This window comes from Marmota flaviventris, chromosome 19 (assembly GCF_047511675.1).
Source record: "Marmota flaviventris isolate mMarFla1 chromosome 19, mMarFla1.hap1, whole genome shotgun sequence".
In the NCBI taxonomy this organism is placed as follows: Eukaryota; Metazoa; Chordata; class Mammalia; order Rodentia; family Sciuridae; genus Marmota; species Marmota flaviventris.
In genome coordinates this window covers 43,777,943-43,850,031 of record NC_092516.1, presented here as the reverse complement: position 1 = coordinate 43,850,031, position 72,089 = coordinate 43,777,943, and the positions used below count along the sequence as shown (strand labels likewise).

At 41.6% G+C, this 72,089-nt stretch overlaps 2 pseudogenes; both read left to right on the top strand.

The window, feature by feature from the left end:
- Positions 1 to 23,633: 23,633 nt before the first annotated feature.
- Positions 23,634 to 24,345, top strand: LOC139702907 (histone H1.10-like; annotated as a pseudogene).
- Positions 24,346 to 41,753: 17,408 nt separating this feature from the next.
- LOC139702906 (ruvB-like 1) lies at positions 41,754 to 56,709 on the top strand (annotated as a pseudogene).
- Positions 56,710 to 72,089: the final 15,380 nt, after the last annotated feature.

The following is a 72,089-nucleotide window of genomic DNA, read 5'->3' as shown; positions in this document are numbered from 1 at the left end:
GAAGGGGGCATGACCCTTGTCCTTGGAAAGACCCACAGAACACTCCTAGGCATATACCCACCCTGCTGAGTTGTTTATCTACAAATAACAGGAGAGATCTGCTGAGCCAGGTGTCCTTGACTCAGTCAGGCTAGCTGAGGACCCATAGCAACCCCCTAGCAACCACCAATCAGCATGAGATATGGAAAGTACCTGGGATGTCAGATGACCCTCCCAGTAGTTTAAGGTGGTTGGAAACATGTTAGAAGACCACATAGTTCAGCAGGTACATCCCTCATGGCCTAAACAATCAGTTCAAATGAATCCCCCTCTTCTACTAACCAATCACCCTTACCCAACTTGTTCCCGCCAGTAAATGTGCTAATCATGTTTTAGACTCATTTTATGATTTTCCCACGGTGTGTGATGATTTGCTAAGAGATGCTATGATGTATGTGGGGTCCCTGGCTTCCCCAGAGAGTGTATAAAAATACTTCAAACCCTGTGCTCAGGGCCTCTCAGCATCACCAGTTGATGTGTACGTGGAGGACTGAGCTAGCTCACAATGAAAAACCAGCCTCTATCTCAGAGCAAAGCCTGTCCAAGGAAGGGACATGACCTTTGTCCTTGGAAAGACCCACAGAGCACTCCTAGGCACATTCCCACCCTGCTAAATGGTTTATCTACAAATAACAGGAGAGATCTGCTGCACCAGCTTTCCCTGACTCAGGCTAGGTGGTGATCCATAGAAACCCCCTAACAGCCACCAATCAACATGAGACAGGGAAATACCTGGGATGCCAGATGACCCTCCCAGTAGTTTATGGTGTTGAGAAACCATGTAGTTCAGCACATACTCCCCTCTTGCCTTAAGCCAATCAGTTCAAATGAATACCCCTTTTGTACTGACCAATCACACTTACCCAAATTGTTCCCGCCAATGAATGTGCTAATCATGTTTTAGAGTTGTTATTTGATTTTCCTGCAGTGTGTGATGATTTGCTTAGAGATGCTATGATGTATGTGAAGTCCCTGCCTTCTCCAAAGACTATAAAACTGCTGCAAACCCTGGGCTCAGGGCCTCTCAGCGTCACCAGTTGTTGTGTGTGCACACACGGAGGACCGAGCTAGCTTGCAATAAACACCTCTTTGCTGTTTACATCGATCTTGGTCTCTGGTGGTCTTTTAGGGGTCCAGAATTCAAGCATAACAACAATAAATGCATCTTTGCCGCTTACATAAATCTTGGTCTCTGGTGGTCTTTTGGGGGTCCCAAATTTGAGGATAACAGTTTCTCCTGAAACCCATGGGAATAGAAGACAGCACTCCAGCTCTTTTGGACTGCAGTTTTATACCACAAAAAGTTGCAAAAGGGGGGTGTCTTGAGAACTTAAAAGGATTATAGGATTTTGACAAACAATACAAAGGCAAAGAGTAGGTTAATTGTCTAAATGGTTCAGCACTTAGGGAATAAGTTTAGATCACAACATCAGAATTTATGAGACACAACTAAGGTTTCAGAGAGGGTTATTATTGGTCAGGAAAAGCCAGCCAAATGGCAAAAATGGAGGACTTAGGAGATAAGAAGTAACAGTAAAATCCCACTCTCCTCCTCCCTGATGACACACAGGATTGGACAGTTCCCACAAAATGCTCTTGACTGGAAGGGGCTTCAAATCATGTATATTGAATCTGAGACCAGATAGCCCTTTATGAGTCATCACTAAAGTTTCAGGGAGGGTTGTTATCAGGGAAAACAACCCTGATTTTTACAAGCATAATACAAAGGCAGGTACAAGGTTAATGGTTTAAAATTGTTCATCACTTAGGGAGTAAAATTAGATCACAACATCAGAAATTATGAGGCACCACTAAGGCTTCAGAGAGGGTTGTCATTTGGTCAGGGAAAGCCAGAATTTATGAGTCATCACTAAATTTTCAGGGAGGGTTGTTATCTCATCAGGGAAAACCAGGCATGGGTGAATTCAAGGCACTGGCAGGCATTTCAAGCAAGTTTAGATATCACAGTAATTTATAATGAAGCAGAAATTAACTTTTCATGGCTGTGTGATGAGATGGCTCCCAATCTTAAGAGGAATTTAGACTGGATTTTTCACTTGTGATAGCCATAGCTTTTAAAGTATATATTTCATACTTTAACAAGTTTTAACACTAAATTATTAATATGAATTACTACTAATTTTTTTCTTAAAAACAATTAAAATAGAAATGAAGGTATTTGTTATTAAGTGGGTAAAAATTTTGATTAATATATTGATGATATAAACAAGGAAAATTGTGACAATGATAAAAAGACATTTAATATAATGGCTTCAATATTATAAGTCCCTATGATTAATGTTCAGTGGGTCAGTTCTACATTTTTTTTTTTTATTCTTTAGGTCATTTTGAATTACAGTTTTGTAAATGTTTGTTAAGTATACAAAGTTCAGATTTTGTAATTTGTAAAGTAGGAAAATGGCACATTTGATCCCCTGTGAGGATTTTAAAACTTATAAACCATGTGGGGCATCTTAGCACATTTTTTTTTCATATTTGCACACAGTACAATTCTAGAGAGGAATGAGTTGGAGATATAGTCTACTGAGCAAAAGAGAAAATTGCCTTAGGCTATTTCTAAAGCTTTTAACTTTTCTAAATTTTCAGAATTTTTGGTAATTTGAAAAAATATTTTAAAAATGAATTGTTTGAAATTATTTATTTATCTTTCCTGCATTCTTTTTCACTTTTATTTATTTTTTAGAAGAACTAAGAAAACAGAATTCCAAAAATGTTCCATGTGAATATAAAGGTATGTTTCTAATGATCAAGATAGAAAGCAGAAGCAAAACATCATCTAATTTGATGGGTCTGCCTCAAACTAGAGAGTTACACATCTATATCTGCCATTCTTCACTAGGCTCCTGCAGTTGAAAAAAAAAACACCAGCCAACAAATAGAAATGTCTTTTTCAGTTTGATTGTTTCTCACAAATAATTCAAGCTAAAATACACTAGTATCACTGTAGTTTCAGAACAAAATGTATTTTTAAATAATAAAAATAATATGTATACATAAATATTTAAATAAGTATAAAATAAAATATAATGTTAGATAGATATTTTTTGCCTGGATAATCTTCTTGTACATATTTCCCTTTAGACACAGTTCTGGGAACAAAGTATCACAAATAAGACATGGATCCTACATTGCTACACAGAGTAATTAAGGCACATACTAAGAGCTTGGTATAAAACTTGGCATAGAGACATAAATAAGTAGAGAACACCATAGAAAATTATATCTAAATGCTAAGCAGCAAATTCATAATCTATAAGTGCATGAAGAGACAAGTTATCATAGTATATTTTATGACTGAGTTGCTGCTAATATACAGAGATAGAGATATTTATTAAGAGATGGTTTATGCATATTTTTGGTTTAAAAAGGGAAGGATCAAATAATGTAGGTGATTTAAACATGAGCAACTAATATTTTTCTGTGTTCAGTACCTTTTTTAGCAGATATATAAATTGTAATTAGTTCCAACCAGTAAAATGGAGAAAAGGTATAAAGATTACTCTCTATGAGTAAAACTACTTAAAAATAGTACCAAAACTTAAATTCATGTCCAAATGTTTATTCCTGACAAAAAACTGCTTCTTTTGAACCATTTCTGTAGATATGATTTTTTATAATAAATATTTTTGTGATTTTTTGCACATTACTTGATATAGTTATGCTTCACATTTTCTCTTCTGTGCAAAACATAGACCTGAGAAAGACTCAATTCTCTGCTGCCTCCTCTGCAAAGACTTTTGATTTCTCCCAGCACATGTTCCATCTACCTATTTTACCACCTATATTCTGAAAGAAAAAAAAAATTCTAACTTCTAAACTTCCTTGATATTTGAGCTATCTTTTAATTTTTAAGCTTATATCATTTCTATAATCAATATGGTGCTTTCAGTAAAGAATGGCTATTATTATGCACCTGGTTCATTTACAGGAGTTTTGTTTTGTTCTTTGGTTTTATTTACAGTGAAGTTTAAAAAAAGGTTAATGTTGAAACAGAACACAAAGAAAAGACTACCAACTCCGATTTGAAATCAAATTAAATCAAGATTGTATTGTGTACACAAAACCTGGACAGAACTCTCTCTTACAAAACTCCATGCTAGAGATCACCCCCTGATCTTCAGGAAAAAGTTTTTACAGCACAAAATGTTACAAAGAATGTCGGTGTCTCTGGTACTATACAGATAACAAGATTTTGACAAGCATAAAACAAAGGCAGATAGCAGGTTAAGGATCTACGTGTCTCAACATTTCAAGGTAGGGAATAAATTCAACTCCAGACATTATAATTTATGAGCTGCCACTGAGATTTTGAGAGAGTTGTTATTAGGTCAGTGGGAGCCAGGATTTATGAGGCACCAGTAAGGTTTTAGAGAGGGTTGTTATCCGGTCAGGGATAGCTAGGCATAGGTGAATTCAAAGCACAGGTAGAAATTCCAAACAAGTTTAAAACATCAAAATATTGTCAGGCCAAAGAGAAATTTTAGTTTTCTTACAGAAAATAAAAATAAACTTTTTATAGCTTTTTGACAAGATGTCTCCCAATCTTATACTGGAATTAGGCTGCGTTCATGATTAATACTGTTCAGAGTCAAAAGATTGGTTTAAAATCCCAGGCCTTTTAAATATTTTTTTTTTATATTTTGTCATTGAAATATTCATACCAATGGTGACCACACCAGGTGAAAAGATTAATAATTGAAAACAATTTCCAATACAATAGTAAATATAAAATTGTTTTTTTTTTTCTCTTTAAAAGTTCTTTAGCACAGTTCATGTTACCAACATTTGTTGTATATTTTCTATCTAGTTTTAACATTAAGGCTTACATTTACTTTGATAGGGAAATTATGTTAAATTTGATTTCTTCAAATGGTCAATGTCGAGATTCAATTAGATATTCCAGCAGAGTTTGGCATGAAGCACTTGTGAAATGTTTAAGGCAGACCTCTATAAGACTACAGCTGCTTGTTCATGTGATTGCTTTTGTTTTCCTAAAATAAGTGAAGTTTTGTATGGTAAAACAATAAAATTATCAAAAAAGTAAGATACAATTTGAATTTTGAACTGGAAATATATAGCTCACAGTCATACTTTGTTTTACTCACCTACAGACAATATGTTACAAAACAAATATTTTGCAAAGTTCTGGTAAATGATATATAAAAACATTTTTAAAACTCAATGATAAAGAGGCATAACCCATTTCCTAGAGGTGTGCAAAAGATTAGAAAATGGTTCTTAAAAGAAGATGTACAAAATATCAGTAAGAACAAAAAAGAAACCAGTCTTAAGATAAATGTAAATTAAAATCTGAATGACATATTGTTACATATTTATTAGAGTGGTTAAAATACAAAAGGCTAATAGCCCCTCATGTGGGCAAGATTGCAGAGGAACTGGAAATCCTCTGTGATATTTCTGAGTATATATAATGGACCCAACATTTTGAAAAACAAACTTGTATTTTCCATTTTTGTTTCTGAAATTGAACATAGACACCAAATGTGAGTCCCCAAACCTCCACTCTGAAGTTTTACCCAAGAGAAGTGAAGACACACATCACAAAAGTAGCATTTAGTAACATTTTATTCATAATACATAATATTTGTAGTTTGGAGTCTACAAATAGAAAATTAAATACACTCTGGCCAATTTACCTATGCATTGAATAGCATTTAGTAAAGTCCTTCAATGCCTTACTGTTAGATGTACTATGAATTAATAATAAAACAAGATAACTAAAGTTTATTTAAATAAAAATACATAAACTCTTGTGTTTTATATAAAATTCTAATGCAGACTATAATCAGTTGAGAAAATATAAAAATAGTGATTGCTTCTGGTGTGATGGAGTTGAAATTGACTATTGTAAGAAATTTGGGGGTTTTGGATGCTTATAAGGCATAAAAATACAATTATGGGAGAGGGTCTCATTGGAAAAAAATCTATGTTTCACTGTGTATGGTGGTTCAAGCCTGTAATTGTAGCAGCTTTGGTGAATGAGGCAGGAGAATCACATATTTGAAACAAGACTCAGCAACTTAAAGTTGTAAGCAACCTAGAGGGACCATGTTAAAAAAAAAACAAACAAACAAGTAAAAAAAAAAAAAAAAACCTGGGGATGTGGCTTAAAGGTTAAGCATGCCCTTGAGTTCAATTCCTAGTTAAGAAAGAAAGAAAGAAGAGAAAAGAAAAGAAAAGAAAAAGAAAAAAATAACACCCTTCACAGCATGAAACTGTCCAGGGAATTATGACAAAGAGCCATCATCCAAAAGTTGAGAATTTCAAGTGAACTCATGGGGAAAAAGAGAGTCAGAGAAAGTGTCTCTGGAAATTATTTGCCCAGGTAATATAGCTAGAAGTATGGCAGGGGTTATAAAAATCTGAAGGGTGGTATCACCTTGGGGTCTCTTAACCACACCCTCTTTTAATTGGACATTAGATGCTAGGTGCCCAAAGCAGGTGGGATGTGAATGGTGAGAATTTTTCTACTTTCATCTATATTTTTAAAATAATTAGGGGTAAATAAGTTTGGATTTGGCATTCATGAGCTTTTGAACTAATGGTATTCTGTCTTTAGTGAAGATGTAATTTAGGAGCAAACACATGGAGCAACCATGGAGTTATCTGATGCCACTCAAGAACAGGAAAAATTGAAAATCAGAACAAGGAAGAGATCTGCTAAGCAGGGTAACAAAGGCCTGCTCGAATGCTGGCAGTTATTTTGCAAGATTCCAGGGTCCTTGGATGATAAGACATGACACACCACAGGGACATTTGGGACATGTCAGTTAGAGCCTCAAGGGAGAGAAGGTGCCCAGCAGGGACACACGGGGCTGCACCCACAGAATAGGACATAGCAAATCAGGGGTACTAGGGGCAACTTATGTATGCACAGTGGAGTGGGATTAGCTGAATTTTAAGGGCTCCCTGTGGATTGACATTTTGATCATCTTCTTGGACTCTTGAATATGGATAAGTGCTGTCCAGGGTGGCAGGGTCTCTGGACCTGGTAATCCCATGGAGCCCCTGCCTGGAGTTCCTGGCCTCCTCATCCAGGACTGTCCCCCTTGATTAGCTTTCTATGTTATCCCCAGGGCCCTTGTCATTCCACTTCTCTCTCTAGAACTTTCCCGTCCCCACTTATCATATGGACTACCCACTCACTCCCTCTGGATTTTGCTTGGACATGAGCTTTTCAACAGTCTGGAGGTTCCCCCTCTCATCCCTGTCTCCAACAGACAATCTCTGTGCCCCCCACATTGTGCCCATTGCCTTTACCTTTCCTGATCTACTCTATATTTTTTTCTCTCTCCCCTCTCAAAATTATAAGCTCCAATTACATTCTATCCCCAATGCCTAGAACAGAGATGCTCAATAAATGTTTGCTCAGACAAATCCTGAATCAACATCTGCCACAGGAACTCAGCACACACCACCCAATTTCACAGTCCCTTTCTCCACCTAAACCTGTTTCTGAAGAGCTGAGATTTGAGGCCATGTTTCCAACAGAAACCGTAATGTGTAAGTGGAATCTCATCATGCCTCCCAAAGAATCCACTGTCCACTCTCTTTCACTGGTGAAACAGATCACATGACCAAGTCTGAGGGCAACAGAATCTAGGCTGGACTCTGCCCAATGGGAAAGATAAAATAATCTAATTCATGTCAGCTGCTAACATTCATCATTTTCACATGGTCATCATCCTCTTCATGACATCATTCCCATCAACATTATGTCACTATCATTGGCATAACCATTGCTGTTTTCACCATCATAATCATTGTCATCATTATTGCCACTGCCGTCATCATCATCACCACCACCATAATCACCACCACCACCACTACTATCATCACCACCATCATTATCATCACCATCACATTTATTGTCATCATCATCATTGCCATCATCAGCATCACCAGAAACTCTGAGGAGAGACAACAATTCATAAAGTCAGCCCCTTCCATCAAGTTCATAAGCAAAGGTGGCACAAGAACTTTTCATGGCTAAGAATCTAGTGATGATGTGGTTTTGTACATCCAGGAAAGATGGGTGTGAAGTTCATGTGTGAGCACATGAGGGCCTGGTGAGCACATCATGATAAAGCCTGAGAGTGACCTACTGTGCCCACTGAGGCAAGTATCTTTCTCACTCAAAAATCAATCAGCCTGAGGAAGATAAATGCACATTATGGGTAAAATACAAATGTGAGATTGTGAAGAGTAGAGCAGTAACAAATTTAGTGTCAGGCAGTAAACTTCATTCTGTAATACACTCCAGTTTGAAGAAAAACATAATTAACAAGGTTGCATGTTTCCTAAGAATGTTTTTAACCTGATATCCTGGAATAATGACTGTCATCTCTATTTCAAAACTTACTAGGTAATCCACACTAACTTTCATTGTTTCATGGGGAAAGAAATCCATCAGTTTGTTAAAGCTAACAAGGGCCATCAATTTTACATATTATTTGTAGTTTCTTAACTAGTTTTTGCTTTGGTCTTTTTGGTGTCTCATATTTTCTCATGGAGATGAGTTATTGCCCCACAGGTAGCTGTCTTGGAGGAGATGCCCAGTAGTGAGTCAAAGTGATGGTCAGGATAAAGAATAATGGGACATCAGATGTCTGTGGACCAAACACAGAATTAGCCTCACTGTACAAAACAGAGGTGCTCCTCAAAGGTGCTGCCTGGAGAATCCCCTGAATGGGTCGTGGTTTGGAAAAGATCACCTTGTCTTTTAAGTTTCTGTCCTCCATTTCTCTTTGGCCTCCAGTGGGCAGAGGCCCCTGCCAAGTGAGCATGAAGTGCATCCTTTCCCTGGCTGTTAGGAAGGTGGCTTTGCCCCCCACCACCCAATTCTGCAGAAAGAGACATCATATGAAATGCTTTTTGAGACTGCCATATGGCACTCCACCCTCTTATACACTCTGCAATAAGTAGGCTTTCCCAAAACCAAGGAGGGACATGGCAACAGGGTAACACAGGAGAAAGAGAGTGGGCTCCATAGCATTCATGGCTCAAATCACAGCTGTCTTTTCACATGGCCTCTGCATTTTGTTTTAGTGTCCATGCCTCAATCTCCTCAAACTTAAAATGAGAAGAGGATCCATCAGCCAGGATGATGCACTTGACACTGGCAGGGCAGGTTTTCCATGAAAATTACCTTGTGTGTTCAGATGTTCAAAGCTGGATATGACTGCCTAGGTGTGCCAATGAGACACAGATCCTCATGTGAAGTTGAGTGCAGTTTTGCCACATGGAGTTGGTCCAAGGCTCCTCAGCATTGAGGCCCTGGGTCTCAAGCATGTGGTCAGCCAGGATACCACCGGTGGTGAGTGGACTTAACTGGACTGCTTAACGACCTAAGCACAGGACCACAAAGCACCAGTTCCCAACCACCACTGCCTGATCTCAGCAGCAGCTGTGAAGTCAGATTTGTTCTCTCCAGAAAGAAATGGAACACGAGTCCAAGAGGTCAGGCCCCTCCTCCCACACGTAGCACTGTTTAAGGACCAAATCCAGATTGATAGTCACACTTCTTATCCACAATACTTGGAACCTCAAAGATGCCTCCTTCATCTTTTCCAGGTAAATTCAGGCAAGAGCACTGGGCTTGTGATCCTCTCAGCAGGTCTTTGACCACTGAGTTCCCAAACAGAGCCTTCCTCCAGTCCAAGTGAACTTTGTCCAAGGCCATATTTTCATGAAATACCAACAGCATTCCTTCTTCTGACTCTGGGCAGACAGTGCCAGCCTCACGAGTACCAAAGGTCCCATGCCCAGAAGGGCCTCCAGTTGTTCTGCTGTGCTGTGCTCACCATCTTAAAATCCTCAACAATTTCATCCTTGAACCTGTGCTCTGAAAGTGCAGCCTAGTGAAACAAAGGCAGTCCACAAGCATAGAGTGCCTGCATCAGGCATGGCCATCCTTTCTCACATTCCCAGTCACCTGCAGAGCCTGCAACCACCAGGAGCACATGAGGCTGGGGCTGGCAGAATGCCTTGTCAGTCAGCAGGATGCATAGTGAGTACCACAGGTGCATCATGAGGAGGCCGGGAAGACAAGCTGCCTCAACAAGTTGCTCAGCACCTAACCACAGCTTGCTTTGAATGCAAAAAAAAAAAAAAAAAAGCAGCAGCATTCTAAGAAATATGACTGACCAAAGAGCTGCCTAATGGATTCCTGCCTCTTGTTACTCATCAGCATACAGAAAATCTTTCACTGTAGCAAACTTACTCATGTAACTGCTCCAAATACACCTTTTCCTTTGACCTTTACTCTATGTAAACATGACTGTAAAAGAAAATTACTAGTGGATATAAAAGTGAAGAAATTGGTCTCCCTGGATTGCACAGTTGTCTGTTTACTGGTTTCAAATGAAGTCTGAATGTTTAGCTAAACTATCAGTACTGAAGGCTCAGTCACTGAATACTGAAAATATTACTTTTGCAAGCTGCCCTAAAGCAAATCTCTAATTCAAATAAATATTTACTGCACATAGCACTGTTGAAAGTGCTGGATTTCATGCAGAATAGACAGTACCAAATTACAAAGTTATTCCATGTCTTCTTTTGGAATAATTTGTAAAGTTTAGCAACACTTAAATCACATGATGAAAAAATAGCAATGGAAACATACCACAGCATAGAACAGTGACTCTTCTAATTAAAGGTTAAAATATTAAATTTCAACGATAACAAGACTGGAGAACTGTATCCTAACAGTTTAGAATTCCAAAATGACAAGTATATCTCATATCTTAAGTGAACTCAGAAAAAAGATTAAAAATTATTCCACACACAGCAAGTATTGAGTCTACCAGCTCTAAGAGGTCATTCTGGCTTAGAAATATAAAAGAATGTGAAGACTGACCCCAAATGATTTTTTTAAGATACCAATAACAAACTGGAAATTTTAAGTAAATATTCTAATAGCGGGTATTAAATATAACACTCTAACAGCATATTCTTCATTACTGAACTCAGCTAACTGGACCAAGAATAGAAATTACTATATCTTATAGAAGATACAACCTTAATTATTCATCATAAATATAACCATCCATAGCTCTGCCACAATATTCAAGACATTTTACAGCTTAGTAAGGATGTCCCTTTGAAAACCATCCACTATCTTTTTCCCTTGCAATGATACTACCCTTTAAGGTTGTTTCTCTAAAAGAACCCAACACCTGCTACATTTGTGTACAATGTATAACTACTCTCATGTATAACTGATTAGAACTAGTGAATATTTTTTTTTAAAGAACCCAACAAACTCATGCCATGTACACCAAAATATATAAAAATCACTTGTCAGTGATAACTGGATGGCATGTGCTTCGAATTCCCTTAGAAAGTTACTCTTCTTCTAATTTTTTCAGGTTCTTCAGAAATGTCATGTTTTGTGTTCTAAAAGGTACAATTTTGCTAAACCATAAGCTTTTAGTGAATTTTGACTGACATGATTACTCTGACCGTGTTCCAAACACATCATACCCAAATTCATATCTACATTAAACACTACTAATCCTGAGTGTTCAGTAACCATGGAACCTAGACCATGAGCTCTGCAAGCACAATATCCAAGTATTCTCATCTTCACTGATAAGCAGTGTCCACTAAACAAAAGATGAAACAAACCATAGTATTCAGTTATTTCATCTTCTATTTATTGATTTTTGGAGTTTTACAAATGAAAATGGCTTGCTTTAGGTAAATTTGTGAAAAAAAGCACAAAAATTTAACTGCTTATAGCTAAAATTATGAAAATTTACATCTCACCTCTGATACTGATTTTAATTAAAATTGTGAAATTACACCTGCTACAGCTTGAGTTCCACTGAAGCTAAGAGCCAATTTGTGGTTACTTCTGATACCTCTGATGTCAGTTACTGCCCTCCTTTTGCATTTTACTTTGAAGAAAACACTGTTGTGTGGAGTAAGATCTACTTGTAATTTGAAATGTTCTTGGCACTGTGCTTACCAGTTGATATGCAGCAGCTCTGCTCATCATCACAACAATGCTATAATGGAGAATATTATAGACAGGTAGAGTGTCACTGACCTTAATATACTTGTCCAATGTCACTGAGCTACTTCCCATTACTAACAGCACAGAGTATATCTTGAATATTTTATCAAGAGGGCCCCAAATAGGACCACACCTGCCAGAGAATATGGATTCATCCCACCATGAGTACCTCCCATTTAATCTCAGCAAATTTATTTTTCTCGAATTCACCTTAATCTGACCATATGCCTTGGCATGGAGGAGAAACAACATAGTGGCAGAGCTGGTGTGGGCAACAATTTATCTTCCAAGTATTAGCATTCAGCTAGCCTTCATTGTCATATCTTGCAAAGCTAGGAAAGATCAAGATCTCTTAAGTAAAATGACATCTATGAAATGGCCTTACCTGCAATGCTATTTTCAATACTGACCATGTATAAAGTGACTTTAAATATTCAAAACAATTCTGATCTTATATGTAGCAGTGTTTATCACATAAGCAAATGATTTGTGTCATGTTATAACACATAAGATATATAAATGAGTAATTTATCCTTCATTCCTCCAAAAATGACTTTGTATTTCATTAATGAAAACAGAACAATGAGTTGTCTGTGGAACTGAGTATCAAACCCAAGGCCTCACACATGTGAAGCAAGCTACATCCCCAGCCCAAAATGCTAGTGTTTGAATGATGCTGTTGGAGTAACAGTGTAGTGCCAGGCCAGCCTTCCACTGTTCTCTGACCAAAATTCCTATTTAACTGCTACACACACTGATGTTTCATGGATTTACATCCAGAAAAGAAGTTCTCAGAAACCATATAACTTCCACCCTTTTAGAGTTGCTGTACAGTATATTGTACTCTTTGAGATGCAGAAAGAAATTTCAATTCAGACTTCACTAACATAGGAGCAAGAACAGTTAAACAGCATCTACTGTTCTTTGTCCATTAAGAAAGATTGCTCAGCCAGCTTGGTGACACACACCTATAATCCCAGTGGCTTGTAAACATGAAGTAGGAGGATTGCAAGTTCAAACCCAGCCTTAGCAATTTAGTGAGGCTTTAAGCAACTTAACAGAACTCTGTCTCAAGAAAAAAGAAAAAAAAATAGTTGGGGATGTGGCTCAGTGATTGAGCACCCTGAGCTCAATTCATGGTACAAAAAAAAGAAAACATAAAAACAGAATAAGCTGCACTGTATAAAATAAATTTTAATTACTTTATCTAAGAGCTAATAAAGGTACCTCTGAAAATCCATGCTAGTCTCTGGAAAGTCATAGCAAAAAAAATAACCAAACCCTAGAGAGGCTTCTATTAGTGAATGAAGTCAAGTGAACTGTCACTGAAACATAACATCTTGACAGGCACATCCCAAACTAAGCTGGTCTAAAAGTGAACTCTGTTTACTTCCTGCATTCTAGTCTACTCACTTGTGAACCTTGTTCTTGCACAGAAATGCTGTCATCATGGTCTACCCAGGCCACAAACTTCTGAGGCATTCCTAACCTTCCCCTTCAGATCTTAACATCTGCCCAAGCCAACTTGAATAACCAAAGAGGAACAGATGGCTCTGCTCCAGAATCCTTCCCCGCTTTTGGGAATGCTAGTGATGAGGGTGCAGAGGTCCCAGCAAAACTTCTGCCTGAGCAGGGTCACAAAACCCAAGGCTAAGAGTGCTCTTGGGGGCTGGGGTTGTGGCTCAGTGGTAAGCAATGGCCTAGCTTGTGTGAGGCACCAGGTTTGATTCTCAGCACCACATAAATATAAACAAAATAAAGTTCATCAACAACTAAAAAAAATATATAAATTAAAAAAAGAGTGCTCTTGGGATTTTAAAAAGCACAGCTGGAAGGAGACCCTCTTTTCTCCCTCTTGTGTGAGGGCCTGAGTATGGCCCCTGCTCTGTCCCTTAGTCCCTAAGGGCCTAAAATAATGATGGCTTCTGTGGAATTTCATTCCTTTGAAACTTTCTTCAGAAGTCTTCTTTCTTCAATAATCCTCCTTTTAACTTATGATGGTTGATTGCAGCCAAGCATTCTGACTTGCACCTTCTAAACATTTCCAATCTGTGTGTCCACATCTATCAGCAGTGCCCTAGCTCAGGTCCTCATTGGCTCTCATCTGGACTAGTCCCACAGCCCCACAAATCTCCTGTCTCTAGTCCACACAAACAGCTTCTGTGGAACAGATAACAGGAGGGACCATGTTCCCCACACACAACTAAACTCATCAATGGCTTTCCATTATTAAAGAAAGATCTAAATTCCTTAACAGGTCTCACCCAAATATCTATATACAATCTTCCCTCCAGTCAAACAGCTGTTCCTCCTTGACTCACATTTTAGCTCTGACTACCCAAAATTGCTTGGGTTTGGTCTGGAGCTCAGATACACACACACACACACACACACACACCACACTGAATTAATTAGTAAGTAGGAAGTTCCCATTCTTGAAAACCTGAAGAAATCAAAGAAATGTGGCTTTCTTCTGGCTTGCTTCTAGGTATCAAAGTCATCACATTGATGTCTACAATTCATTACATCAATATCCCTAAATATTGCTGTTACAAATAACTGGTGCCAATGTACATAACACACAGCAGCAGCAAATGTCTAAAAGGAAGAATCATAGGCTATAAGAAAAGATTCTGATCACCAATGAATCTCTGCAGACAGAGCACCAGCACAGACTCCCTGAGAGGCTTTCTCACCCAGACAGTGCCCCTCTTTCTCCACTGGTGCCACTACCCTCTGTAGAAATCTGTAGCGTGGCACATGACCTCTGGTTCCTTAAGGACAGGAACATGTTCCAAGCATCCTTGGATCTCCAAGCCCAGTCAAGTCCTCAGAATACATTAGACACCTGTAAATATTTACAGAATAATGTGTGCATTCTGAGCTAAGCAGATTTTTAAAAAGTGCACTGGATATCAAGTTAGAAAACTTGGGCTTCTTTCATTAAATGTGATGAAAATATTTGAAAACAAAAAATATTTTTAATATCTGTAACCCATTGTGTAGTTAACTAAATAATCATTGTTTGTGTAGGAAGAAAAATTAATGGAAGATGTTGAGAAATAAGGTCTGTTTTTTTTTTTTTAACTTATGGAAAAATTTCAGAGAAAACTGCATAAGCAGTCAAAAAACTGGTAAATTGGACTTGAACAAAAAACCTATTGGCCTTATAAGAATGAAAAGACTATAGAATAAGAAAAAAATATATATATACTTCATATATCTGATAAGTGAACATTTGTGTATATCCAGAATACAGAAGAACTATTAAAACTAAACAAGAAAAGGACAGCTCAGTTTTTAAAATGGGTAAAGAATCTGAACAGGAATTTGCCTAACAAAGATAAACAATGGCTAACAAGTACACAAAGTTATTGAATATCATTATTTATCAGGGAAATGCAAATAAAAACCACAATGCAATGCCACTTCATACCCATTAGGATGACTAATATGGAAAAACACCATGTCACAATGTTGGCAAAGATATGGAGAAATGAAATCTTCAAACATTGCTGATGGGAATATAAAGTGGTTGAGTCACCTTATAAAACAGTCTGGCAGAGTTACTTATGGCCCATAAATTTCAATCCTAAGTATCTACCCAAAAGAAAACAGAAGTCAACTCAAAAACACAAATATTCACAGCAGCATGATCATAAGAACCACAAAGTGAATGTCACCCAAATATCCATCAACTGATAAATGGATAAACAAACTACAGTGTATCTATATAACAGAACACTATGTAGCAATAAAAGGAATGAAGTTCTAATATGTGCTACCTAAAAAACAGGATAAAAAAAAAAAACAAATACAAAGGGCCATATATTGAATGATTACATTTATATATCATGTCCAGAACAAGTAAATCCACAAAGAGAGAAAGAAGATTCATGCCTACATGGAGCAAGATTGAGTGGAGACTGACTGCTAAAGGGCATGGGTCTTCTTTGGGTATGACAAATGTCTTTCCATATTAGATAGCTGGATAGGCACACAACTGTGTGAATATACTAAAACTCAGTGAATTGCACTTTTAATGAGTGACCTTGATGGAAATGTGAATTATATATCAATAAAGCTGTTATTTTTGAAAATGGCTGCCCAAATCATATACTAACACCTCTGCACAAGGGTCTGGTTGAATCACTCTGCCTGTGACAGAATAAGCTGTCAGAAAAACACACAATCTGTTAAAATGGGAAAATAATCTATGTTCCTACCAATAAATCTCTATTTCAACCAACCATAAAACCAGATCCAAAGTAGACAGAGCAAAGAACAAAAAAAGCATGCAATTCAACAATTAGCTGGAAGGTTACAGAATGAAACTAACCAAAGATTGTCTACCCCTCTTTCCAAACAAATGATCACTTACTCTGCCAGTCTAAATTAAACTTTATGCCTAATATAGAAAGAAACTGTTTCAAATACAGAAAATCCCACCCATTTAATATGTAATAAAGTCTTTGGGGGGGTAGTTGTTGATGGACATAATTGCTTTATTTATTTATTTGTCTGTCTGTCTGTTTGTTTGTTTGTTTATTTATTGTGGTGGTGATGATCAAACCCAGTGCCTCACACATGCCAGGCAGGTGCTCTACACTGACCCATAATCCCAGCCCTGTAATAAAGTCTTAATATTTATTTAAATGTAGTATAAAAATTTTAACAAATGCAGCTAACAGGAGAAATAAAGAAAAAGGTCTTCATTTTTATTACAAATTCTGTTTAATCCCTCACTTTCCAGGAATATTTTTAGTAGGTTTTAGGGCACAAAATTAAAGAAATTAACTCATAAGTAAAATGAAAGGCACTGTATAAACAAATCCCTGTACTTTCACAGAAAAGTTTCAAAAACCTAAAACTTCAATATTTTAGAAAACAAATAAGATTACATCATTAGCCACAATAAGATACCAGAAGGAAAAGTCCAGGAAAACCTCATTAATTTGGCCCAATAATGAAGATCAGTAATTTCAAGTCTGCCTTGATTTAATTTCAGACTATGTATTAAGAAATATTTGCTAGGGGCTGAGGTTATGGCTAAGCAGTAGAGTGCTTGCCTCGCACATCAGGGCCCTGGGTTAAATACTCAGCACCACATATAAATCATACAACTAAAAAATAAATATTAAAAAAGAAACAATTGTTAGGCAAAATAAAGTGCAAATAAAACTGGATAGAGTATTATTTAATTGATTTTAAAAATTTCACATGCAAATGACTTCTGCAAAAATAATAATTAAAACAAGTTACATGTATTCTTTAGAATCCTGTACTCTAATAGAAATATTAGAATAAAGTATATAAAATAGAGACTAAAATACTTCTTAAATCTATTAAATCTTTAATTGTTCCATTTCTATTTACTTTGGCTGTGAAAAACTGGTTTAGGAGTCAGAAAAGCTTCACAGGCAAGACTCAGACAAAAATTTATTAATTCTACTCAAAGTCTGGCAATCTAATTTTCTGCTTTTATTTTAAAAAATGTGAACCATACAATTATATTTACTTTATTTTGGGGGGCATTTACTTTATCATTATTTTTAAACAACATATTTTATAAAATATTGCCATGTCTATACTGAGAAACATAAACAGATCTTAAACAGGAACCAGCAGCATACTCAGTTTAAATACTTACTCTGCCCTTTAAAAAAAGATTTAAAATACAGGACACATGTGATTATAAAAATTAAATAAAATATAGTCCACATCAAAATTTGAAATAAAGTAACCATTGAATGTTATGGCAGCAAGTGCCATACAGTTATGCACATCGAAATTTAAAAGAAACCATGTTAGTTTTCTCTAAATTAAAATGTATACTATTCTCTTTTGCATCTTTAAATAATAATGATAATATGCATCAACCTTTGGGAGGTTGAGGCTGAGGCAGAAGGATCCTACATTCAAGGCCAGTCTTAGGAACTTAGTGAGGCCCTAAGCAACTTAGCAAGATCCTGTCTAAAAATTTTTAAAAAATAAACAAAAGGGCTGGGGATGTGTTTCAGTGGTAAAGTGCCTCTAGATTCAATTCCCAGTACCAAAAAATTAAACAAAGAAGTAAATAATGATTTTGATGTCTGTGGATGCCTAGCATTTAGGTAGGTATTCAGTGCTGAATGAAAACTGGTGAATAAATCGCCAGTTGATCCATATTGTCCCAGCCTTGGGTTATTCAGTAAGCAATGTTAACTGAAGTGAAAAGAAAAGCACTCTCAGGAAAGGCAATCTAGATGTACTTTATATATAGAAGACAGTTCAAAGAATAAACAGTCGGTCAATGATAAAGTTGTGAATCTGCTTCATGTGAGGCCATCTTTATATGTAACTCTTATTTGATTGAAATAAAATCTAAAGCAAACATAAAATTAAAAATCATATTTCATCAGGAAGTGATAAAATCTTTGGACAGAAGAGATACACATAGTTTTAGACATGATTGGACAATCATATAGTTTACATAACTCATAAAAACTATATTATCACCCAATTACGGAAATAATATTCTTTATGCTATTCAGCCATTGGTATCCATGTTTGGAAATTGTTAAGGAATTTATTTTGAAAGTTACTTTAGGCTTTCCTTCAGGTGAATAAAACACAAAAGTACTACTCTTTGCAGAAGAAAACATTCTGTGTTCAAAACAATTATAGCTGGTTGATCAAGTTTTCAAATATTGCTTTTAATATTTACTTTTTAGTTTTTTTTTTTTTTTTTTTTTCACGGTGGACACAATCCTTTTATTTTATTTTTATGTGGTGCTGAGGATTGAACCCAGTGCCTCATACAGTCCAGGCTAGTGTACTACCACTTGAGCCACATCCCCAACCCTCAAGTTTTCAAATATTAACAATGAGTTAAAATCAAGGCAAAAGACCTAAAAAATACTCAATATATTTAAATATTTTCATCACATTAAATGCCTAAGAATATCTGACATGTAAGAATCACTAGTATGTTCTTAAGGAAGAGTATTCTTTTGTTAATAAAAATGTTGAATGAAAGAAATCTTTGAATAACACAAGGTTTCCTTAATAGTTTACAGTGGAACACACCTATAATCCCAGAAAATCAGGAGACTGAGGCAGGAGGATCACAAGTTCAAGGATAGCCTCAGCAACTTAGCGAGGCCCTGTCTCAAAATAAATAAATAAATAAATTAAATAAAATGTGCTGGGGATCTAATTTACTAGTGAAGTACCCCTGGGTTTGATCCCCAGTACCAATAAAACACATGTTATCTCAAAAATGTACTTTTTTCCCTATTGAATTAGCAAAGATTAAAAAGATTAACAAAACTTGGTGTGAGCAAGGGTTTTGAAAATAGGATTCTCATGGGCATTGAAGGGGACAGTTTTTACAGATAACAGCTTAGCTATATTTATCAATATTTAAAATGTATATAATCTTTGACCTGGCAGTTATACCTCTAAGAAGATAAGTGAATAATATACTATAATCAATATACCACTATTAACAAGAAAGAAAAACAAGTAACAATCTAAATGGTTATGAAAGGAGTAGCTAGATAAAGTATGATGCCTCTAAATAATAGAAAACTAGGCAGGCAGGGCTGGGTTGTAGCTCAATGGTAGAGCACTTGCCTGGCATGTGTGAAGAACAGGGTTTGATTCTCAACACTGCATATATAAAGATCTATTGACAACTAAAAAATAATTTAAAAAAAAAACTAGGCAGCCAGTAAAATGATCACCCATGATTATGCACATCAGGTTCAACTCATAAATAGAGATATATATAGAACACTATAAAAATGACCACATAGCTTCATATATAGAGAGAGACTTCTGTGTATTTAAAATCTTATATATACTTTCATATCCATCAATAAGTTTCCAAAAGTGAGTTAATTGTGGCCATTTCTTTGTGCAGGAGTTGAGGGTTTACTTTTGTCATTATGTTGTTTTATATGGGTAAAAATTTTTCTAATTATTATAATAAAAAATCACAACAAACTTTTAAGAGAAAGAAGTGCCTCTATATCACCAAAATTACTTCAAATCTTTTCATCTTCCTATTTAAGAGGAAAGAATTCATTGAATGTTGCAAGTAAATGTAATACAGAATCTCCTTCTCAGAACCACATTTTAAAATGACAAAATAATAGAAATTAAAATATTAGAGTCATAGAGATAGGGAAAGACAAACATCATTATTCAAACAGCCCACATTATTGGCATTCACCTTACTACCCAGAGGTTGTATGAAATCAAACACTCCTAAAACAATATCCCTTTTACACATTAAGGAAGCAGACTAAAATAATAATAATAATAATAATAATAATAATAATAATAATAATATAATTTTTAAAATGTAAAATCATAAAACACCACAGTAAAAATATTTAATTATTTTCCTGTCTTACATTCTTTCATAGCACCTTTATTAAGAACCTGAAAAAAAAGTTTGGGGAAGTTAAATAGATTTTAAATGTATACATTTAATCTGATGTTTATTTCCTTTAGATTTTTGTTTTCCTGGAACTAGAGAAAACAGTTCAAAAGTACATGGGAAAATAAGCAAGCAAGAATTCCCAGGAATATGAAAAGCAAAAAGGGGAAACTAGTTTTAAAAGATATTAAAACTTTTATAAAATCAATAATGTGATACTGGTATATGAAGAAAAAGACTAATAGAATACAAACCCCAGAGACACCCCAATACCTCCAAAATTTAACAACACCATAAGAGATTCAAAGAAGGGCTCTAAAAGCAACAGGTGAAAATAACAGGCACACAGAAAAAGATAAAGTTGAACCTATGCATCATTCTGAACACCAGAATAAATCCTAATTTGAACATTTAAATGTAAATGTGATACCATAAAAGTACTAAAAGAAACCATGGGCAAATTCTAAAAATCTTGGAGGCCTTTCAGTGACTTAAACTCCAGATACCTGGGCTGTGGCTTTAGCTCAGTGGTAGAGTGCTTGCCTAGCACTTGTGAGGCATTGGGTTTGATCCTCAGCACCACATAGAAATAAAGAAATATTTTTAAAAAATATCAAGATACCATAATGATTAATGTAAACTGTAAAATTTTTAAAAAATGTAAGACTTTTGTATATCAAAATATGTGAAGGTAAATAAAAATAAGTGAAAATCTGGGGAAAACTAGAATTGATATCACACAGGGCTAATCTCTCCAATTTACAAATTTCTAGAAATTGATAATGGGAAAAAAGCAACCCAAAACAGAAATGTGAAAAAAAAAAAAAAAAAAAAACATTAACAGAGAGTTCACAAGAAAAAAAATACAATTCGTTTTTAAGCATAATATGCAGAGCCTTATTAAAAATGATAGAAATCCACATTAAATTACTCTATATTGATAATTCTCATCTATCAAACTGTTAACAAATTCAAGGGTTGTACACAGTACATTGGAAAGGCCCCAGAAAAAATAGGAACTCTCTCATACACTGAGATCTGCCCTCTCGTATCTGTGGTATTCAGACTGAATTCAACAATCATAGGTGAAAATATTTTTTAAAAATATTGTCATACTGAACACATACCAACTTTTTTGTTGTCACTAGTCCCTAAACAATACAGTGTAACAACTATTTATATGGCATTTATATTGTATTAGTCTTCTAAGAAATCTAAAGATGATTTAAAAGTATGTGGAGAAAGTGCATAGGTTATATGCAAATACTATGCTTTTTATATAAAAGACTTAAGCATCCTTGTATTTCAGCATCCGCAAAGGGGTCCTCAAATCAATCCTCTATGAATAATGAGGAGCAACTGTACTTGTGGGAGTTTAAAATGGTGCAACACCTAAGAAAGGAAGCATTTAACTAAATTATAAATGCAATGCCCACTGGCACGGTGATCCCACTTATAGGAATGTATCCCACAGATGTACTTGCACATGTATAAAATGATATGTATACAAGCTGGTTCACCATAGTATGGTCTGTGATAAACCTAGAAACAACCCAAACACTACGGGGGGGGGGGGGGGGCTGGATAAGTAAACAAGGCACTTAATAGACACTGTTTAAACACAGCTGTTTTTTTTAAGTGTTTTCTATAAACAAATATTATATTCATTCTAAATAAATACTAATAGGAAAAAATCTAAAGAGCATATAAAGAAAAAACAATAGGATAGAATTACTTAAATAGTATACCACATTTTATATAAAAAGAATATAGTACACTGGCATTTCTCCTACTATAAAAGGAAACAATTGACATCTATGGGAAATAAATTAAAGGTAGTTATCTAAAAAAGAGGGGTGAAGGGGGGGGGGGCAAAGCAGTTGGAAATCACATTTTCCCAAGCATGCCTGTGTCATTTTAACTTTTGAACCATAAGAACATGTTATCTACATTAAAAGAATTTTTAAACATTAAAAAGAATATTACAGAAAGAAGAGAAAGAGACACCCATAAATAAGATTTAAAACTAAGGTTTAAAGAGATTTTTTGCTCTGAAATTAGATGCTGAAAAGCAATCTTGGTGTGGTCATTACAAAAAAAAAAATGCTTTTTCCCCCTTCAATCAAGTTAAAGAATATGAAAATCTGTTTTTAAAAAGCTATTTAAATGAGTAAGAAATTTGGAAAGGGGAGAAAAATGTACAATGAGGACACTCTAATATAATGGTTCTCCAAGTATGGTCCCTGTACCAGCAACATCAGCAGCATGTGATAACTTGTTAAAATTAAAATTCTCAGGCTCCCAACCAGACTGAAACTTTGTACTAGTCCAGCAATCCTGGTAATACCCTCAAGTCTGAGAGTCACATATCTTGTCTGGTTCTTCCCACAGGTTCAGATACGCCACCAGTCTGCATTTCAAACAAGCTCCAGGACATAGGACCACACTTGGATAAGCAAAGCTGAAGTCCTCCTGGGGGAAAAAGGTATGTAACCTTCATATGGTTGAGTTTCCCATGAAACCTGTCCTCAGTATCAGATGGAAAAAGTCCTTATACAGGCTTCCTAGCCAAGAGATATCATGGAGCTAGTTTCCTACATAAACCGTACACAGAAAATAAATGTTTTCAAATACATTCTTATAAAAACAATAACAACTATGAATCATTGAAATTCAACTTAAGGATGTCTCACTTGAAAAAACTTATAAGTGGACCTACAAACTTTCAGAAATTGGGCTAAGAAACAAAAATAATCCATATTCCATAAATTCTGCCTGTGTTGTGTGAACAACTTAACCTCAAATGCATTAACTGCCCACCATGTGCTTTCATGGAAAAGCACCAAGAAGTTTGTTTCCCTCAAACCCTTTTCAAAAAATTGTCCTCATGTTGATGAACACTGGTCTTCCATTTGTTTTACACAAGGAGAAAGATCTGTACAGGAATCTTCTGAATAAAACATTGTAGCTTAGCAGAGCGCATCACACACATCCAGAAGGCGGGCAGCTTTGGAGCAGCGGCGCCACAGCAGCCGCGAGATTCGGACCGAGCTTGAGCCCTCCCTGAGCCCCAGAGCTGCCCCAGACAACCACCCCGGCTCCCCGATGGCGCTCGTCCATCTGTCCCCAGCCCTGCCGCTCAGCCCCAGGACCCGCGCCTTGAGCGCCCCCCCCCCCACTTTCCTCTTCCTGGCACTGCCTGCCACCAACCCGCTGGCCACCACGTTGGTGGAGCTGGAGGAGGCCCTGCAGCTCCTGGGCGCCAAGGGGGCCATGGGGAGGGCGGCAAGGTGGGGGGGGCAGCGACAAGGGCCGTGGTGGCCCCAAACATAGAAGCAGCGGCAAGAAGAACCAGCCGGTCAAGTACAGCCAGCTAGTGGTGGAGACGTCCGCAGGCTGAGCAAGCAGAAGCTTGTCGCTGGTGGGCATCTATGCAGAGGCCAGGAAGGTGGAGGGGTTCAACCAGCAGAACAGCTGCACCTACCTCAAGTACTTGGCGCACGCTGGTGCAGAGTGACTTGCTACTGCAGGTCAAGGGCACAGGCGCCACCGGCTCCTTCAAGCTCAATTGCCAAAAGCTGACGGCCAGCTAACGGTGCACAAACCCAAGAAGCAGGCAGCACGGCGCCACGTGGACCCCTGACCCACCAAGGGTGCCACAGCCAACAAGCACGCACCCCGGAAGGCCGCTGCCACCGAGGACAAGGGCAGCAGCAGCAGCAGCAGCAGCAAGGCCAAGAAGGCAGCGGCTGGGAGCAAGAAGTTGAAGAAGGCAGCCAAGCCCAGTGTCCCCAACGTGCCCAAGGGCTGCAAGTGAGCGCCCAGGCCCCACACGCGACAACGTGGAGGGGGACCGTCCCTGCTGGGCCACGACCTCCCCTCCCCTCCCCCACGCGCCGCTCTGACCTCACCTCCCCCATGCGCAGCTCTGGCCTCCCCTCCCCCAAGCACTTCAGGGAGATTTTTGAAACAGCCCGGGTGATGCCCTGATTGGCTCTGGCCCTTAGCAATGGCCGTCGCCATGGTTACCGCCCCACCCAGCAGCCAATGGGCAGGGCCCTGGTTGGCTAGCTGGATTCAGCCTCCAGGCCTGGCCCCCTCCCTCTTGCCACCTCTGGGCTCGCAACAATTGCTCAGGGTGCAGGGTAGGGCAGCGCTCCCCTCCCCACCCAAGCCACAATAAAACATTCTTGACCTTTGCAAAAAAAAAAAAAAAAGATTCAAGTTTAGACTGAAAGATTTAGAAGTGAAACGTGGTGGCACATGCCTGTAATCTCAGCAGCTCTGGAGGCTGAGACAAGACTCTCTCAAATTCAAAGCCAGCCTCAGGGATGGTGAGGCACTAAGCAACTCAGTGAGACCCTGTCTCTAAATAAAATATAAAGTAGGGCTGGGGATATGGCTCTGTGGCTGAGTGCTCCTGATTTCAATCCCTGGTACTCACCCCCCTCCAAAAAAAAAGAAGGATATAGAAATCTGTAACTTTTTTTTACAAGTCACCTTTGAATAGTTTTGGATGCTAAAAATTAACCAATGTGCTGACATTTTTATATATTTCCTATTTCATTCTCTCTGAGATGCCACCACCTTTAAGACACTTAGAACATTCTTATTCTATGTTCAACTCAGAAGAAAAATTTCCATGTGGTTACAACATGCCAATTTTAAGATTCCATCCATCTCAGATGTGCATCTTAAAAATCAATGAAATGCCTTAAATATAAACCACAGAATTGTATGGTAAATTATTTGTTTTTCTTCCAATTAACTCTTATGTCTCTCAAATGTAAAACTCCAAAAAGGCATCCATGTTTTGTCCATTTGATGACATTTCCTCCATGCTTAGAAACTGGAACATTTTCAATATCTTTGTAACTCGTTATTTATTTAGTTTACATAGGAATATGTGAATATGAAAAAAAGTAATGATTTTTAACAGTATTTTTAACAGTACTGACCTCTTTTACTCTGGGAAATTTTTCTTGCTTAAAATAAAAAAAAGTAATTATTTTCAATTTGGCTGGCTTCTCAGGTCAAAGAGATTCAATACATCTCTACACAATTGAAAATATATTCTCTTCCGAGAAGTCTTTACTTACATGTTTCCACAGCACCTTTCAATACTAATAAGCAACAAACACTTTACAAGATTTTTAAAAAGTCAAAATAAACATCCTTTTTAAAGTTAAACAAGTTGAAGAAATTTTTGTTACATTGTAGCTAGCTTGAGCTAAATGCTATTTTAATTTTTCTCTATCATAACTAGCAGTGTTTCAAATGAAAAGATAATTTGTAATGAGTCATACCATGAGATCTGGTGTATGTACATCTATCTGCATTTTTCAAATTTGCTAATATGAACACCAGTAAGTAGAAAGGGTTATTTTAAAAGTGATTACAGCTGGGCATGGTGCTGCTTTCTTGTTAATCCCAAGAATTTGGGAGGCTGAAGCTGGAAGATCCCAAGTTTGAGACTGCCATTTCAAGAAGGGGAGAAAGGGCTGGAACTCAGTGGTAGAGTGGCTCTGGGTTCAACCCCTAGTAAGTAACCCACCCCGCCAAAGTGATGACATGAATGTATATTCTACTCAACTCAGAACTACTATCGTACACACGGCTGTCACTTCCCAACTCTGTTCTCACATCAAACTGCTAAAATGATATTAGTGTTTAGATGTCAACATTTCTAATGTGAATTCCCATTAAACACAGACAAACATAACCTTGCCTTCCAAGATTCTAGAATAATTGACAAAGGTGTCACTAAACAAGATCATAGCCTTTTTTATATGTCAGACACATCAGAAAAAATAATTTTCCCAGAAAGAAGTTGTTTGTCATCACTTTCTTGTTAAAATAAAGTAGGTAATGGATATGTTCTCAATAGTATTCTCAAAGAGGCAGAACAGTCCTTAAGGAAAATTTTTAGTTATCAAATATATTGAGGGACACCAATTTAGTGTTTGGGTGCCAGGATCTAGGCTTCACACAATTCTTGGGTGGGATGGATCTGTATCATCAAGATTCATCTGGTCACAAGAATTTTGATCTTAAAATGGTTTAATCAAGCCCACTTTAAATGACAATTATTTTAAGACACAATATTTAAAAGTTTTTATAGGAAACTCTACCCCTTGCCTCTAATTATGTAAGACAAAGTAGTAAGGGGAGCTTCAGGAGAATAAGGAAACTTTATGAAAATTAGTGCTCATTTTTTCACACTACACATTAACTCAACATAAATTTAAAATTATAGTGAGTAAACATAGACTACTAGTATATATGCTAACAGTATGAGATGGCACATAAATATCACCCCAATGAATCTAAAAATTACAATCTTGCTAATATTTTACTTGTTATTAGTGGCAACTGAAGGGATCCATGGAAGGGTCATAGTACAACCTGTGGGTAGACTGAGGCAGCCTGCAATTGACCTTGGCGTGTCATCCCTAGTTCAATCTAGCCTCTATTTTTTATTAGTTTAAATAAGGTTGTCCCAACACTAAGTGTCCCAACACTAGTTTCCATCTTCATCTCCCTCTTGGATTTTCTTGTTTGAACTAGATCCTAGTACTTTTTCTTTCTTTCTTTTTTTAACCAACTCAAACGTCTTCACTAGCAGCAGGTGCAAGCACTCGAATGCATGCTGTCTTTCACTACAGCTGAAGTTTCTGGTTATAAGTGAGACTGCAATGCATGTCATATATTGTCCTCCCTTTATTTCTCTTCTACATGTATGTGAATGTATCACACCGACTTTCACTTATGTGTGTAGGCAGGTTCTGTTGTGTACAAACCTCACTGCTCAGTAGCAAAGTGGGCTTGATAAACATTCAATACCAAGGAGAGGAACCTTGGTTCTGGGGTTGACAACCAACTGTTCCAGACTGGAATCCCATGCTTCAAGGGTTATCTAAATGTTCCTTTGCCTGAGGCAAGGCTTGGGCTCCAGTATTTCACTTTCCTTGGGTGAGTGACACCACCTCTGGAGTACAAAGATCACTCTAAGCCCACCTCTGCTCTCTCACACAGGGCCAAATGATAGTTTAGGGGTAGAAGCGAAAGGAAAGTGACCACAACACTCGGAGTGACCAAGAGATCTTTATTGCAGCAGTGCAAAAGAGGAGGAGAGAGAAAGAGAGAGTGAAGAAAGAGATTGAGAAAGAGAGAACAAGAGATGGAGGCACCAGCAGGAGGGAGTTTTTAAAGCCAAATTCTAATGGGGTCTCTGGGTCTGCAAGCTGCCTTGTTGGTGGACAATGATTGGATTACACAGTAGTTGCTAAGGATATCCTCTTCTGCCTTCAGGCAGATGGTGCAGGGGTCAGATGTGGGTTTCTGTTGCACCAGATGGGTGGGAGTCGAGTGTTCAGACTTGATGTAAACAGGTGATAAAGAACGGGGGGGGGGGGGGGGGCATGTGTTATCCTGCAGCTAACATCCGTTCAGCCTGCCCTACATACAACTGGGTTCAGCCTGTCCTGAACCTAACATTCCTCCCATTTGTTTTTCTAAGTGACATGGGGAAATCATAAAATCCTCTGGCTACATCCTGCTTAATGGTGGGCAGCATAGGACCTAGGGGAGAAAGTGGAGGAATGTTCAGGGACAGGTCTGGGAACACCAAGCAGCCAGAAATAACACCCAGTGGCTATAAACAGTTATTTTGGCAGGGGTAAAGCCCATAAAATTTCCTTGAAACCACAAGTGATCGATGGCTTCAAATCAGTCCTGGGCAGAGGAGATCCTTGGTATCAGCCTTTGGTCCTGTCGTAGGGACTCTAGGAAGTATCAGAGGTAGCTTGGTTGAATCCAGTAATGTTAAGGGTGACAGCCCAATTTCAGCCAGTGGAAGGGCAATTGACCCATAAACTGAGAGTGGGTGGTGTAATCCTCATGCCATGTCACTTGGATGTTAAAGCACCATCTGTGGTTGGGATAGAAACTTGAAAGAAATTTAATGATTAGTAAAAGAAGAACAGGATTGGTGAGAAATTTTGAGTTTAGTGGGCGTGGTGGAAGTCCAGGACTGGATATTTGGAACAGGTGCCTTTTTCAGGTGGGAGACATGGTACCAGGGAGAATGTCTAAAAGCTTGGTCACCATTGGGGTAGTAAATATGACTGTATGGGGTCCCATCCAGCAAGGTTGCAACAACTGAGAATGTAGTTCCTGAAGTAAGACTGAGTTGAAGAGGGTCCAATTCAGTTTGTGGTTGTGCTGGGACTGAGGTAATGAATGTTGCAGGAAGGCACTGGTCTGCTTGTTTCCTGAGAAGTGGGGGCTGGACCTTTGTCTAACTGGGAGGAGGTGGGAATTCTTAACATGGGAATGGTCTGCTTGATGAGGATTGAGGTGACAGTGTCAGCAGTTTCCCTGGATGTAGGGAAATCTTCTATCCAACCTGAGAATGTATCAACCAAAGTAAGTAGGTAGTGAAGCTCTTTGTGCCTAGGCATGTGAGTGAAGTTGATCTGCCAGTGTTCATCTGACTGGTGGCTCCTCATCTGATGTGTGGGGAGTTTAGGTTTGATGCTTCATGGTGGGGATGCTGTAGAGCAGACAGACCAAGTAGAGTGGACCTGCCAGAGAGCAGATCTCATTTCTAGGAAGTGAAAGAGAGGTTGTTATATCTGGAAAAGAGGTTATGAAGGGTGTTAGGTGGGAAAGAGTCTCTAGAGCTAGTGTTATGCTTGAATTCGGGACCCCCAAAAAGACCACCAGAGACCCAAGATCAATGTAAGCAGTAAAGAGGCATTTATTATGAGCTAGCTCGGTCCTCTGCGCACACACAGCAACTGGTGATGCTGAGAGGCCCAGAGCCCAGGATTTGCAGCAGTTTTATACATTCTTTGGAGAAGGCAGAGACCCCCCACATACATCATAGCATCTCTTAGCAAATTATCAGACACCACAGGAAAATCAAATAACAACTTTAAAACATGATTAGCACATTCACTGGTGGGAACAAGTTGGGTAGAAGTGATTGGTTACAAATATTCATTTGAACTGATTGGTTTAAGCCAAGACGGTTTTTCATGCGAATTACATGGTTTCCCAACATGTAATTACTGGGAGGGTCATCTGGCATCCCAGGTATTTCCCTGTCTCATGCTGATTGGTGGCTGCTAGGGGGTTACTATGGGTTTCCACCTAGCCTGAGTCAGGGACACCTGGTGCAGCAGATCTCTCCTGTTATTTGTAGATAAACCACTTAGCAGGTTGGGAATGTGCTTAGGAGTGCTCTGTGGGTCTTTCCAAGGACAATGGTCATGTCCCTTACTTGGACAGGCTTTGCTCTGAGGTATAGGCTGGTTTTTCACTAGAAGAGTTGGTCATGAGTCATAGGTCTCTGTCTTGGGCATCAGGGGCTGGTAGTCTTAAAGAAGTAGTTGATTGCCTGGCTGGTTGGTGAATTTGTGTATCTGATCTTGCAGGAACTTCTGTAGGCAATTTAACATACAGAGTTCTATTAGGAGAAACATAAAGAGGACTAATAGGGGTCCTGTGAGGTGGAGGAGCCAAGGCCACACTTGACTGAACACCACCCCTGGAGTTCTGTTGGCCTAGTTGCTGTCTCCTCTTTTCTAGCTGTTCCTGTCCTTCATTACTCCCAGGAATTACTGTGTTTTATCTTAACTGTTTTTGGTAGGTGTTTAAGATGAAGCTGGTCAAAATTGACTTTGTTTCTATCATTAAGAGTCAGCTGAGTTCCCATAGGGATCACTTGTGGGAGAACTTGAAAGCAGCCTCTTAGTTCTGCTAGTACTATCTGCACAATGATGGGTCCAGATCTTGCTTGACCATGTGGCTTTCCTTGGAAGAATCAGGGGCATCTCCTGTCTCAAATGACCCTCCTATTCACGGCAAGTTCACTGATTGGGTTTTCATTCTCCAGTGGTCTCATTAATCTCCCTGATCAGGAGGTTATGTGGTCCAGAGTTGCAAAGCTCTTTAGAGAAGTTCCCTGTTCCCTAGATTCAGACTGACTCAGAGGGCAAGAGTCAAATATTGGTTTTCTTGGCCTTTTTAATTTAACTTTAATTCTTGATCTTAAAGATCCAGAAAAGTCAGTTTCACCTTAAATTAAGAGTACTGGCTTTTAGCTGAAGTCAGGGCTACTTTGGAGTCATTCTGATATATAGTAAGATGGTAGGCAGAACATTATCTCAGGGAAGGCAAGGCTCTTTATAAATCTTAGGTAAAGTGTTCTAGTATTGAAGTTGATCTTTGTTTCTTAAATATCATTTTATAAAGTTTACATATATTTTTGTTTGATGTTACATGAATACTAGCTAACAAAATATGATGTTACATTTGAATTCTACCCAGTGTATAGGACTTCATATTTATATTATTGATAACAGGTCCAGTTATAGAAAATTAAATGATATAAATAAATCTCCAATATGTTATTCTTATAAGTCTAAAATTACCATGCAACTTTAGTTTGGAGAACACCAGCTTGATATAAGTTCTTTTTTTTTTTTTTTTTTTTTTTTGTTGTTGTTGTTGTTGTTGTCGAGCTTCTAATTTAAAGACTTATATACCTGGAAAACATGAACACATTTGATATACAAAAAAGAGTAATACTACCACAATTACTATAGTTGATTTTATATTAATCAAGTTTAGCTCTTAAAGAAATAACATACTACAGTATTGCAAAATAACAGTTGTGGTTTAACCACAGTTGTATAATGCTTAATTACTTCAAGATTACTTGCTCAAAAAACTTACATATATAATCAACTTACACAGACCTTCTTTATGACTTACTGAATCCTATATAGCCAACATAAACAGACCTTCTTTATCACTTGTTTAAACCCTCTGATTTACTTAATCACATACACTCTCTTATCCCAAAACAAATTTTCCTTCTACTAAATCCATACTTAGAACCTTCTAATTTCTCTTTCTCATCTGTTAACTTCTTCTTTATTCACACTTTAAAACAATCCTTGTAAATTTCTGAACTTAGGCAAATTATTCCATTTTAATAAGTGATATTTTGTTATTTGAAGTACACAATTAATCTCATCTGTTTACCGTTTCATGAAAACATAAACAATGTTTAAGTGTATAGAAGTATACTTTTGTAGTGATGGACAAGGCAAGGCACCTAAGATAGCACTGAAGATGGGGAAACAGTTTTATTTGGTTGCAGCCAGATTCAGAGGGCACCTAACAGGAATACCTTCCAGTAATTGGACAAAGGCATGGAAAAAGCCTGTCCCAAGGAACTCACACACTCTGCTGCATCCAATTTCAGAGCAAGTCCCAGAACACCCTCAGCAGCCCCACCAGGACCTGAGGGAACCAGTTGTGAGCACCGCTGGGAGAAGGACCAGAGGCCAGGAAGGGCGCAGGCCTGCACGGGTAATGGAAGCTCATCCCACCACATCCCAGCAGTGTGACTTTGGGCAGGGCGCTGCACCTCTCTGTGCACCCTGAGCATGGAAACGCACAAGTTAAGTGCCTGGTACACAGCAAAGTGGTAGTGCCATGGCCAGCAGTGCCAACCCCGCCACCCTGGGAAACTGAGGCGGGCCCCAGGGTTGCACCCGAGTGCAAGGATTGAATGGCCAGGGGGACTGGCCCACGGCACCTGGCGCCTTGCCCTGTGCTGGGTCCCCAAATGGCAGGGACTGGGCAGCGCTGGGCAGTGCTGCTGTAGCCTCGGGCCTGTTGGGCTACCTCCGAAGATGCGGGCCACCCACCCGACCCACTCCCCTTGCAGCCTTGGTCTCTGCCGCTCTCAACCTCCTCAAATACCCCCCCTTAACCTCCTCAGCCCCCACCGAACACTGCTGCTGCCTGCAGCTCACGTGTTGGCCCCACCACCGCCAGTACTAGCGAGATTTTCCTCCTCTCTGCACTCCGCCGCCCTCACCCCAGGGATAGCGGACTGGTCTGCGTCACTGAGCCCTAGCCCAGGATCAGGACCTTTTATCCATATGCCCTTCCTGGAATCCTCTCCACCAACCATCGTGACCTGGAAGGATTAAAACCCAGGTGCTGTCATGTTTAATTTGCGGCCCCCAAAAGACCCGCAGAGACCCAGATCAAGGTGAGCAGCAAAGAGGTGTTTATTGCGAGCTAGCTCAGTCCTCCATGCACAGCAACTGGGGGCGCTGAGAGGCCCCAGCCCAGGGCCTGCAGCAGTTTATACACTCTTTGGGGAAGGCAGGCACCCCACATCCATCACAGCATCTCTTAGCAAATCACCACACACCGCGGAAAATCCAACAACAATTCTAAAACAGGATTAGCGGATTAAGAATATGGAAAGGATTCTTAGTTCAAGGGTTTAATGCAAGTAAAATGATTGGTTTAAACCATGAGGGTGTGGCAAGGGGGGCAGGAGCCCAGCTGCAGGGCTTCTAGTTTAGATATTGGCCACCACACCTAGATGGGAGCATCTGGAATTTCAGATATTACAATATCTTGGCCTGTCTTCAGCGATCACCATCTGCGGCTTTTTTAGAACTGTTTCCACAGAGCTTTTCTGTGGTATTTTCCTGACTTTAGGACTATAGTAGGTCAAAGGTTAAGTTTCAGAGCAAAATGAGGTCCCAAGTAGAATGAGGTTGCTTGGGTCTTTCAGTGGATCTGCAAATTAATACAAATCTGGAAATCTGTATGAAGATTAAAAAAAAAAAAAAAAAAAACAAACTAGAAATGAATACTGAGCCTATTCTGTGCCTGAGGGCTTAGGAGATCCTAGTTTTGAACTCTGCTCTCTCCTTCACTATTTATTTGGGATCACTTTACAAAAGCACTCTTTCTTGAGGCCGTGACTCTCATCATCTTAACACAGTTACCCCAGGTGCTTCCTGTGACCCTGGCAGAAAAAAAAAAGCAGGAATGCTGAGGGAGTGTCCAGAGACTGAAGGGAAGGGGCCCAAGTGCATTCCATTAATTGTTTTCCTTGATGATTTAATGGTTCCTTTTTCTTTGTTTTTTGCAATGTTAAATTATAGGGAAAATACTGAAAATTGAAAAGCAAATGTTTTCATGAAGCCAGAATTAGACAGGCAGTCAGTACAGATAGATAACTTGAGTCAGGCAAAATCAAGAAGACCGATTTTGAATGATTCCAACCATTTGGAGACTGTCCAATAAGGGAAGAATTTTAACTCTCTCAGAGTGCTTCTTTGACCCCTGTGAAGAACCTCACCCCTCCACCTGTAACCAAGGTAATCTGTCCCAAGAATTCCCCCTCTTTACAGGAAGCTTTAAGGTGGTTCATTTGTCTTTCGCTCTCTGTATTGCTCTTCCTCCTTCAGCCCACCTGTGTTCCACCTTTGGGCCACCCCACCAAGAATTTCTTGGCCTATTTCTGGGCCTAGTCAAGGATTCAGAAAAGAGAAAAATAAGAAGAAAAGGCATGAGAACAAAGGAAGCCTAGAATACAAAAAAGGACAGAAATCCTCAATTCTTCGGACACCAGTGTTGTTGTTGTTTACCAGTGACGAGTCCTTGGTTCCCCAATGTTGAAGTATAACACCAGAGAAGCACGCTGAGACAAGGTCAGAGTGGAAAGTAGAAGTTTATTAAAGGACAGCAGAAAAGACGTCTCAGAGGAAGAAGGAGACCCAAGAGGTGGTATCCGTGGAAGGGTCTTCTTCTCCTTTTTATAGCTAAGGTTTTCTTTTAGCTTTCCTGCATTTCTGTCAGGGTTCCTGTCCTTTGTTCTGTTATCTTTCAGTGATTGAATGTAGGTGTGAAGGCCTGAAGAGTGGGGAACATGTGGGCCAAAGGTAGCCTTGTGAATCCAGCAAGAAGAGCTGACCAGATTCCCTCTAAGAGTGGAGGAATGTAAGAAAAAAGTTCTCACATCTGTTGAGAATTAACCTCTGAACTATTTAACCAAACATTGGCTTATCCTGTCCTTGGATAAGGTGTATCCAGCAAAGAGATGAGAAAATTAGGAGGCTATTCTTTTAAATTACATCAGGAGGGGGCTTGTTTCTGCTGCAGAGCTCAGAGGGTTCTGTCTGAGAAATCACATCACCATCAGCATACTCAAAGACAGAATTGAGTGCTTTCTTCTGACTGGGAGTTCAGGAATTCACAGGGATAGATAGATGATATATAGATATACAGATATATAGATATAGATAGATATGATGTATAGATATATAGATGTATGGATATATAGATATATAGATAGATAGGTAGATAGGTAGGTAGATAGATATAGAGAGAGATTGATACATAGATACAGATATAGATAAAGCAAGAGGTATTTTAAAATAAAGTGCATGCATGGCAGGCTGTCTGACCTGAGCCAGGGCTATAGCATGGATGATTATGGAAGAAGAAATGGTATGCGTCACCATCACACAGAAGTTTCTAAGGGTTCTTCTGCAGGAACATCACCTCTCATTTTTCCAGAGACCCTGTGTGAAGACTTCCAGAGCTGTTAAGGACCTCCAAGGACATCCTGCCTGCCCCAGCCCCCTCTTTGAGTGCAGAATTTCTTATTTCATGGCAGGATGGGCTAGGAAGAATTCTAGACAGGTAGGGCTGTCCAGCCAGCTTCAACTGGCAGATCAGATTCATTGCAAGGCCACCAGGCCTTGGACAGAAATGTTGGGGTACAGGCTTTGGATGCTGCCAATGGACCCACCTTCTTTCCTGTTTCTCTTCTGACCACCAAAAGATAGGAACAGGTTCTGTAAGGGTAAAAGAAATTGAAGTTAAAGCATAAAAGTTAAAGGGTAAAAGACCTGGTGTTGTAAAAGTTTCTAAGCTGCAAGGTCTGAGTTAAAATGTAAAGGAGGTATTGTTAGGTTTCTATGCTACCTGCAAAACCCGAAATTTCTGTAGCTGTTAAGACAATGCTTAGAACCGCCCAGTAAATATTTCCCCTGACTATTTGGATTGTTTAATAAGGGCTCTGTGTGGTCGCACATAGGCATTGCAGGGCCTGGACCAATCAGTTTAAATGTAACCCCCTCCTTAGGAATGACCTATCACTCCAGCCTGACCTGTTCCCGCCAATGAATGAACCAATCATGTTTAGGAGTTGTTATTCAATTTTCCCGCGCCTAATGATGATTTGTTCTGATGTATACAAAGCCCTCCGCCCTTCCCCAAAAAGTGTACTTAAGCAGTACTCAGCCCCTGCTCGGGGCTCTGGGCTGCTTTCCCTTCTTGAGTGGGCACGGAGCCCCAGCATGCTGGTTCAATAAATCCCCCTTCTGCCAATTGCATGAGTGGTCACTTGGTGGTCTCTTTCTCTGATGTTTCTCGGGACCCTTACAGTTCTATCTCCCTTTCCATGACACAGGTAGGCCCTCTTTCAGTCCCAAACAGGCTGCATGGGAGGTTTCATGAACTGTTATGCTTGAATTCAGGACCCCCAAAGACCACCAGAGACCCAAGATCGATGTAAGCAGCAAAGAGGTGTTTATTGTGAGCTAGCTCGGTCCTCCTCGTGCACACACAGCAACTGGTGATGCTGAGAGGCCCTGAGCCCAGGGTTTGCAGCATTTTTATACATTTTTTGGAGAGGGCAGGGACTTCACATACATCATAGCCTCTTTTAGCAAATCATCACACACCGCAGGAAAATCAAATAACAACTCTAAAACATGATTAGCACATTCACTGGAGGGAACAAGTTGGGTAGGGGTGATTGGTCAGTACAAAAGGGGTATTCATTTGATCTGATTGGTTTAAGCCAAGAGGGGTATATGTGCTGAACTACATGGTTTCCCAACTTGTTATCAACCACCATAAACCACTGGCATCCCAGGTATTTCCCTGTCTCATGCTGATTGGTGGCTGCTAGGGGGCTGCTATGGAACCCCACCTAGCCTGACTGAGTCAGGGACACCTGTCACAGCAGATCTCGCCTGTTATTTGTAGATAAACAACTCAGCAGGGTGGGAATGTGCCTAGGAGTGCTCTGTGGGTCTTTCCAAGGACAAAGGTCATGTCTCTTCCTTGGACAGGCTTTGCTCTGAGGTAGAGGCTGGTTTTTCAGAACACTAGAGGAAGTTGGAAGTCTTCCATGAATGCCTTCTGTGACCCCAATAGTAACCTCCTTTTTTGTGCCTCAATTTCCACATGGGTCAAAGGAGCTGGATAAGATAATCTTCAAGGCCCTATCAACTCTGTACAGAATAGTGTTTGTCCCTAAGATTCCCTCGATTTTTTTTCTTGACATAGATTTTTTTATAGAAGCAACTTTTCCTTCTTCTCCCAGGGAATTATTAGCCACATGTTTCTGAACTTTTCCACACCACCTTCTCTGGACTCGTCTCACTGAATCTTTGCTTTTTTCTCAGGTCCCTGGTGGCCAGAGCTAGTAAGGTGTTGCCTGCCTGCTCCCTGGGACACACTGATCTTATATTCCCATGGAACTTTTTCCGTGGAGGGGGAATGAAAAAGGTGCCCCATCTCTTTGAGCATTGGCTCAGTCCTGGGCCCCAGGCTGGGCTCTTTCATTTGTGTTTCATTAAATTTTGAAAGCATCTCAGAGACACAGAGGAGTCAGTTAATATGAGGAAACTGAGGCTCAGAAACCATGGCTTGTGCAATGTCCCAGATTAAGAAAAGGTGAAGCTGGGAATCCAACTACATCTGTTTGGCCTGAAAGCTAGATTTTATCTTTTGCATCATATAACCACCTGGCTTCTTCCTGGAGAAAATTCCTGCCTCAAGGACAGGGGTGGCCAAATATCAGAGAAAGAGGAGAGCACAGAATGTTGATCTGAAGACACAAATACTCCTCAGGAAAACAGGAAAGGGAAAAAGAGACACTCAAGTCTCAGAAACTGGCAATAATCAACTTGAATCCAAGGCTCCTGGCATGTGACATCACACCTAGTCTGCTCCCCACCCAGTTTTGTCAATCTGACTCTTTAGAGAGGATTTTGTACCAAATCCTACAAGAGCCCAAATGGCAGAGTGCAATGTGCCCTCATTTCCATCACAGAGGAGCTGTGGGAATTTGGATAAGCCCCTTCCATGCTCAGAAACCTTGTTTTGTTTTCATGAGTAATGAGTGTGAGACTCTGCACCTATCTCAACAGATTATGGTGGGCAGCAAAACTGAACAGGCTTCTCTGACTCAGATGTAAAAACATATTATCCTCTTTCACTCACAGCACCCACACATCTCAAGTATCATCTGTAGAAATACCTGACAGACATTTTTGAATCTCTACCTGTCACCAACTTTGAACAGTTTCTTAAAGCTTCATGAGTATTTCCATATTTTCTAGTCTGTAATTCTCTCCACAGACCTCTCAGTAGGCAGTGTGGCTCCTGTCCTTGGCTGTAGTTCACAGATTTAGAAACTAAGGCTCACCATTTATGGTTCCCAGCTTGTTGAAGGGTTGACTTGAAGTTGGAGCCCTCTGTCAACATTTCTCTATCTTCTTGTCATTTGGAGAGAGCAGGTGAGTAAGAATATCTCTACAGCCATCTGTGGCCCAGATGTGCCCAAGACCCTCATCAGCTCCATGTCCCTCCACACCAGCCACATGCCTGAGTTCAAAGCCAGCCTCGGGACTGAGCATAAAGGCTAGCCCACAGGTCAGCCCTCCTGAGGCCACCCACGTTCTGAGGGCTGCTGGTCTTCTTTCCTGTTTTTTTTTTCTTTTTGTGTGTGTACTGGGGACTTAACCTAGGGATGCTTCACCCCTAAGCCCCATTCCCAGCCATGTTTTATATTTTGTTTAGAGACAGGGTCTTGCTGAGTTGCTCAGGGCCTCATTAAGTTACTGGGGCTGGCCTCCAGCTTTTGAACCTCCTGCCTCAGCCTCCCAAGCTCTTGGGATGAGAGAATGTGCCACCATACCCATCTCTGAGGATGCATGGACACGTGTAAATGTACCATGACCCCAACTTGAGTGGGATTCACCCACAGAGCACTAGCCTATATAGGCATCTTCCTCCACAGCACACTCCCCATGTCCCCTTCAGTCCCACAAGCTGGGCACCATCCCTGGGGACATGACTGCTGGAAAACTGCCTGCAGAACTGTATGATTTTGGAATTTGTTCTTCGTGGTCATAGGATGCTGGCTTATTTCTGTGTTTTCAATGCCATTTTGAAACTGAGGTGGTTCAGACTTCTTTACAAACAGCCAGTCCTGAATTCAACTTTATTAAGGGCAATTAATCCTGGATTCATTATAAATTTGCCCAGAGGAAGTTATTATACTTTCCCCTTTGATTGAAATTTGGGCTTTAAAGATGCTTTCAGGAGTGAAATGGAAATTTCTCTTTTCTCAGAGGGGACCTACCTTGCCAGCAATTGCCATTAACCCTGTGTGCTCCTCAGTGGGTTGTACACCAACCTCAGAGCAGACTTTCAGGCCTCCAGCTGAGCTCCCTGTCACCCCCAGAACTGAACAGATCTGCTAATGTCACACTGAATCAGAGGTGCAGGAAGTCTGATGCAGTGGCAGAATCTCATTCAAGCAGGGCACAGTGGTGATCATCTGTCATCCAGGTGGCTCAAGGGCTGAGGCAGGAGGATGGCAGTCAAGTTGGAGGCCAGCCTCCACACCTTAGTAAGACAGTGACTCAAAATAAAAACACCAAAGAGAGCGAGGGATACAGCACAATGGTAGAGCATCCCTGGGTTCCCTCCCTAGGACCGCAATCAATGAGAAAAACTGCCACTGAATTTGGTTTACTAATACCAGATTTTTGTGAAAAATTTTGTGTCTATGTTCATGGGGATATTGACCTTGTTTTTTTTTTTTTTTTTTTTTCTGCTTGTAGAATCTTTACCAGATGCTGTTACCAGGATGATGCTGGCTTCATGGGAACATATTAGAAAACATTTCTTCCTCTTTATTTATTTATTTATTTGATAAGATTTTGAGATGCATTTGGTTTCATTCTTTGTTTTGGCACCAGGATTTGAACCCAGGGGCACTTATCCACGAAGCCCCATCCCCAGCACTTTTTTATATTTTACTGAGAGACAGGGCCTCACTGAGTTGCTTAGGCCCTCGCTTTTGCTGAGGCTGGCCTCTAATTTGTAATCCTCTTGCCTCAGCCTCCCCAGCTGCTGGGATGACAGGAGTGCACCACCTTGCCTGGCTGGTGTTCATTCGTTAAATATATCATAGAATTCAAAATCGAGTCAAGCCATTGGGTCCCGGGCTTTGCTTTTCTTTCTTGGAAATCCCTTGCAGATAGCCATACTTTTTTTTTTTTTTTTTGTACTGGAGCTTGAACCCAGGGGTGCTTAACTAATGACCTCCATCTCCAGCCCTTTTAATGTTTTATTTTGAGACTAGGTTTCACTATGTTACTGAGGCTGGCCTCCAACTGGACATTCTCCTGCCTCAGCCTCCTGAGCCCTGTGATTACAAGCATGCGGCAATATGCCCAACTGAGAAAAATAACTTCTATTTTGCTTTACCCACCATTGTTTTGAATCTCTCCATTAATGCAGTTATACTAACATTCTAACTAATACAATATTAGATCATCACTTGCACAGCTGTGAGTGTTCAGCTGAGGTTGGAGGCTATGATGACACAAGGGCTCCTGGGGAACCCTGGGTGACTTTCTCCTCCTGAGCAGCAGTACAGAAGGAAAGGCAGGCTTGATCCCAGGCTTGGGGGTTCAAAGATAAGATGGGACAGAGGTCAAGGCAGGCAGGGAGCAAAAGAGTTGGGAACCAAGTGACTGAGGGCCTCAGTCTTGGGCTGGAGAGAAGAGAGGTGGAAGGACTTAAGGTGAAACTTGATGGGAGTGAGAAGCTGAGAGACGGGATAGATGGTTTGTCCAGTGCACGGTTCTGGAAGGTAGTTCTCCATAGGATTATTGGTGTATGTTTCATTGCATTGATCTGGCATTTTAGTACCTATTAGTGGATACAAAATATAATTGAAGCCAGGCACAATGGCATATTCCTGTCATCCCGGTGACTTGGGAGGCTGAGGCAGGAGGATTGCAAGCTGGAGGCCAGCCTCAGCAACTTAGTGAGTCCCTAAGAAACTCAGTGAGACCTTGACTGTAAATAAAACATAAAAAAAGAGTGGGGATGGGGCTCAGTGGTGAAGTGCCTCTGGGTTCAATCCATAGTATAAAACTAAAGAGCATGGATTCAACCGTGTGTGTGCGTGTGCAGGGGGATATCTTCTAGAACTTTCTTTGAATTCATCAGAAGTCTTATCTAGAAGCTTGTTTGTAGACTGTGTACCACGTTCCAAAATTAAAATTAAAATGGTAAATATGTGTTCTCCACCTTCATAATGTAAAGCAGTATAGGGATAGAGGCAAACATTGACTCAATAATGATGTCAATGATTAGAATAAAATAATTAGATTTTAAAGTCAGACTAGAGAGGACAAAGAAATCACATGGGAGTCAGGAGCCCCCACAGCTGGGCTGGATCTCGGGCGTGTCTTCACCCTCCTGTGAACTCACTTATCCCTGGAAGTTCTGTATTTCTCTGGATGCATTTTATTCATCTGCAAAATGGTGCAATGCCATTTGCTTCTGATAAATTCTCACTCATTTATTAAGATTCTGAGTAGGTGCAGGCATGGTGGCGCACACCTCTAATACCAGCGGCTTTGGAGGCTCAGGCAGGAGGATCGCTAGTTGGAGGCCAGCCTCAGCAACTTAGCAAGTCTCTAAGATTCTTAATGAGACCCTGTCTCTAAATAAAATACAAAATGGGCTGGAGCTGGGGCTCAGTGATTTAGAGCCCCTGGTTTTAATCCTTGGTACCAAATAAACACCCAGAATAATGCTCCTCGGGGCCACCCACCCCCTGGGCTCAGCTCCTCAGCCAGGCAGCAAAACTCTTGGCTCCCTCCTTCTGCAATCACACCCTCAGAGCTAGCTGGAAGAACCTGTTGCCAGGGAAGTCAACCCAGAGACACAGCGGGAAGTGTGTGGGCGGAGCTCTACCGGCAGCTGCGATGAGCACATGCCTGAGCCAATGGAGAGTGGCGGTGTTCCAATATCCTCCAATGGGGCACCGACAGAGGCGGGCTCTTGCCAGCCGCCCTTGTAATGGCCCTTGGTAACCCCTGGGCGGGTGCAGGGTAGTGGCTCCTGCACTGGTTGGGCTCTGGCTGGCACTTTGAAGATCGAGGAGGTGGAGAGCACCACGAAGATGCCGCGCATCGCCTCGCACAGCCACGGGAAGGGGCTGGGCCTCAACGAGAGTGCCCTGGTCAAGCAGGCGGCCTCGGGGCTCCTGGGCCAGGAGAATGCATGAGAGGGATGGCGGGCGGGGCTGGGGGGCGTGGGGACCTTCCCGGCATTCGCCCCGACTCAGTGTCACTTTGGTGCCCGGCGTTGACCCCGGGGGCGCTGCCCACAGAACCACACTGTGGCCCCTTTTGTGTTTATTCTGAGACAGGATCTGGCTGAGCTGCTGACGCTGGCCTCCACCTTACAGTCCTCCTGCCTCAGCCTCCAGGTGCCCTGGGATGACAGGCCTGCACCATCGTGCCCTAACCCTAACCATCCTTTTACCAGTAAGTTCTACTTTTGTTAAGTGGCAACTGTACCAAGTCCCTTCAGTTATGGTATTTTTAATTATTATTATTATTATTATTATTATTATTATTATTATTTGCAGAAAAAAAAATGGCCTATCTATAGGCCACCGAGTTTAGTAATGACAGCTGGAGGTTTGCACTCCACCACCTCTAAGCTGCTGTACCCTAGAGTCATGGCCCATGGTCTCCCTGGAGGCTGAGCAGCTACAGAAACCTGCAATTTATATGAGCTTGTGACTGTGGCCTTGGAACCTCCTAGTAACAGAAAGGGCCAAAGAAAAGCCTCTGGTTTCTTGTCTATGTCTTTTTTGGAGGGCGGGGGGAGCCCTAAACCCCTGAGCCCCTCCCCAGACCTATTTTGCATTTTATTTAGAGACAGGGTCTCTCTGAGTTGCTCAGGGCCTCACTTTGTCTGAGGCTGGTTTTGAACTGAGATCCTCCTGCCTCAGCCTCCCGAGTCCCTGGGATCACAGGTGAGGGCCACTGTGCCCAGCAGACTTTCCTCTCTCACCTCCACTGTCTGGGCACCCAGAGCTGTGCCTGGAGGGTGCTGGCTCTCAGGGTTGGTTGGACGAGTCTGTGAATTGTTTGGACCAGGGACTGCATTTTTTCCCCACTGAAACACAGTAATAGTGACCATTTCTCCCCTCTGTGCTGCAGGCATGTGACATCATAGAAGAATTAATTGAAAGCAGGAAAATGACAGGAAGAGCCTTGCTGTGGGCCGGACCCCTGGGAACTGGAAAGGTGCTTGTGTTCTCATTGATTTCTGCTGCCCAAGAGGACGATTCTCAAAAGCCAGTTGGAATATGCATCTTAACTAGTCTTTGTTTAGCAACGTGGGTCACATGTGTGTTTAAGAAGGGAATCTGATCTCAACTCATACTTCTAGAATGAAAATCATCCTGGTCAGAGGGAGGGGAAAGTCCTAAGAGGGGTCTGGTCTCTGGGATGGTCCTTGAACTCTTTCAAGTCTCCTTTGCTTGGGAAATGTATCTCTTTTCCTTTTCTTTTCTCTTCTTCTTTTTTTTTTTTTTTAACCAGTTATTGAACTTGGGGGCAATCAACACTGAGTCACTTCCCATGATTGTATTTTATTTAGAGCCAGGGTCTTGCTAAAGTTGCTGGGGGTATTGCTATGTTGCTGAGGCTGGCCTCCAACTCGTGATCCTCCTGCCTCAGCCTCCTGAGTGGTAGGATTATAGGCATGCACCACCGCGCCCAGCTGAAAATCCATTTCTGTTGGTCCAGGGCCTCGTAAAAAATTGTGACGGGCTGTGGTTGTGGCTCAGTGGTAGAGTGCTCGCCTCGCATGTGCAGGACCCTGGGTTCGATCCTCAGCACCACATAAAAATAAATAAGTGAAATAAAAGTATTGTGTCCAACTGCAACTAAAAAATAAATATTAAAAAAATGAAACAAAGATATTATGTCCATGCACAATTAAAAAAATATTTAAAAATCTTCTGTGGCACATTTTTGGAGGGGGAAAATGAGTAAGCCAGTATTTTTTTGAATGCGAAATTTGCCCACCACTATTTTGGCTACGTGCATGATTGACAAATAACAGAAACACAATTTTGATCTTCAAGGGGCTTCTAGTGTTTTCTGGGCAGAGAAACAGGAAGTCTCCTGATGGCACAAAAGGGCTCAGTTGAGTCTGAGCTTCAAACTGCTGACTGATTATAAATGCTGGAATTGGGCAGAGGGTTTGATAATTCCCCCCGATTTGGGCTTTCCAGGGGACAAAAGAGGACACATGGTGGAGCTTGTTGGGATCTGCAAGGGGATTGGCCAGATCCTCAGGCTTCCCAGAGCTCCTGGTCTGGGCATGGCTTGTTCTCTGGAAGGGCCTCTTGGCACAGGAGAGTAGGAGCCTGCACTCTTGTATGTAAAGAAGTGGGCTCTTAGAAGGGGTGGTGGCCCCTGCCTGTCATCTCAGTGACTCTGGAGGCTAAGACAGGAGGATCACATGTTGGAGGCCAGCCTCAGCAGTTTCACCAGGCTCTAAGTGACTTAATGTGACCCTGTTCAAAAATAAACAACATAAAGGTCTGGGCTACATCTTGGTGGGTATTGATTGATCAGCTGGGAGGCCTGGGGCAGGCCACTTGACCTTTCAGAAGCAGAAACACAATCATCTGTGAAAAAAGCTTGAATTCTAATTTTGAAGTTGTACATATGGAGTTGCCAGGGTGTGTTGTGTGGTGTCTGATGGTGGATGAAGAAGTCTTGAGTCTGGGGGAAGTTTTTTGAGGCTGGAATGCTATACAGTGTGCACTTACAGGAACATTAGCTTGTCCAAGTCGTCTTCCATTTTTTGGGGGGGGGCGTTACCAAGAATTGAACCCCAAGAATTGAACCCAGGAGCTCTCGACTCCTGAGCCCCATCCTCAGTCCTTTTTACATTTTATTTAGAGACAGGGTCTCACTTAGTTGCTTAGGGCTTCGCTTTTGCTGAGGCTGGCCTCCAACTCTTGATCCTCCTGCCTCAGCCTCCTGAGCTGCTGGGATGACAGGCCTGCGCCACAGCACCAGCATGATAGCTGTTTCCTTCAGTGCTGTTTTACTCAGTGTTATTTGGTACTTTTTGTCTTCCAGTGTTGCTCTTAAGAAGTCTGATTTTCAGGGTTGGAACCTTCCTTTCTGGATGTTTTGGAGGTACTTTTGGATAGGGCGCCCTCCCCTGATTTCCCTTTCTTAATGTCCACAGGGCTTTCTGAGACTCACTGTTTGGTGTCGTTGGTGTGGACAGTCGCCAGCTCTGAACCCCTGAGCTGTGGCCTGTTCCTGTTCTCTGTGTGCTCTTTCTGGAAGTCCAGCTAGGTGAGATTAGCTCTGCAGTGATTTTCAACCTGGGCTGGTTTTGCCCTCCAGAAGATCTTTGCCACTATCTGGAGAGTCGTCTCTTGTGGTTTTCAAAACATGATGTGGGGACTCCAGTGTTAGTGGCCAGCGATGCTGCCAAACAACCTGCACTGCAAGGCTGTACCCAAAAAGCAGAGAAAAGACTCTCCTATTTTTTTGGGGGGGGCTTCCAGGGATCAAACTCAGGTGCTTAACCCCTGAGCCCCATCTCCAGCCATTTTTGTATTTATTTTAGAGACAGGGTCTTGCTGAGTTACTCAGGGCCTTGCTAGGTTGCTGAGCCTGGCCTCCAACTAGCCATCCTCCCACCTCAGCCTCCCAAGCTGCTGGGATGACAGGAGTGCACCCCCACACCCAGCTCTCAGTTTCTTAATCCATAAAATACAAGTTAGCAGGCTGGGATTGTGGCTCAGTGGTAGAGGGCTCGCAGAGCATGGACAGGACCCGGGTTTGATCCTCAGCACCACATAAAGATAAAAGCATTGTGTTGTGTCCATCTACACCTAAATCAGTTATATTAGTTCCGTCACCTATATCAGTTCAATATTTATTGCTAAGGGGAGGGGTGCTTAACTTTATAATGGCTTGATTTTTGAGAATTTTTTAAGATTTAAGTTCTTCCCCCAATTTAGGGCTGGAACAAAATTAAACTTGTTTCGAAGAAAAAAAAATTTAAAAATAAATATGAATAATGCAACCCTGTTCAAAAATAAACAACATAAAGGTCTGGGATGTGTCTTGGTGGGTAGTGATTGATCAGCTGGGAGGCCTGATAATATTAAAATATTAAAAAAATACAAGTTAGACTTTCAAGATGACAGGCTATGGAAAGATCAGTGAGATATAAAGAGCTCCATAGGAAAGGGTAGGTATATGTGCCTTTCTTCCATGAGTTTCTTTTTTATAATATAGTTTTTTAGTTGTAGTTGGACAGAATACCTTTGTTTTATTTATTTATTATTATGTCACATGGAGGAAGAAACCCAGGGCCCTGCACATGCTAGGCGGGTGCTCCACCACTGAGCCCCAGCCCCAGCCCAGCACCTTCCATGAGCTTTTAATTGGAGAAAGCTGGACAGAAAAGGAGCCATTCTTAACCAAGTATTGTTTCTATTTGAATGGAAGGGTAATGGTCACCCCTTCAGTATTAGGTGGAAGGAGGCAGGGATGCTGTTCAGTGGCTAGTGGGCACTGTCTTTGACACTGGAAACTGAGAATGGGGAGTTGGGGGCTGTGAAAGAACAGGGAACAGTCAGGCACAGTGGCTCACAACTGTAAACCCAGCAACATGGGAGGCTGAGGCAGGATGATCTCAACGTGGATGCCAGTCTCAGCAGCTCAGTGAGACCCTGTCTCTAAATAAGAAAAGCTGGGCCTGAGGCTCAGTGGTGGGACAGCTGCCTGGCACATACAAGGCTCTGGGTTCCATTCCCAGGAACATCAAAATAAAACAGATGAGCACTGCCACCTGTGGCCTCCCCTGGGCCTCATGGTGTTGGAATCGCATCCCTCTGTGTTCATTTTCCCTTTGCTATTAGAACACATGCTTTGGGCTTGCCAACTCAGGTGCCTAAGCATTCGGGCAGCGAGGTAAGTAAAGTGACTTGCTCAAGCCCAAGGATGTGGTGCCCTTTCACTAAAAGAGGGCCACTGTGTCCAGACCTGGTTTCTCAACAGAAACCAAATAGTTGGATTTTAACAGGAAAGTTCCTAGGGTTCAAAAAATGGCAAGAGCTATGCATGGTGGAAGATGCCTTTAATCCCAGTGGCTGGCTTGGGTTGCTGAGGCAGGAGGATAGCGAGTTTGAGGCCAGCCTCAGCAGAAGCGAGGCCCTCAGAAACTCAGGGAGACCCTGTCTCTAAATAAAATACACAATAGGGCTGGGGATGGGGCTCAGGGGTTGAGGGCCCCTGCGTTCAATCCCCCCCCCCCACAAAAGCCAAGTTTAAAGGCACATATAAAACTACGTGGTCCCAATCAAACCATCCTGTGGGCAGCTTGTTGGCTTCTTGTAATCTAAACAGTATTTTAGTTCGCCAGATGAGGCTGTCCAGCATTAGCACTATTGTGTGCTCAAGACCACCCTAGAAAACAGGGAGAAGATCAGAACTAGAACCAATCTCTGCGCCATGGGCTAGTGGATTTTTCCTGACAGCATTCGCTGATCATCCCCCATGTCGGCTGCTCAGAGCTGAAACCAAACGGGCATTGAAAAGAGGAGCCTTCCCTGGTCCATCTTTGAAGCAGTAGCTTCAGTTGGCCTTGTTCCAGCAGCTTGGGAGGCTGAGGCAGGAGGATCTAATGTTGGAGGCCAGCCTCAGCAACTTAGTGAGGCCCTCAGCATCTCAGGAGGCTCTGCTTGGCCTACACACCTAGGGTCTGACCTCATTCTTATTTCAGAGATGAGGGAGGATGAAATGGCACTCAGAGGCCATGGCATTTCCCAGTCCTGGACCCACTTGAGAGCATATGCTTTCTAAAACTTGGTATTTGATGACATGTCTGTTTCACCAGGTTCTCTTTAGCATCTGCCAACCAAAGTTATGTTACTGAGCATCAATTTATAATTGACCACAGGGCACTGTCAGGGGGAGCTTGTGCAGACCAAGCCACCGCTTACAGATTTGGCCTCATGTATTATCCATTATTTTCTGGCCTTTTAACATAAAATAAAGGTCATGTAATAAATCCTTCCTGATTTGTTAGTGTTGTTTATTTATTTATTTATTTTGGTCCCAGGGATTGAACAAAGGGGCACTTAACACCTGAGCCCCATTCCCCAAACTTATATATTTTATTTAGAGACAGGGTATCACTGAGTTGCCCAGGGTATTGATAAGTGGCTGAGGCTGGCCTCCACCTTGCCATCCTTCTGCCTCAGCCTCCTGAGTCTCAGGAATCACAAGTGTGCAATACCATGTTCAGCCTCTTGAATAAATATTTTTATAGATGGGTTTGAATTATGTTTTCAAGACTGTAAAATGAAAACCTTTCCTTTCTTGCCTCTGTAGACAGCCCTTTCTCTGGCGATTGCACAGGAGCTGGGGAGTAAGGTGCCTTTCTGCTCCTTGGTGGGGAGCAAAGTTTACTTCATGAAGATCAAGAAGACAGAGGTGCTGATGGAGAACTTCCGCAGGGCTATTGGTGAGTATCACATCAGTGAGAAAGATGGCTGTTTCTTCTCCGGTGCTTTGAATCCTTTCATCTTAAAAATGCTCATGTTCTTTTGGTGCTGTTGACAAGACAGGCAAGAGTAGCTAGCCATCCAAGCAGCTTAGGGGGATGAGGTAAAAGGAACACAATTTGGAGGCCAGCCTCAGCAACTTACTGAGGCCCTGAGCAACTCAGCAAGACTCTGCCTCTAAATAAAATATAAAAAGGGCTGGGGACAGGGCTCAGTGGTCGAAGGCCCCTGGATTCCATCCCTGGTACCCAAATAAATAATAAATAAATAAAAAGACTAAGCAGTCTACTTGGGGAACTTTTGATTTAATGCTGAAGGAAAGAAAACGCAGTAGGAGGGTGCAGCATTTGGAAGTGGGGAGACATCATGGGACGCTGTTTCACCCCCCACAGCCACCTGGTACCCCCGTGGCTGGCACTCTATCTTCCTGTGGTTCCTCTTTGTGGGACTGGCTCTGCCTTTGATCTTCCCCAGCAGGTCCCTATAAGCACTCAAGTATGGGGCAGGCTCTCTCTCTCTCTCTCTCTCTCTCTCTCTCTCTCTCTCTCTCTCTCTCTCTCTCTCTCTCCTTTTGAGACCATGGCTGCTGAGCCACCCTAGCCCCTGTGTGACACTAATGCTGAACTGAAGAGTTCTAATTCTGAACTTGTGTCTAGAAGCTAAGCTTTGTGTCACATTGAACTTAGGCTTTTTATTTTTATTTTTTGGTACCAGGAATTGAACCCAGGGGCACTTCACCCCTGAGCCCTTTCCCCAGCCCTTTTAATATTTTATTTAGAGACAGTGTCTCGCCAAGTTTCCGAAGCTGGCCTCCAACTCTCGATCCTCCTGCCTCAGCCTCCTGAGATGCTGGGATTATACATGTATACAACTGGGTTTTACGTTTAAAAATTTTCTCTCTATTGTTTTTTTTTTCTTCATATCTTCTTTTATTTTCCCTTTTCATGTCCTATTTTTCAGGATCTCACTATGTTTCCCAGGCAATCCTGGAACTCCTGGGTTCAAACCATCCTCTTGCCTCAGTATGCTGAGTAACTATGGCTACAGATGTGTGCTACGGTGCCTGGATTACTTTTCCTTATTTAAACATGTGCCAGTGATTTTATTCAACTCATAAGTTAAACATATGAACCATATTCCAACAGCTCAGAAGGCTGAGGCAGCAGGATAGCAAGTTGGAGGCCAGCCTCAGAAACTTAGCCAGACCCTGAGCAACTAAGTGAGACCTTGTCTCTAAATAAAATATAAAAGGGGCTGGGGATGGTGCTTCAGGGTTCAGGGCCCCTGAATTCCATTCCTGGTACAAAAAGGAACCAAGAAAAATATGTGACAAGTAAGATATTACTACCTTTCAAATACCTGGATATTAATATTTTAAGAACTTAAATTTAAAAAACACCATTTTTCTGGGATGGGTCAGGGGCTCAGTGGTAGAGCACCCACCTAGCATGTGTGATGCCCTGGGTTGCATCCTCAGCACCATATAAAAATAATTGAAAAAATAAAGAAATTATGTCTATCTACAACTTAAAAAAAAAAATTTTAAACCCCCATTTTTGTGAGACAAAAACCTGATAAAACTGGCCTTCACACAGTTGCTTGTATTTCAATGGCTCAGTGGGAACTGAAATGCTTTAAAATTTGAAAAAGTAGAGGTCACCAGGCACATTTGATGGGAGTGGCCCCTGGAGTGGTGTGGTGGGGGACACAGCAGGGCTTTTGGTGGCAGCAGGTGAGGAGAAATTTCTAGATCCTGCCACAGAATAAAGGGCAAGCTGTGGTGTCCCCTCAGACAGAAGCCTGCTTTTCCCACATCTTTGAATTCCTGCAAAGCTGCAGAGAGAGGGAGAGAGGGTCATCTGTCCCCGTCTGTGCCACTTCCTTGATGTGATAAAGTCCCTGTCAGGGACTTAGAAACCTGAGCCAGCAGATGAAACCTGTGTCCTTTGTGCTGTCTTGGCCAGAGACAGCGCCCACAGCCTCTCTCTTGGCCAAAAGCTGGGCCCATGGTCCACTGGGCCTTCCTCTGTCTACTTGTCACCACCAAGAAACTTCTAGACAAATATGAGTGGCTGAGAGTTGGGGATGCTTTTCTTCCTCTCCTGGAGAAATTTAATGTCACTGTCCCCTCACAGTGAGTATGGGCAGGCATTCCATTTGGAGGAATTTCCTCTTTGCAAAATAGAAATGGTTCTATTAAAAAAAATCAAAGTAGGCTTAAAAGCCCAGAATTTTCCAAGCTTGATAGAGTTTTCTGATACCTTCATGTTGTCTGGAAAATTTCTTTTTTTTGTACCAGGGATTTAACCCAGGGGCCGTCGACCCCTGAGCACCGTCCCCAGCCTTATTTTGCATTGATTTAGAGACAGAGTCTCCCTGAGTTGCTCAGGGACTCAGTGTTGTGGAGGCTGGCCTCTAACCCATGATCCTCCAGCCTCAGCCTCTGCAGCTACTTGGACTCAAGGTGTGCACAGCTGCTTCGGGCTTTGTTTGGGAAGTTTGTTTTGGGGTTCAGGAGCTGTGAATTTGGTTCATCAAACACAGAATGTGGCTTCCCTGTTGGATGTTTTCCACAAGCCCCAATTATAGGCTCTCAGGTGGATCACAGGCAGAGGAGAGCTGGCCCTTAGCTTCCAGTCTTGAGTGTCCTTGTCCTGGTTGGGTTTCTGGAGAAGAGAAGGCAAGGGATAGGGTGATAAGATAATGCCCCCCTTGAACCGAAGGAAGTGGCCTGAGTGTCTGATCATGTGGCTGTGTGTCTCTGCCTTTGGGATATTTCCATATCAGCTCACAGGGATCCTGATGGCCACCTGCCAGCAGAAGTCTTCTGTGGCCTCCCCATTTGTCGGGAGAGCAGCGACCTTTTTTTTTTTTTTTTTTTTTTTTTTTTGAGGAGGGGCACCAGGGATTGAACCTGGGGATCCTAACCACGGAGCCACCTCCCAGCCCTGTTTTGAATTTATTTGGAGACAGGGTTTCCCTGAGTTGATCAGGGCCTCACTGAGTTGCTGAGGCTGTCCTGAGCCCTGTCCTCAGCACTGTGGCACGGGCAGGTGGTGTGACCTCTGTGTCCCCCTTTCCTTGGCCTCTGCACTGTTGATGCCATATGGGACACTCAGGATAACACCGTGTAGTATAAAGGGACACCTCGTAAGGACTAGGACATAGGTCCCTTCATAAGGTAGGTCTTTCTTTTTTCATTGCTTCTGTGAGTTGTGTGGTTAAGTCAAGAAATTGTTAATGCCATCTCATCCCCCAAATGACAACCATTGGCCAGCCAGGTACAGTGGAGCATGCCTGTCATCCCAGCCCCTCAGGAGGCTGAGGCAGGAGGATCACAAGGTGGAGATCAGCCTCATCAACTTAGTCAAGGCCCTGAGCAACTCAGTGAGAGCCTGTCTCTAAATAAAATACAAAATGGGCTGGGGATGTGGCTCAGGTATAAGTCACCCCTGGGTTCAAATCCCCAAACTGCCCCCTCACCTCCCCAAAAAGTCGAAGTGGACATAATTTTGTTTTCTTTTTTCTTTCTTTTTCATAATGTTTTTACTCATCCACCGTGTTATGACTGACTCACACTAGCTCTGTACCTCCCCTGCTGCATGGCCAGGTCCCCTACTGTGGGCTTGGGGAGGTGTTTTACCTGTGGCTCATCACAGCTGTGTGCCCGTGTGTGCAGGTGCCAAGAATCTCATTTCCCCTGTTTTCCAGATCAAGTCTTCAGGCTCAGAAAGAGGCTCCACAGTCATCCTGTGTCCAGTGCTGGCTGAGGGCCAGGGTGACTGCGAGTCCTCTGGTGCTGGGTAACACCTGCATGTCCTCTGAGCTCTCTGGGGCTCAGTTTCTCATCTCTAGACCACTCTCCATCCACCATAGAATCTCTCCATCTTTCCCCCTTTTATAACTTGATGATTCTTTGATCCTCTGAGGTAGTTTCTTGGTCACAGCTTTATGGAGATCATGAAAATGTCACTTCTTCCAAGGGCTATTTTTCTGTTTCCTAATGGGGCCTTCATCTCAGGAGCTTGGCTCCACAACCTGTCTTTCTCTCTTTAATCCCTCATCACATCCTGTCCATCCTGGATTAATGAGGTTCTGAGAAGGTGGCCCCTTCTCAAGAATAACACCTTGAGAAAGTTCTTCTGGAAAATCAACCGAATAAAAGTGCCTGAGGTGAAAAGAGAAAAATTGTCCTCTTCCCTGTAGGAGAGAGGACACAGAAACACAGTGGAAATTTGAGCCATCCATCACTCTGCTTCGACCAGCTTCTCAAAGAAATGAGCCTAACAGAGAAGAGGAAAATTGTCTTCCAAAACAAAGGTGCTACCCACCTCTGATCCCAGCAGCTTGGGAGGCTGAGGCAGGAGGATCGCAAGTTCAAAGCCAGCCTCAGCCAAAGCAAGGCCCTAAGCAACTCAGGGAGACCCTGACTCTAAATAAAATGCCAAACAGGGCTGGGGATGGGGCTTGGTGGTTGAGGGCCCCTGAGCCCAATCCCTGGTACCCCCAGCCCCCCAAAAACTCATGTCCTTCTGGGCAGTTTTTCCACATGGATGAGATACTGGGACAGAAGGACCTCAGGTGTGTTGTGTGGAGTTGTGAAGTGTCTGAGTTTGAAGGAGGCTTATGAATTTTTTGCCTAGGGACTCCCCAATCCTGCTCCTGTTTGCACAGTGCCCCAACGAGGCCAAAGAGGCCAGGTCCTGTTGAGCTTCTGGCAGCTCTCTTGGGGTGCAGTTGTGAACATGATCCACCCATTTTAAGTTTGTGTAGCACACAGGATTTTGATGCATGACATTGTTTACACTCCCCATCTTAATTCTAGAATATTGTCATGACCTTCCAAGGGACCTCGTTCCCATGAATGTTTAGTCCTGTGAACGGAACCCGTAGTGCTTAAGCAGGGAGCCAGAAGCCTGCCCTTTTTATTTTGATTTGTATTGTTTTGAGAGAGAGTCTCCCATTGCTAAGTTGCTGAGGCTGGCCTCCAACTTGGTGATCCTCCTGCCTCAGCCTCTGAGTCCCTGGGATGACAGGTGTGCACTGCTGTGCCTGGCCTCTCAGGTCTCTTCCGGAAAGGTGCCTTCCCTCGGGGTCAGGAGGAACTGGAACATGCATCAGGGTGGTCTGAGTCCCCCTTTGTCTGGTTTGGTTTGGTTTTAGCTGAACTCCAGCATTTTTTAAAGTCTGCAGAAGGAGCAAGTGGAGGCCAATGACGTCATCTACATGGAGGCCAACATCGGGGCTGTGAAGGTATGCTCCCCGGGGACAGTGTTACACATGAGGGTCTGCCAGGGGGACAACTGGGTAACTAGGGTGTCACTTTGCTCATTGGTGGTGGGTGGGGGAAGGTCAGCAGCTGCCCCTTTACCTAAGTCACCTTGGATTTCTCTGTCTTCCTCTCCTCATGACTTAAGCAGGCAGAGTGTGCAAGATGCAAACCCTGTTGGGGACAGGGACCAGACAGCCTTTGTCCCTTCCCGCTGCACCAGGCAGCATCTTCCATTTTCCTTTATCTCCCTGGTGTCCCTCCCTGAGTCCTAAACCTGGGGACTGCACCAGGTGGCTCGTCCTCTATCTGCTGCTGCGTCCCATGGTGGCTGCACCTCTCTGGTGCATGAATGAGCCTAAGGCCTCGTGTCACCCATAAATCACCACCTAGAAAAGCCCGGGACCCCGGCTCCAGTGAGTCCCCTGGATGCTCCTTTATCAGGAGTGAAATGAAAGGGGAGAGAATCTTCCAGAAAGTCTCAGGTGTGGCCCGGGCGGGTCTGGGAGCCAAAGCGGGGCCCCCGGCTGTGGGGCATAGGCAGAGGTTGCTGTTGGGGGCCCTCGGTGGGCAGCGGAGACCTGGCTGTCACTGAGCTCTGTGTGGTCCCGGTGCCCCATGGCTCTGCTGGCAAAGGCAGAGGCCACGGAGTTCGCCCTGGAGGCCGATGAGGACATGCCCTGCCCAAGGGCGACATGCACAAGAAGAAGGAGGTCATCCAGAATGGGATATTGCATGACCTGGAAGTGGCCAACACCAGGCCCCAGGGACAGGCTCTGCTGGGCCAGCGCATGCCCAAGGCCCTGGGAACCAGTTGTCAGGGCCGTGCTGTCCTCCTGAAAGCCCTCTGAGAGGCTCAGCAATGAGCACGACATGAGCTTTGGCCCCTTTGTCCCAATGTCCAGATGCTGTCACCGCTGATCTCTGGGCGTTGTCTGCCCCTGGCCGCCTGCCATCCTGTTGGGGGCTGCTCTCCACCCCGGGCTGGGGGTTCCTGGCGGGAGCCTTCACAGGGCTTCAGACAGCCTCACGGAGGCTCTGGCCTCTTTAGAGCAAGAGCTCCAAATCCTCCAGCTCCCAGCTGGCGCTGCTCTGGGCCCCACTGGACAGAGAGTCAGGTTTGCTCTTCATCCTGAAGGGGCCTCCTCCTCCCCACCAGGAACGGGCTTTCTGCTGGGAATCTGGTTTTTCTTTTAGTCCCTTGGAGCTTTTCCCAGGAGAGGCCAGAGACTCTTGAGATTGGAGTTTCTTCTTTCTTGGCCGGAGGTTTTTTTGTTTTGTTTTGTACTGAAGCTTAAACCCCAGGGTGCTTACACATGGAGCCCCATCCGCAGCCCTTTTTATATTTTATTTAGAGACAGGGTCTTTCTGAGTTGCTCAGGACCTCACTAAGTTTCTTAGGCTGGCCTCCAAATTGTGGTCCTCCTATCTCAGCCTCCCAAATTGCCAGGATTTTTAAAGACATGTTCCACCGCGCACGACTCTGCTTGATTCTTGCAGGTCAGGGGAAACCTCAAGGGGATCCCTCTGAGTTCAGAAGCCCCTCATCCTTTCTAGGGGAGTGTGCTGGGCCTGTCCACCTCAGGCCTCCAAGTTGAGTGACATCAGGGACCCACAGGAGGAAGGAGGATGAGCTTTGGTAGCTGCCTTAGAAAGTCCTCTCAGGTACAGGGGGACAAGATGTCCTGTCCATGATGGGCCAATTGATGAAGCCAAAGAAGACAGAGATCACAGGTAGGACACATGGCAAAGCCAAAGCCTGGAGCCAAGTTGAAGCCCTTCTCTGACAAGCTCCTGGCTCTGAGCGCCTCCCACTGCGTGGCTCTGGGTCTTCACTCCCTTTAGAAGCCATGGCCACACTGTGTGCTCTGGCCCCACAGAGGTCAGCATCTGCTTCTCTTGAGGTCCCAGAAAGGTGCCGAATTTGACACCAGGGAGTGGGTCTCCCTTGCTCCTTTATGGACTTATTTATTTATTTATTTTTTGATGCCGGTGATTGAACTTGGGGGCCCTCGACCACTGAGCCCCGTCCCAGCACTTTTATTTTTTATTTAGAGACAGGGCCTGGCTGAGTTGCTTAGGCCCTTGCTAGGTTGCTGAGGCTGGCCTCCAACTTGTGATCCTCCTGCCTCAGCCTCTCTGGCTGCTGGAATGACAGGCATGTGCCATCGCGCCTGGCTCTTCCCTAATTTTGTGTCCTTCTCCGGACCATTACCACTTTACTCCCTGAAAATGTAAGTTCAACATGAATCCACTGTTGCCTTGAGGCATTGCAGCAGCCTAAGCTCCTCCATGAGTGGCCAAGAGCAGATCTGTCTCTGAATTTGGTTTTGAGAGCCATGCATCATGGCTCTGGGCGAGGACAGGCCTCAGATACCGGTTCTTTGGGAACAGCTCCATCCTGATGACAGGGGGCGCTGGTTTGGAAGGTGAGGGCTGAGACCTGAGGTGGGCCTGCTGTTCTGTAAGGGCTGATGTTTCTGGGGCCAAGGCTGGGCCTGCTCTGACCCTCCTTGCTCAGGTTTCCTGGGGAGAGGATTCTAACTGCACTTGATGGAAAGCTCATTAACCTAAGCATTGTCATGCACGGCCCCCAAAAGAGCTCCTTGACTGAGTGCAGCAGAGGAGAATTCACATTTGAAAACACATCTCCCTGGAGCTCCCAAATGAGGTGTCTTGGCATCAGGGTCAGGGCTTGATGGGGCAGCTCCTGGTCATTGTGCCCCACACAGCTCCACAAAAGGCGTTTTGTGGCATTTGGGGGCGATGATGCCTGTTTTATTTTTTTTTAGATGAGGGTTCAGGGATTCAACTCATGGGCTCTTGACCCTGAGTCCCATCCCCAGCCCTATTCTGTATTTTATTCAGAGACAGGGTCTCAACTGAGTTGCTCAGGGCATTACCACGTTGTGGAGGCTGGCCTCCAATTTGTGATTCTCCTGCCTCAACCTCCCAGGCTGCTGGGGTTATAGGCGTGTGCCACCACAACTGGCATGATTCTTGTTTACAAATGATGACACCAAACCTGGAATGGGTCCAGTACCCAGCCTTGGGTCAGAGAGCCAGTAGGAGAACCAGGCTGCAGGGTTGGGTCTTGATTGAATTTAGGTGTGGAGAAGAGAGCAGGTGACATTTCCCCCACTGGCTGGGACCCTGCCCAAGGCGAGGTCAACAAGGTGGTGAACAAGTATATCGACCAGGGCGTGGCTGAGAGGGTCCCCAGCATGCTGTTTGTGGACGAGGTGCACATGCTGGACATCGAGGGCTTCAACTCCCTGCACTGAGCTCTGGAATCTTCCATTGCCCCCATCGTGATTTTTGCCTCCAATCGAGGCCACTGTGTTATCAGGTAGGTGCTGCCAGCTGTCCCTGCTGCCCGGCTCTGTCCCCTCCCATGATGTCACAAGTCAGGATGGGATGAAGGGAGTGCATGTTGCCCCTGGGAGGAGACAGCAGGGGGACTGAAGGCCGCAGCTGCCATGTCCCTGATGGGCAGGGTCTCCATGGGCCTCTGAGGCTCGACATTCCCGTGGGGAGCAAAGGCCTGAGGAGGTGGGGCCCCTCTGGTGACCTGAGTGTCAGTTTCCTCACACTGGCATCCAGAGGCCAGCAGAGCCCGTTTCATCTTCAATGAGGACACTGAATGACATTGCACCTTGTCCCTTGGCATAGGTGGGAACACAGATTTGTCTCTGAATTGGTTCTTCTTAGCTCCCCATGACAGCAGCATGCATCCTGCCATGTCACCTACACAGGGTATGATTTTCATTCCTGTGACTGGCCCTACTGTGGGGTGTCCCTGGTTGTGTTCTTATGTGAACATGGGAAAGTGACGTCCATTTATTTTCCTGCATCCCCCAGTCCCTCCCCTCCCTTCCCTTTGTCTCATCCAATGAAATTCTATTCTCTTCTCCCCTATTGTGAGTCACCATCTGCATGTCAGAGAGGACACTCAGCCTTTGTTTTTTGGAATTGGCTTACTTAAGCAGCACAGTCCTCTCCAGCTCCATCCATTGACCTTCAAATGCCATCATTTCATTCTTCTTTATGGCTGAGTAATATTCCACTGTGTATAGGGACCACAGTTTCTTTATCCGTCCATCTGCTGTGGGGAACCTAGGCTGGTTCTGTAGCTTGGCTACTGTGAGTTGAGCTGCTCTAAACACTGAGGAGAACGCAGGTCTCTCCAGGAACAAAACCAGTAAGGACAGTAAGACCTTCCTGGAGACACAGTGGGGCCTCTGGCCCCTGCCTGGCCTCAGCCTGCCTTTGAGTATAGCTACTCCAGGCTGTGGGGACAGGGGGTCTTGTGCAGAATGGCGTGGACACATCTTTAGCACAGTGGCTCTGCTATCTGTGCCACAGCTGGGGGATATTCCTCCCTGGGCCCCTGCGCTGGAGGCCTCCTGCCTCCCCTCGTGCCAGCAGCTTCAGTGGTCAGGTGGCGCCCTCAGGGTTTTCTGTCTTCCTGGTTCAACAGGAGCTGGGCCTGGGTCTTCTCAGCAAAGGTGGCAGGAGGGCCTCTTCCACCCCAGCAGCCGAGGGCTATGGGGACGAGTCCCCGAGAATGCATGCTGGGGCAGGAATTAGAAAAGAACCCTGTGGTCCAAGTGTCTCAGGACGGCTAGAGCCAGAAGTGACCCCCCCATTTGCCCAGACTGGCTGCTGAGTGACAGACAGTGGGAAATTCAGTGGCTCTCAATGGAGAAGCCCCATCTCAGGAGCTAGGGGACCACAGCACTAGGCCACCCACGAGTCCCTGCCACTGGGTGCTCCCTTGCCCTTGGGATCTGAGTGAATGACCCAGGTTCATGGGCAGCATTGTGTGGTCCCCCCAAGTCCCCTGACGTGACTGAACAAGATCAGGGTGAAAGTACCTCCTGCAGCTTGGGGGCAGCTGGTGTCAGTCTGGCCAGCTGCTGGGGGAGCTCAGGGCACCCTGAGTAGCATTGGGGGCCGGGGGCCCTTCAGCCACCACCTGATACTGTAGGAGTCCCCTCGCTGGTTCCCCATACTGGATCTCCTCCCTGGGTCCCTATCAATGGGTCCCCTCACTGGGTCCCCTATCTGGGTCCTGCCTGGCTGGCCGAGGGCTCCACATGGATACATGGCACCCTCTGCTGGGGAGCCCTGCTCACAGCCCCCTCCCAGGGTCCCTGGCCTGGCCAGCAGGTGTCTTCAGAGGGTGCTGCTCTGTCCACCCTGAGCCCCAGAGAAAGCTCCACGGGAAGGAGCTTTCTGGCCCGAGAACCTGCCTGTGGGGATGGAGCCCCGTGGTCTCCAGAACAGGACTCTGGTGCCTAGTCCCGGGGACATGGTTGAGTAGCACTGAGGGACATGGCCCTGCCCCCCAAGCCCAGGAGCAGGGGCTGTGACCTGGTGTCCAGGCAGCGTGCAGCCCAGAGGCAGGCTGGGCTGTGACCAATGCTGGACTGGGCCAGGACCCAGGGCTCTGGGCAAGATGGGGTTGGGGCGGGGGCTGAAGAGTATCTGGGACATGAGCACATTGTCGGCGACTTCTGACCTGCTGCCCACAGGCTGCTCCCAAGGGGACCTTCCCGCTCCCTGCCCCACAGACCCATGTCTGACCCTGGAACTCATGAGGGACAGGGGAAGAAGGTATAGTGTTGGCTGAGGGCTTTTTCTCCTGGCTTTGCACGTGGGACCTCAGGGGCAGTGGGACGTCTTGACTTGCTGAGAGCCCGTGGGGCTGTCCTGACTCAGGGACCTGCCCAGGCCAGAGCCAGCAAGTGTCCACCCCAGCAGCACCTGGCTTCAAGGCCCACCCCCCACCCAATGCATTTAGAGACAGAGACTCACTGAGCTGCTTACTTAGCATCTTTCTTTTGCTGAGGCTGGCCTCCAGGTACGATCCTCCTGCCTCAGCCTCCCAAGCTGCTGAGATGACAGGCGTGGGCCTCTGCAGCATCCAGTCTTTTTTAAAAGTCTTATGTGGTGAGTCTGGATGGCGGACTTGGCCTCCTCGTTTTCTTTTGTGTGGGGCTAAGGAGGGAGCCCAGTGCCTCCCGTGCCAGGCTAGCTCCAGGCCATAGGCGCCAGGCCATAGGCAGTGGTGTGGCCTGGTCCCAGTGGGAGCCTGTGGCCTAGTCCCAGGTGGGGCTTTGAACAGCCCTCTATGAGATGCAGCTCCTACACCCTGGAAAACTCAAGCAGTGCTTAGTGTGTCCACAAAATCACAAGGCTGCCACAATAGTCGGTTTTAGAACACTGCAACCCCCATCCCTGTCAGCCATCCACAGCCCCTCTGCTGCTGCGTCCCATCCATCACCCTGACCTCAGGCAGTGGGAGGCTGCTTTCTGTCCCTTAGCCATCTGTGGCTGTGTGGGGTGTGACTGACAGGATTCACCCTTGTCCTCCAGGCCCTTGAATCCCCCGTGGCTGAGGAGCGCCCACTGCATGGGGCCTTCACCAGCTCATGCATCTGTGCACTCATCAGCCCCAGCCCATTGGGAGGTTTGGCTGTAGGAGTGATGCTGCCGCAGATGTGCAGGGACTGCAGTTTCTTTCTTTTGGATCTGTGTGGAGAGGTAGAGCTGCTGTGTCACACAGCACCACTGACCTTCCAAGGAACTGCCAGTAAGATGGCTTTATTGCCATACTCCTACCAGGAATGTCTGAGGGTCTTGGTTTTTCCATATGCCACTTGACATCTGTTACTGTCCACTGTAGATGTCCCGGTGGGTGTGTGGTGGCCTCTCACTTGATTTGTATTTGCCAAGGGCCAGTGAGACTGCATTTTTTGTGTTTTATTGGCTATTTGTATCTTTGTAGAAATATCTGTTTGTATCCTTGGCCTTTTTTATTATGTTATCTTTTATTATTGAATTGTAAGAGCTCTTTATATATTGTGGATATGGCTTAAAGTCATCTTTAAAGGATGCCATTTTGGAGAAAGAGTCAATAAAAGCAGAAAAATTGGTGGCAATATATAAAAACCTGGATAGATCTGTATCTAAACCTGAGGATGAAATATTCTTTCTAGAAAAAGAGCTACAAGAAGAGAAAACTAAACATTCTCAACAGGATGAATTGATAGTGGGATATATAAAAAAAATTAAGTTTCTAGTAGATAAATCAAAATTCCTCAAATCACAAATACCTGAAAGTAAAACAACCTTGAGAATATGTCAAATAAATAAAGGAGTTACGGTAGCAATAAAAAATTCTTTGAATAAAAATCCCCAACTTCAGGAAAGACAAAAATAGCTTTTATAAGAAGTTGAAGTATGAAAAGAAAAACTGAATTGCCTTAATAAATGGCACATGAACACTCTAAAGTACATGCAGAACAAGTTTTAAAAAATAAAGAAAATCACATTAAGTCTCTGAATGAACACTTGCTGCAGATGAAAGATTGGGTTCCTCTGCTTGGAGAAGTGCTAACAGATGGTGGTAACTTGGAATTGGAAATGGAAAGTGAATCAGAAATTGGTGCTCACTTAGAAGATCAGCCAAAAGGAGCTTTAAAAACTGGTTTATGTTGCTAAGTTAAATGCCTCTTTTAAAAGCTTAGAGAAAGAAATAAAATTTTTACTGAAAGATACCTCAATGATTTAAGGAAACAAAATGCTCTCAATAGACAAAAATAAACTGAAATGGATTTCAAATTTAAACTTGTGGAAAAATATCCTTCTGTGCTTGATGTTTCATATTCAGTCTTTGCCAGCAGAATTCCCCAAATAGTTCCTCACCATTGAGTCAAAATTCATGTGAAATAAGACCTTCTCATTCAGAAAAGAAGGGTCCACTCATACTCTCACCTTTGGTGCCATTGGGAGGAGAAAGAGGCCAAGGGGCCCATAGAATCCTCTGGACCATCTTATCAGCAGTTCAAAAAGAGAATCAAGCTGTGATTTGTGAAGTGATCTTCAGAGAGCACCTTCTGGTGCTGGGCCCCTGGCACCTCCATGGGAACAGGCCCATAGGATAATGATCCTGCCACCAGCCACATCTTCCTCTACAAAGGCAAGATGGATGTTATTCTAATTATGGTAGTAGACCATCTTGATAAGCAGAAGTCAGAAGTTCCAATATGCTGCCCTTGGATTAATTGGATGGGCCTCATCTTCAGAAATGAAAGCCAGTAGAAAGGATACCAAGTTGATCTTGGTGATTCCAATGAAACTGATTCGTCTCTCCCTGCTGAAATCCAAGCAACTGACTCTGGCTTTGCTTTCTTACCTTTCCCTCATATCAAACATCCGTTGTTTCCAATGGATCCAAGGAGTAAGTTCATGAGAAGAGGACCTTTTTTTCTTCCACCTCCTCCAGAAAACATGTATGGAGCATCTCAAGAATATTTTCCAACCAAGGCCACCACCCCCTCCATTCTCAATGGGACCATGATGTTTTCTTCATTATCTCCCCCCAGAGCTGGATTTTCTCTCTCCCCTGCATTCTGAAAGTAGAAGTGAGTTCCCTTCAGGGTGGATTCCACCTTCAAAAGATTCTGCTACTGAACATTCAGAAGTACAACAGGAAACTTGACAATAATTTTTTATCTGCCTTCAAAAGTAATATAGTTCTCATTTTTAGTTTATGTGCTTTTATTTAAGTGATTATAATTTTGCTCCAATTGAAGCTTGATGAGATTATAATTCTGAGGATAGTATTTTATAAATAAAGATGGTTTATAAATCTTATGAGTGAATTATTTCCATTTTATCTTATTTAAGAGAGTATAACATTTAATTTGAGTAATCCACTATTATATGAGCAACAGACAGAGTTTTAAATATGTAATCTTTCAGTTGGGGATATTTTAAATTCCAAAGACTGTCCCTTTATACAAAGAAACCTATTTACTGTGATTGTAGCAAATGTGAAAGTAATTTTATGCTTAATGAAAGATTTTAATTGATTTAATGTCTTGTTTGGCATTGATAATGATAATAAAAATCTGCTACTTTTTCCATTAAAAAAAGTTATAACTAGAGCATATTAAGAGTAAGCCAGGAAACACAATTAAACATGTCATGGAAATAGGAGACTTTGAATACAGAAAAAAATTACAATTCTCAGAAAACTTATGAAAACCATAATTTAAGTTCACTCTGTCCCTGTTTTTTCTTACATCTTCTTTATTTCATACACATGATGCTGATATGGGGAGTGTTCTAGTCTTTGTTTTGTTCCCAGGGAGAGTTTTGTAAAATGCAAATAAATTATTAGGACACTGAAATAAAGAAACAAAGACATAACTCAAAATTTTGTTATTGTTAGATTCAATAAGCATAAAATGACTCGGCTAAACTACTATAACATGTTTGAAGTTCTTATGTTCAATTTCTATATCATTTCAAATAAGTAATAATTTCCAAAACTGCACCAGTCCAGAGGTGACACTTTGAACAATGCTTCCCTGATAGAGAACAAGAAAGAACATTTATAAAAAATACCCTAATTAAGAATTAGTGGTTAAAGCTTTTTTTCAAGTATAAATATGTTCTTCAGTTTTTTGTGAAGATTATATATTTAAGTCTAAAATAAATACAGTAATATAACTTTCTTCTTAAATATAAACAGTAGCTTTATCACAATTGATGGCCAGTGAAGACTTTCAATGATACTTGAGCCCACAATTAATTTAAATGAGGAAAAAGTTGGGCCTTGAAAAAGAAACTCTATAAGTTCAATAAATCTAATCACTTTTCTCTCAAAAGTAACATTGGTTGTTAAATCAATCCTATAAATAATTTTTACTTTCCAGCATAAAACATTACTCGCTCTAAATAAGTGGATGGCAGTCTACATCCAAAGTTTCTATAAAATGGGCTGACTATTCCCCACTGATATTAATCAAGAACTACTTCTGCCCTAACTACTGTAGGAGAATAGTTGCTAGTATAGTTCATGTTTTACATCAAGAAACCAAAAATAATATAATTTCATGTTGAAAACAGTACTGAAATGCCTAAATACCATGATACAGTCCTATAAAAAATTATAGCTTCAGAATAAAAACCTGAAGGGCCCTTTTAAATATGACAGCATTTAGTGAATCAGGTTCCAACATTGTTTACAGCTCTAAAAAATGACAGTAAAATAAAATAAAACAATATTAAAATTCGGCAATTTATAGAAAAATAAGGAAGTATTAAATAAAAAAAAAGTAATATATACAGTACATGTTTACATGTACTTTACCTAAATAATTGGGCTGTTATTGTAAAAATCAAAATTTCCACAACTAAAGAGGAATCCTCCTCCTGATATTCACGCTGTCATAATTAAAGAAATAGTCTTTTTTTTACATGACTAATGTGGATAAATATAGTACAAGTGAATGAAACTAATAGGTATATGATTAAGCGTTTTATTTATGACTTTTTAAAGTTGTTGATTGACCTTTGCTTTACTTGTTTATTTATATGTAGGATACAGAATCAAACCCAGTGCCTCACACATGCAAGGCAGGAGCTCTGCCACTGAGCCACAACCCCAGCCCATGATTATGTTCTAATAACCACTAATAATAATCTAAAAATATAATGAGGATATCTACATTATAAAATAAATACAAGCCCAAAATAGATAACCAATAACAATTAGGCCTGAATTATTTTCACATACTCTATTCATTACAGGGATTCCTTGATTCTATAGTGGTTTTACCAAAGGCCTGAAGAAGTATTTCCTATCACTTGGCCACCATCTACTCTTCTAAAATAGAGGAAATGTACATGGTAGAATTTTGCTGAAATGAATTAAATTCATATATTCAGGGATAACAATATTTCTCAAATATGCTAGGGACCTGAGAGTATTTATATTGAGGAAAAGAATTACGTTTAAAAAAAATTTGAGGGCTGAGGTTGTGACTCAGTGATAGAGCACTCACCTAGAACATGCAAGGTCCTGGGTTCAATCCTCAGCACTACATATAGAAAAATAAAGTTATTATGTGCATCTACAACTAAAAAAAATATTTTTTAAAAAATGCTTAACATGTAAAACTTTATGTGATGTCTATTTTAACCACAATACAGTGTTTAAAATGGAAAACAAACAACTGAGGGGTTCCAGTGAAGGAGCAGTGAGTCTAAAAGAACAGAGAGGTGAGTTGTCAGTGAGGATGGCAGGTGACTCAACTTCAATACATATATTAGATGGTGCCACATGCTGGGATATCCAGCCTGGTGAGGTGTTCATTTGAGGATTCATTTGGGAGGGTTTAGTTGGTGATGGCAGGCTGTTCATAAATCCTTGCCTGAAATTTTGGTTGAATAAGTCATTATGCCATTAGCGATATTAATATTGGGTCAGAGGAAAACATACAACTTTTGTTTTCAACATACAACTGAATGAAGGTCATAAATATGACAAATGTGGCCTTCTATTAGAGTTTTTTAAAGTGACAGATTTCTGAAAATAAGAAATGACACCTTCATTTGGGACATGTAAACCTCTATTCAAAATATGTATATACTTTACGTACCCATAGGAAAATTCTGTGATATAAATTACATGATGCACTTTTTCCTGAGTCCCCTCTCTTCCATTAGCCCATGACTCTAAGAAGAGCACCTCCTAGAGGCTGTAGGGCCTGCTGCCTTAGAGCATTGAGCTCTGCCCTGAGCAACCTTGAAAGTGGCTCTCTGGTGAGGTCCAGAGAAAGGCAGGAATGGAGAAGTTCGGGCAGGGCAATGACATGGCATGACAAGAACTATCCTGGAAGATGCTGCCTTCTGTCTGGAGGATCTACTAGAAGAATAGGTGTTGAAAGGAATTGTGACCTCAGGGAACTTGGGGGAGGAACCATGCAAAGCATGCTGAGAAACCTGGCTTCACCTTAGAACTTTTCAGTGAACCTTTCTCTAACTGTGCCTGGAGAGGTGTGTGGCTGTCTGCACTTGGGACAAAGTACCTAGTGGCTCTTCCTTCATCAAGGATAAAATCAGAGCCTTAAGTGAGACCCTGTCTTTTTTATGACTGGCTTCTTTGAGTTGGCCTAATATTTTCAAGGTTTATTCATATAATAGCATGTCATCAGTATTCCATTTCTTTCTATTGCAGAACAACATTCCATTAGATGGAAATGCCATATTTATTAATCTGTATTGTTAGTTGACTGAATCACTTGTACTTTTTGGCTATTTGAATAATGCTGCTGTGAATACTCATATACCTTTGTTTCTCTTGGGTGTACACTTAGAGTAGGATTGCTGGGTCATTTAGTAAGTCTGTGACTAACATGGAAGGAGTTACCAGACTGTACAGTAACCTCTGCAATATGACACCCTATTTGCTACTTGACCAAGCACATGTCCATCTAGATTGGCCAGAGACCAAGGCACATTGAACCCAAAATGGACTGTTAGTTCCTTCAAGTGCATAGCTCCATGTGGTTACCACAAAGGTCTCTTCCTAGGATGTCATCCAAAGGGGCACATTAGCAGATTCTTTCTTAATCCATCCATGTAGGAATCAGTTATTGATTGTATGGGTGAGAGATAATTACATTTATATTAAATATCCAAAATTAGAAAATCATAGAGTTAGGAAGGAGAGAGTTTGTTGCCAGGGACTTGGAAGGCATTTAAGTGGTTGATTAACAGATTAAATTAATTAAATCAGTTATTAAAATGTTTAAAACAAGGTAATTGTGGTAATTTTACCACAAAATTGTAAATGTCAATACTTAATTAATTTTTTGATGGGCACTCTTATGAGAATTAAACCTCAATAACACCAATAAGAAAAAAAAAATTGTGAAAACACTGAAGTCTATACAATTATAGCCAGAGGTTACAGAAATGAACTATGTGTTTGGACATAACTTTCTTATCTTTGTATTTGAACAGATGACCAGAGTAATTGCATGATGTAGAATCACAAATATAGAATTCTGACTACAATGAGTTATACTCACTGTATGCATAATATTCCAAAATATTTCCTATCATTATTAATATTTAAAAATAACAAATAAAATATAATAAAAAGAAAGAAACTATGGAGTTGTAGACACCCACATGTACTCTGCATCATGAGACTAAAGCTTGGATGGTAACACTGGATAACAAAATTCAATAGCTTTCTCTGTGTCAGACATTCATTTTTTACTTTGTCCTTATCTTTCCATTATCTTGAGTCCTGATTGGAAGACTTCTAATCTTACAGATGAGTACACTAAGTTTGAGGGATGACTGATTGTCCCAGGGTCACCATCTATGCAGACTAAGGCTCTCACAATTAATTTGTGTGATTTACAATTTACTGTATCATGTATCACAATACAAGTCCATGTTTTTTTGTTGTTTGTTTGTTTGTTTTGGTTTGGTTTGGTTTGCCACCCCCCCCCCCCCACTGTAGGAGGAGGAGAAATTAAAACAAGAGGTAGAAATTACAACAGGGCACCAAGAAACATATGCATAAACTCTCAATGTAAAAAACTTGATTGTGGTCACTGTTATATTGGTAAATAGGTATGTCCAAACATGACAAAATATGAATTATATATGTATATTTTATTGTATTTTGGTATTACCCTAATACAATGGTTTTACATTTGAATGAAAGAAATAAATATATTCCTCAGAAAACAAACTATATATTTGGAAAGCATAGAAAAAATTACTGAATATTATATGTCATTAATAAATTACAAATTAAACAACCTATAAAAATTTACAAAATTTCAAACCTCACAATATCAAGAGCTGGCAAAGATGTGGAACAAGAAGAACTCTCGTACACTGCTGTTGGGATCACAAAATTGGACAGCCACTGTGGAAGACAGTTTGGTAGCTTCTTAAAATTACAATATGCACTTAATATGGTTCACTAATTGTATTTCTCAGTGTTATTTCAATGGAATTAAAAACTAAGTCCACACAAAACCCACATACAAATGTCCACAGCTTCTTCATTCATGATTGCCAAAAACAGGAAGCAGCTAAGAGAGACTTTAGTAGCTATTTACCTGTTATTAATGTAAACACTGTGATACATCCATACACTGGAGGGTCATTCAAAACTTAAAAAAAAAATGAAATTTACTATCAAACATAAAAATAATGTAGGCATCATAAATTTATATTTGCCAGAAAGAATATATTGTCTGAAATGCCATATTTGTGACATTATGTAAAAGTCAAAACATTAAAAATGTTAAACATTGCCAAGAAATCAGGGAGAGTACAAGATGCTAAAGAGGTGAAGAACAGGGACTTCTGGTGTGGTGAATATACTCTGTAAGACACCATCATGAAGAAAATTGACATTATTCTTTGTCAATGCTTTAAAAACTGTAAAATTAGTGTTTTAATAAATAATTAAACTATTCATTGCCATTAATAATTACTTAATACCAAAACTATTGGAAAAATATTTTGATTTTTTGCTTATATCAAATATTTCTCAGTCATATAGAAAGAAAAAAGTAGTGAAAACTCTAAATAAGGGAAGGCGTATCACATCAAGGTACTTACTATGTGCTTCATTTTCCTGTAAATCTAAAACTCTTCTTAAAATAAAGTCTGTTCATTAAAACAATCAGAGAAGGTTTGCTGATTTTCCTTGCCTCAAACATGCACAGCCCTAGGACTGGTCCTCAATAATAAAACTTGTACTAAGAATAAATAATTTCCAACAACCTTATTTTTCTTTCTTTTTTTTTCTATTTTTACAATTTTCATTATCTTTTTAGAGAACAGTGAACATAAGTCCTTAGTGAATAAACTAGTACCTTACATTCAAAAGATGCTTTTACATCAATAAAAAATGGTTATTCATCACTCTGCTACATAGGTAGTAATTCTTCGAATACTAAGGAAAAGATGTTCTAAACTTTTTTTACTACACTCATATTCATGTGAAAATTATCTGAGATTTTTTAAGTCTACCTCACTTCCAATATGCTACCTATAAAATTAGAGTACTTTCTTTTTCTTACTCAATAAATCTCTGGTTGAAATAAATAAAGATAGTCCAAGTAAAGAGGTGTGCTGATACACATTTAAGGCCAGATAAATTGTGGGTGATATTACTGAGAAACACAGTCCAATTGATCTGATAAATAGTAGGCATTTGGTAATACTGAGAGCTCCATATTCTTTCTTCATTTTTTAATAAATTAACCCTTTTCGGGTAGATCTTGCATTTCTGAGCTTTGGTAGTTACTAACACTAACCTACACCAAACAGATAACAGGGACTTTGAGTCATTTCTGTCCAGATCAAGTTCCATTATGCTCACAACAATATTTAGTAGAGTTGGACATAATCAGGGCCAGTCAGGACCTTCGCTTACATTCTCAGCTAAGGTTAACAGAAAAGAGGTTCTCATTTTGGTTCCTAGAATGGGAAAAAGAAAATCCTGCATGATTGGCAACCACAGTTCTTTTTTTTTCACAGTTCTTAAACTACCTGCCCATGGCTAAGCTGGACTGTACAGTGGCTGAAGAAATTATCTTCAAGCACAGATTAGTTCATAATCACAATGTATATCTGCTATATATTCAACATGATGAGTGTGAGAGAATGAGAAGATGGACTATAATGGAAAGGGAGTAATTGGAAGGAAAACTGGCTCCCTCAGGAAGAAGTTGTTTAACCTGTCTTCATTCCCAAATGAAAAAAAAAATTAAAAGTCAAATGTCTTTTTTTCTTTCTCTCTTCTCTATTTTCTTCCTTCCTCATTTTATTGGTTATTTCCATCTTATCTCTCACTCTCCATTCATTCCTTGATTTCTTTCTAAGAGAAGATGTCTCAGTTCACTCTTCATATTTACTTCTCACAAACTAGTCATTTGGAAAATAAAGCTCTATGGGAGGCATATCCATTTATATTAGGTGTCATTACTCTGAATTGGTTTTAGTTGAAAAACCTGAAAAATATATTTTAAAAGTATACACACTCACATAAAACATTAGTTTTTTTTGTTGTTTGATTGTTTGTTTAATTTATTTTCTTATACAACAAGCCATACACGTCCAGGGTCTAATGAGAGGTCTTACATTGTTTTGTGAGGAACACAACCAAAAACAAACAACCAAAAAAAAAAAAAAAAAAGACAACATCAATAAATACCAAATTATTTTCTATTACATTACTGACTTTTCTGTAATAAGAGCAGTTTATAATAATTTAGAGAAAGGTATTTTATCTTTTTCTGAGAAGTATTCAAACTTTCAAAGGAATTTTCACTGATTTTTCACCCAAATATCAAAGGATGATTTTGTTCATTGAAAACTTTCAAGAAAAAATGCTCTTCAAAGACAATTTAAATTCTTTCAAAGAATGACACTTTGGGTGTTTGGGTAAAGTAAACATTTTCTACAGAAATTTTTGTAATTTTAAAAGAAAAAGGTAACCGGAACAACAGAGTACAGCGTTGCCCCAAATATCTGAATCCACACATTGATGTCAGGATGGCTAAATCTTGGAAAAAAATGAATTTTTTTTGAAGAAGACTATAAGACCTTGATATATATTTCTTTGTCCCCATGAGTCTTTCAGGAACTCTGAGACTATTCTGTAAGCAGAACCAGAGTTAATGAATATTGCAATATTTTTCAAAGTGTAGCCATTTATCTGAGAAAACTTTTTGTTATTACTGAGTTTATTCATGGAAAATAGTCATTTTTTCTTCTCGGTTATAGATGTGTTAAAGACAGTTGAACAAGTTGAACTTGATAGTTCCTTCATCCACAGCCTGGTTTATTAGTTTCCCTTGAAATGAAGCATTTTATTGAATTTGTTACAAATATGTGTGTAAACTATTACCTTCTAGACTGTACTCAGAAGCAAGAAAACTGATGATCTATTTGCTTAACTTTGTTGCTTTCTACAAAACATCCCTAGGCTTCACATTTGGGTTTTCAGCAAAATTCAACATGATGTTCATGATAGAGCTCCTCTTATTTCCCTATTTCTTAACACTGCAATAGTATCTTATATCCTCCTACTCTACAAACACCTAAATGTCTTAGTGTAGTAATTATCTCAATACACAAACATAAAAATATTGATTCAACTTTTCATGGAACTTAGATTTTAATTCAGAAATATTTTATAATCTTCATCCTGCTCTCATGCAGTCTTTGTCACTTCCCTTGAATGATATACTTGTGTTTTGTTTATTTCAAAGTGTTTATATTTATTTCAGGAGAATTATGTGAAGTATGAATAACATTAAATTCAATTAGAAATAAATTTTATAATATTGGATAGTTAGAGTGTTAAAATATTTTATCTCATTATTTCATATTTCCATGTAGAGACTCTGATAGAAATTATAGCTAAAACTGTTGTATGGATCAAAAATTTAAGATGTGGGCTAAAATGCTTGAGTAAAGTACCCAAATTGATGTGATGGCTGTGTTATTTAATGCAGTTTTACCAAGTGATCACAAAACATTGGATACACACACACACACACACACACACACACACACATACACATTTTCACATACATGTTTAAAGAAAGGAGTCTTGGAGATGTCAGTCTTCTTCTGGGGAAAACAAAAAATGTTCAACAATATTGTTATTTGAGGACTAACATTTGCTAAAGCAGGCTAATGTTAGAGTAGGCATTTCTCCTCTAAAGTATAAAGTCTTGAGTATATTACATTAATTCTCACAAACCAGGGATTACCACAAGCCTAACAACTAAGAAAAACCCAGGATCAGAGGAATTCTCAGCCCAGTTCTACAAGAAGTTGAAAAAAGAATGAACACCAATTTGTCTAAAATTATTTTATGAAATAGAAAATATTAAAGACCTTCTAACCTCATTCTATGAAACTGATATCAACCTGATGCAAAAACCAGACAAAGACACATCAAGGAAAGAACATTTCAGACCAGTATTCCTGATGAACAGAGATGTCATAATTCTCAATAAAATTATGGCAAACAGCATACAAAATCATATTAAAAAGATAGTACAACATGATCAGTGGGCTTTGTCCCAGAGATGCAGGGTTGGTTCAATACATAGAAATCAATAAACATATTTTTAATTAAATAGATGTAAAGACAAGAATAAAAAAAATTATCTCAATAAATGCAGAAAAAAAAACATTTGACTAAATACATAGTCAAAATACTAGAAAACTATGTATAATAGAAATATGTCTTAATACTATAAAAGCTATCTATGGTAAACACATGGACAATATTCTCCTCCTCCTCCTCCTCCTCCTCCTCCTCCTCCTCCTCCTCCTCCTCCTCCTCCTCCTCCTCCTCTTCCTTCTCCTCCTCCTCTTCCTTCTTCTTCTTTTTGGAGTAAGGAGACTTTACTGAAAACAGAAAACAGGGAACAAAGGTTTACAAACAGGAATGTGGACTCCTAGCAAAACAAAAACAAAGAACAAAAAGGGCAGGGAGGAGGGGTGTTGGAAGGACAAAAGTGGGTAGTGAGAGCAAGGAAAAGGCTTAATTTTTTTTTTCTTTTTCCCATTTCTTTAAAAAAAAAAAAAAAACACAAGGAAACACACAGGGACACACAACCATTTGTTCACGAATAGAAACATAAATGGTGCAGAATCTAACACTCTGTTCTTCTCTTTCCCAAAAGCAAAACAGAAAAAGAAAAGGCAGCCTGGAGGCTGTGCCCCATAGAGACCCCTTCCGCAGTGGTGTGTAGGAAGGGGCAACCTGCGGGTTTGTGCAACACCTGGCAGCAGCGCAGGGAAAAGTGGCGGGGGGGTGGGTGGAGGTCATGGACTCCACCCCCCTAAAGGAGCAGGGGGTCCAGCTTGTCAA